General features: G+C 44.0%; 3 protein-coding genes and 1 long non-coding RNA gene across 4 annotated transcripts; 2 read left to right on the forward strand and 2 right to left on the reverse strand.

Moving 5' to 3' along the window:
* The first annotated feature begins 4,306 nt into the window (after positions 1–4,306).
* Positions 4,307–7,848, forward strand: LOC309691331 (uncharacterized protein). The gene is made up of 2 exons (XM_082508946.1): positions 4,307–4,607; positions 5,212–7,848. Exons 1-2 carry the CDS (start codon positions 4,538–4,540, stop codon positions 7,317–7,319), a joined length of 2,178 nt encoding a protein of 725 aa, XP_082365072.1. The 5' UTR covers positions 4,307–4,537; the 3' UTR covers positions 7,320–7,848.
* Positions 7,849–10,855: 3,007 nt separating this feature from the next.
* LOC309690227 (uncharacterized protein) lies at positions 10,856–15,394 on the reverse strand. Its single transcript, XM_082507145.1, has 5 exons — positions 15,100–15,394; positions 14,882–14,994; positions 11,331–11,422; positions 11,141–11,215; positions 10,856–10,972 (listed from the first exon to the last, which is right to left on the reverse strand). The coding sequence occupies exons 1-5, from the start codon at positions 15,146–15,148 to the stop codon at positions 10,927–10,929; spliced, it is 375 nt and encodes a 124-aa protein (XP_082363271.1). The 5' UTR covers positions 15,149–15,394; the 3' UTR covers positions 10,856–10,926.
* Positions 15,395–15,844: 450 nt separating this feature from the next.
* LOC309691569 (uncharacterized protein) lies at positions 15,845–28,129 on the reverse strand. The gene is made up of 6 exons (XM_082509308.1): positions 28,006–28,129; positions 27,812–27,913; positions 27,472–27,699; positions 20,447–20,589; positions 17,222–17,325; positions 15,845–16,897 (listed from the first exon to the last, which is right to left on the reverse strand). The coding sequence occupies exons 1-6, from the start codon at positions 28,082–28,084 to the stop codon at positions 16,723–16,725; spliced, it is 831 nt and encodes a 276-aa protein (XP_082365434.1). The 5' UTR covers positions 28,085–28,129; the 3' UTR covers positions 15,845–16,722.
* Positions 28,130–58,039: 29,910 nt separating this feature from the next.
* LOC309691320 lies at positions 58,040–59,269 on the forward strand. Its single transcript, XR_014271956.1, has 2 exons — positions 58,040–58,336; positions 58,808–59,269. It is a non-coding gene; the product is annotated as an uncharacterized lncRNA (long non-coding RNA).
* The last annotated feature ends 12,374 nt before the right edge of the window (positions 59,270–71,643 follow it).

Consider the following 71,643-nt stretch of genomic DNA (forward strand, 5'->3'; position numbering starts at 1 on the left):
TCACCACCTTTGGGTGAAGCTTCCAGTCCCCATACAGCGGGTTGCCCCTGGAGAGAAGATCTGCTCCAAAGTTCAAGATCCCCGGCACGTGAGTTGCTCTCAGTGACAGCAGGTGGACAGTGCTCCAGACTATCAGTCTGTGTGCCAGTGTGTGTAACTTGGGGGACCCCAGACCCCCCTGTCTGTTGATGTAGGCCACAACGGTGGAATTGTCCGACCTCACTAAAACATGATGACCTCTCAGCCAAGGGAGAAAGTGTTTTAGCGACAGGTGAACCGCCAGCAGTTCCAGACAGTTCATGTGGGCGGAGCGCATGTGAGGGCCCCATTCCCCATTCACTGTTCTGCCCTCGTGGGTGGCCCCCCAGCCCGAAAGAGAGGCATCTGTGGAAATCACCTTCCTGGCTGAAACTGCCCCCATGGCAATGCCCTGAGCCAAGAAACCTGGCCTCTTCCCCTCGCGGAGAGCGAGTGAACAGTCTGCAGAGACTCTCACGCGACGGTGGCCGTCTCGGTGAGGGTCCAGTCCCCGCGAGCCCACCCAGCGCTGAAAGCCTCTCATGTGCAGGCGTCCCAGTGTTATCGCCACTAGAGAAGAAGCCATCAGACCGAGCAGCCTCTGGCACTGTTTGAGGGTCACTGTGTTGCCTCTGCGAAACAGTGCAAGGGATGACTGAAAAGCCCTCACCCGAAGGGAGTCTAGGCTGAGCCCTATGAAAGTAATGCATTGAGTTGGCGTCAATGTGCTCTTTTCCACGTTTATCTGGAAACCCAAACTCTCCAGGTGGTGTATGAGAGCATTTGTGTGACAAGTCGCTCCCTGGCGGGTCGGGGCTGCCACCAGCCAATCGTCGATGTACGCGGCCACCCGAATGCCCTTTTTCCTGAGCGGGGTGGTGGAAATTTCCTCCAGGAGAAAACTGGCAGACTCGCCCAGAGCATGAGAGTAAACAATTTCCTTGAATTGTGGTGGAGCGACACTGAATTGCAGTCTGTAGCCCTTTTTCAATGTCCTCAGCACCCATGCTGACTGAGTGCAGGTGGCCCAGCTCTTCATGTGGAGAGACAGAGCGCTCACTGGCCACTCCACCGAATACGGCGTTTTGGCGCCCCCTTGTGGTCGCAGCGCGAAACATACGCCATTTCGGTGTCCCGTCACCTCTGTCACAGGCGAGCGAGGTGACAGGCTCATCTGCATCATCACAGCCGTGGAAACGCGAGTCTCCACGGGCTGCGTTATGGCAGACGGTGCTCTGTTTTTCAGCATGTTTGATTTTTTCATGTGTTTTGCAACACTCAACAGCGCCCTCGGCAAACTGCCTGGATGCGTGTGTCGGGGCTTTTTTAATACAGAATGCATGAGAGAAGTGCTTGTCAAACAACACTGCGAACTGTGGCTCTCTTTCCCTCTGGCGGGTCCGGTGACAGGAACGCCGGCCCGAGTTAAGCACTCTGTGTGGAACATGTCCCGTTGAACTTGCTCTGGAACGGAGCTGGGAGGTGGCAGGGTGGCCCATGAAGGGGGGAAACTGGGTTCGCTCCCGCCTAGAGGAGAGGCTGTCAGGCCGGCCGCTTCTTCCTCCTCACGATCGCGGCAGCGGGGGGAGGAGGAGGGGCCGCTTGAGGTCTGGCCTGGGGAGACTGCTTCCGAGTCCATGGATTCTTACGGGCCCCGGCAGCCTGGGGGGCTGCCTGCGTCTTAGGCACTTTGGGAATCCTGAAAGCGGGGACCGGGCGAGACGCTGCCTGCGCGAATGACTGGCGCGGTGCTGCTGGGGTGGCGTGCTGGGCCCTCCTCGGCAGGCAGAGTTTCAGAGCCTCATCATCTTTCTTTTTCTCCTCACATCTCCTCTGCATGGATGTAACAGCCGCACCGAAGAGACCGTGAGGGACGACAGGGGTGTCGAGGAGTTCCTTTTTTTCCTTAGTCGTCAGGTTGGTGAGCCCGAGCCAGCGTGCTCACTCCTGAAGAACCATGAGGCCCATGGCTCTCCCAGTAGCCTGTATGGCTACCTTGTGGAGGCGGAGGACGTGGTCAGTTATAACGCAGATTTCTTCCCACATTGTGGTATCTGGTTTAGCTGTCATGTCCTCCTCTAGCTCAGCTTGGTAAGCCATTAGCATAGAAGAGGCGTTGTGGGCTCTTACTGACAGAGCTGCTGCCTTGTAGCACTTATCTGTAAGGCTGGACTGGAAGCGGTCCGTTTTGGAGGGGAGAGATGGGGCAGATGAGGACAGAGACGTCTTCGGGTGAAGATGGCTCGCCACCAACGGCTCCACTTGTGGCATCTGGCGGAGGCCGATAGACTCCATCCCCTCACAATTCAGCAGGGAGCTCCCCACGATGGGGTGTTTCTCGCTGTAAGGATTTGCTTTCCACGTCACCGCTATCTCATCGAGTAGCTCAGGGAAAACAGACAACACATGCTTCCCCGTCTTCTTCGCCTTCGGCAATTTCTTACCGTCAAAACGAGACTTTACAACCTCTGTTTGTATGGCGGGCCACGGGATGTTGAGCCTAGCGGCTGCGCACTTGCACATGTCCTGCATGTCGAGCTCCAGGGGAGACGGCGGTGTCGGTTTTTCAACCTCGCCGGTAGCCGAGGGCTTCGCAGCCCAGCTGATGCTAGCCAAGGAGGTGGAATCATCCTCCTCGCCGTCGTCAGACAGCAGGAGCTCCGAGTCAGCCGACTCATCTCCGTCCTCGTTAGCATCTCCTCCCCAGGTGACTCCAGCATCGGGGAAAAACACACGATCTCCGTGTGCCTCCAGCGACGGGAAAGCGGTCGCGATGGGCTGAGGGTCTGCCTCTGCCCAGCTCGGCCCTGGCGTTGCGGCCAAATCATCGGGCATCTCAGTTTCTCCTTGTGCCGCAGCAGCCTCACACAGCAAAGGGTCACCGCCCGACAGGTTAGCCTGGCGAGCTAGCCTGCGGAGTAGTTTGCGTGGGAAAGCCGCGCAGTGGATATAGTCTTGTGCGGGTGTCAAGGCAGCCTGAGCGTGAGATAAACCCAGGCATGCCGCACACACGGGGTGTGTATCCCAGGCAGAAATCTTCTTGCCGCAAGGACAAAGTTTTGCAACTTCGTTGGCCGTCGTAGCCATGGTTAGCTAGAGGGTCGCGCACGTTAGCGAGACTGACACCGAGTGCAGAGAATATTGCTATTCCTCACTAACGTGGGGTGAAAAGTGTTGCTACTTTTCTACAGCTATTGCTACCTAATGTGTACAACTGCTAGCGTCGAAGGGTATTGCTACCTGATGGTGAAGCTAGGGGTACCTTTATTAGCAAAGTGTTGCTACTTCGCTTTCGGAAAGTATTGCTACTTCGCTGGGTGAAAGTATTGCTACTTGGCACCCGCACTAGCCACAGAACAGTATTGCTACTGCTTGTATGCTAGTGGACAACTGAAAAGCTGGGAACAAAGCGCCCGGCGACCGAGTTGTTCACTCGAATCTGTGGACAGTTTAGCTTTAGCACCCAATAGCACAGTTGTCTACAGGCTTCTGTGAGAAGCGAGAAGAGGTTTTTGAATGACATCTGACGCTATGTCAGCCTATTATATAGGGAGGCACTGGCCCCTCCTGCCTGTAAGGGCTGGCGTAATGGTATTTGAGCTTCTGATGAGGTCACGCAGGAGGCGTAGTGAGACACGAAACGAATGCTATGAGAGAGAACACGGTCAGACAAGGCGGGAAAAGGGCAGTGATCTGTCCGTCAGTATGAAGTTGGTGTGTGCTTTGGTGAACAAAAACTCGAGACCGGTAGCAGGAAGATGGGAGACTCGTGTTTCACTGGAATAGTGGTGAATTAAAACATCCTTTGTTGGGGAAATTTAGGTGTAAATGCATCCATACAAGCGAGACAGAGGCAGACCAGACAGTGAAGAAAACAAGGCAAACATTAGAAATATTAAAACGGCCCACTGTCGCCCCTGCTGTTCGCTATAAGTATTGAGCCTCTGGCGCAGTTGATTAGAGATGAACATGAAATTCAGGGCCTTTCAATTAACGGAGAACAGCATAAATTGTCCATCTATGCAGACGATGTACTTTTATACATTTCAAATCCTGCAGTCAGTGTACCTCATTTAAAAGAAATTATTAGCACATACGGTCACCTCTCTGGTTACAAAGTTAATATTGACAAAACATTGGCAATGGATATAGGAGGAAACATTTCACAAACATTTAAGGAGCGATGTGGCTTTAAATGGCCAAACGAAGGTATCAAGTATTTAGGAATTCAGATTCCTCACTCATTGTCAGACTTGTTTAAAGTAAATTATGAAGTTAGCTTCATAGCATAAGTGCCTAAGTCATTTTTTGGTCAAATTGAGATTTTTGCCTAACTTTACTCCCCTACCACTGCTGCATCATCCTGTCCGTCTGCCTATGTCATTGGCCAATCACAACACTCATAAGAGTCAAAAAACATACTTGCCTAAGTCATTCATTTGACTTAGGCAGTTTTACCATTGGACTTAGGCAGTTTTGCTACAATCAATTTGACTTAGGCAGTTTTGATGTATGCAAAATGGCTGATAAGAAGAAGAGGTTGACCGCAAGTGAAGCCCTTGCTCTTCTTTTTGATTCATTTACATCTGGTAAAAGTTCATATTTTTTTAGTTTTTTGGTCACTAAATGTATTTTCATTCAATCAAAGAGGTTATGACCATGTTAAAAGATTACTTTTTTGTTGCAAACAAAGTATGATGGCTAGCTAACATTAGCGTTAGTAGTGTAGCATTAGCATAGTAATGTAGTACAAGCTAGCAGCTAGCTAACAGCAGCATGCTACCAGAGTAAATCTTTGGCAATTTCAAAGGCAATTTGAGCATTTTCAGCAAGTTTGCAAATTATATTATGTTTCAAACATTTGCTTTTTATTAGGAGGAGAGTCTAAGGACGGGGGACGCCCTGGGTTCATTGTTAATTGTTAAATTGGACTTTATATTGACTGTGTTCAAATGACTGATACTGGTTGAACTCTATTGCCAGTAATATTCATGTAGCCCTTTGAGGCGACTGTTGTTGTGATTTTGGGCTATACAAAAATAAATTGATTTGATTTGATATTAATAGTACAAATTGATTTTTTTTTTTTTTTTACATAGCAGACATTTTGACTACACAAGTAGATTTAGATGTCATCTTGATTTACCATTTTAAGATACTCCAACAGCTTTTTATTTTCTGTTGTATCATCAGGAAAGGAAGTTGATGTGAACTTAGAGGAGTTGGTGGATATAGATGAGGGAGAAGGAGGAAATTATGTTGATATGGGGCAACAGACTGATAAGCAGCCAGAGGAAGGAGAGGAAGATGAAGGAGAGGAAAAGAAAGGGGAAGGAGAGGAAGATGAAGGAGAAGAAAAGGAAGGGGAAGGAGAGGAAAAGGAAGGAGAAGGAGAGGAAGATGAAGGAGAGGAAAAGAAAGGGGAAGGAGACGAAGATGAAGGAGAAGAAAAGGAAGGGGAAGGAGAGGAAAAGGAAGGAGAAGGAGAGGAAGATGAAGGAGAGGAAAAGAAAGGGGAAGGAGACGAAGATGAAGGGGAGGAAGAGGAAGGAGGGGAGGTGGAAGCAGAGGAAGAGGAAGCCAGTCCAACCCCCAGCACTTCTGCTGTTCGTCACAAGCGTCCACTGCCCCATACGTGGAAGAAAAATGTCATCAAAGAAAAGCGTCTGAAGGGAGAGAATTACAAGAATACAATGGGACAGGAGAGACCACCAAAGGCCATGGGCCCACCATGCACATCACAGCACTGCTTCAAGTCAACGAAAAGAAGTTGTGAGCTACTGACTGAAGTTGAGAGAAGAGGAATCTTCAACAATTTCTGGTCCATGCCTTCCTGGGAGACACGCAAGGTGTATATCCAGACTGTTGTTGAAAATGTGCCCATAAAACAGAAGAAAGGTGGTGTTGATTCAAGGAGAACAACATCTCTGCTATACCACCTGCAACTCTCAGATAGATGCAAAATACCTGTGTGCAAAAATCTTTTCTGTTCCACACTTGGTATTGCCCTGAGAACCATTGGATCATGGTTAACTGCAGGCATGAAACCCAACACTCATACCCAGCCCAACCCCAAGATCAACAAGACTGGTCCTCATATGCCAATATCAGATGGAGACCAGGCCTTCCTGAAAGAGTGGCTCTCTGGAATACCTACAGTCCCATCCCATTACTGCCGCCAGGTTCCCTCTTATCAGAACAAGAAGTTCCTGGAGCCAGGAACAGTTTTGAGAGAGCTTCACAAGGAATACCAGAATGCTGCCAATGAGAATGGAAAGCGTGCTGTGAGTGAGACATACTTTCGGAAGGTTTTTGGAGAGCAGGATTACTCTGTGTTCATTCCAAAAAAAGACCAATGTGACATCTGTGTAAGCGCCAAGGTAGGAAATACAGATGAGGATGCTCTTGCTACACACTTGAGATTGAAGAGTCAGGCTCAAGCTGAAAAGGCTGCAGACAAAAATGAATCCAGTGACACACTTTCAGTGTGGACAATGGACCTTCAACGCGTTCTTCTTTGCCCCCAGACAAAAGCAAGTACAATGTACTACAAAACTAAATTACAGATGCACAACTTTACCTGCTTCAACATGAACAACAGAGATGGGTACTGTTATGCTTGGGAAGAACATGAAGGCTCCCTCAGCAGTGAGGTTTTTGCACATCTGCAGTCCAACCACTTTGAGTCTGTCCTACAGGCCAACAGAAACATTGAGAAAGTCATTGTCTGGAGTGATGGCTGCGGGTATCAGAACCGGTGTGCTACCATCAGCAACGCCTACCTTTACCTGGCCATGAAGCATGGTGTCAGCATTGAGCAGAAATTTCTAGTTGCAGGCCACACACAGATGGAGTGTGACTCCATGCACAGTCTAATTGAACGGCGCATTGTGCAAGACGTTTACACTCCACGAGATTACGTTGTCATCTTTGAGGCTGCACGCATTAATCCATCCCCATACAGGGTGACTCAACTATACCACAATGACTTCATGAAGTTATCTGGCACCTATGTCACCAATATTCGACCCGGCAAAAAAGTTGGGGACCCCACAGTCCATGACCTCCGGGCTTTGCAGTACTTGACTGATGGACGGATCAGGTACAAGCTGGATTTTGAATCTGACTGGGAAGACCTGCCTCGGCGCATCAGCATACCCGACAACAAGCCATTCAAGTGGATCCCACTCTTTCCTGCTCAGTTGCCCATCACCCTGAGGAAATACAGTGACTTACAGTCAATGAAAAATGTACTACCAAGAGTGGCCCACAAGTACTATGATGATCTTCCTCATCAGTAGTATACATAGCCTACCAAATAGTACACACACACACACGCACGCACACACACACACACACACGCACACACACACACCCGCACACGAAGAGAAAGAGAGAGAAGAGAGAGACAAACACACACAGACAGATACAAACACACATAGACACACGCACACCTCTTTTATGAGCCTACAGGCCTCCTCTGCAAATTAATGGGTGGGTGAGGTGAAGTGAAGTGAGTAAGTCTCCTTACTCTAGCTGCCATTTTGTGATTAAAATTGAAAAGTTACAGTGTGTTATGGTTACATTATAGTATGTCATGTTCATTTTATAGTTTGAAGAAAAACTGCCTAAGTCATAGGCATAATCTGCCTAAGTCACTTTTATTAGACAAAAGAAATGATGTTGGGTTTTGTTCTTTTTCCATACTTTTCCTCACATATACTTAAATGTTCTGTGAAAATATCAATTAAAAATATGCATGTGATATTTAGAAAATTAGTTTTTTCTTGTTTTCCGAAAACACAAAAAAATGACTTAGGCAATTATGCTATCAAGCTAACGTAAAAATAAAAAAAGATTTAGAGAGATGGACAGTCCTGCCTCTGTCTTTCTTAGGTCGGATCGAGAGTATACGTATGAATGTATTGCCAAGACTTCTATACCTTTTCCAAATGCTGCCTATTAACATTCCCAACTCTACATTTGATAATTTTGATAAACTTTTTTCCAAATTTATATGGGCACCTGAGCTCATTTGAACAGTTGAGAGGTCAGTTTTCGGCTTCCTTCTTCTGACTTTTTTTAGGTTTCTGCAGCTAAGAAGCTTTTTGACAAAACATAAAGAATGGAGGCAAGTTTTGGAGCCCTCACCCATTGAGGAAATATTTCTAAAAATATTTCAAAGTAATTCTTCCCCAAAATTAATCAGTAATTTTTATAACACATTTATGAGTTTCCATACAAATGCAACTTTGGATATTAAGGCAAGGTGGGAAGCCGAGACTGGCACTCAAATTTCAGAGGACACCTGGGAAGAGGTGTTCGGCGAAGCCCATCTTGTGACTAACTCTGGGCTGTGGAGAGAATTTAAATGGAAGGTGGTCATGAGATATTTTAGAACCCCAGAGATAATGGCCAAAATGAAGCCTACAAATCCTGACACCTGCTGGTGAAATTGTGGTACTTATTTAGGAACCCATTCACATATATTCTGGTCATGCCCAAAACTCTGCTCATTTTGGAATGACATATTTAAAGTTCTTAATACAGTTTTCCAACAACCATTAACAAAAGACCAACAGCTAGCCATTTTAGGAGTATTACCAAATGGTTTTGCGGGAAACAAAAAGTATCTCTTAAGAATCTTGCTTACAGCAGCACTAAAGTGTATTACTATTAAATGGTTGAATCTTGACCCACCTTCATATAATATGTGGCTTGATAAAGTAAGAGAAATTTACCAGATGGAGGAAATAACATACGCTGTGCGGATTCAGAGAGAGTTCTTTACTGAGCGTTGGCGACCCATACATGCTTTACTGTTTCAATAATTTAGCATAGGTCTGTTTCGTTTTGTTCATTTATGGCTAGATTTGTCACATGTTATTTAATATTACATAAAGTTTTTGTTTTGTTTTTGTTTTTGTTGTCGTCTGTTTGTCTGTTTGCTTGGGTTTTGTTTTGCTTTCCAGTTTTGTTTTGTGCTTCCTAATTGCAGTTCTTATTTTGACCTACATTTCTGCATTGCGGTTTCTGTAACTGTCCTACTTGTGAACATTGACAAGTACAAGTTGCAATGTTGTAAATTATAATAAAAATTGAGTTTAAAAAAAAAAGAAATATTAAAACGGAAATATAGGATTAATATAACATACAATTAGGGAAAATGTAAGAAACACAATGTAAATGATATTGTAAAGTCATTAAAACAGCATACTCTGATTAAAAGAAACATGTAATCGGGTAGGATGATAGTAATAATAATATTAAAAAACATGTACAAGATGGGTATGTATACTTGTACCCAGAATTTAACAACTATAAAGTTGTAGCATGTCAGTACCTTACCCCATCCATTATATCCACACTTTCAGAAAAGGATATGGTCAATATCTTTACAAATACTATCTAAACTTAAACGGGATATTCCCTCTGCTTCTTCTGCTTCTCGTATAAACCCTCAGGGTTTGTGATCAGCCAGCGGCTGATATGATAATTAATCCTGTAAAATAATATTCTTTCGGTTTATGAATCTGTGCGCATGGATTTCTTAATCCGTTTCCACTGTTAGCAGAAGTTGTGCATGCAGTTTTGGCGTGCTGCTCTCCAAGACTACAAGCTGCGTTAAAGTTGGAAGTAACTGGCCGATGTTCCACTGTTGAAGATAATTTGTTGCACATTGTGGGAATGGAGAAGTTGAGGCCCATGCAGGCTACCGACAATTTCCCCAAACTGAGCGATTATACATCTTGCTTCCATATTTGTATCTTGTGTCACTAAAAATACATTTTATTTTAATTTTATACATTGATTAATGACCTGCAGAATCTCCTTATCATATTAAGTGATTCATAATTGTCACTTTATGCTTTCTCCATCTCTAAAGTGATTACATCCTTGCATTACATACTTTAGGTTCATTTTCTGCAGGCAGGTTTCTGACAGAGAACAGGCAGATTTACACTATAACATGCAGCATTCTATAAATGGACACACAAAGAAATGAAAAATTACATGTATGTGCTAACTTTCTAAACACTTTGTTACATTTATGATAAAGTAGATTAAACACATTTATGTCGGCCTTGGCTGATAGTTCTTGTCTTTAAATTAACTTTGTCTGTGTGTGTGTTTCAGGTCCTGCACTCTCAAAGACTGAATGAACCAGCATTGCAGCCATGGGTCACTGTGAGCATCAGAGAAGGTTGAAACCACCTACTGCACCTGTAAGGCCGGAGTCGCGGAGACCTGCACCCACGTCACTGCTCTTCTGTTTAATGTAGAAGCAACAGTGTTGATCTGTGGCACAAGGACTGTTACAGGTGAACCTGCATACTGGGTTTTGCCTGATAATATGACCAAGATACAGTCAGTGGTTGGCCATAAGATAAGACTTCTCCTCTTCAGCTGCCCAAAAAAAGGCTCTTGATCAAAACACAAACAGACCATCCGTATTGAAAGGTAAAAGGAGCCTCAAAAAAGAAAAATCCCACCTGCTACTGTGGAGGAGTTGTCACTGCTATAATGCCATAATGTTTTATCTAGGGGTCTAGATTTATGCCTGTAGTGCACTGCCGTGTAAATAATTTGCATTTACTGAATATGTAGTATCACTGTTCAAAAAAGAAACAAACTAATTTTTGCCTCTTTTTTTATTAAAACCACTTTATAGAACATCACATCAGTTACAATGTAGAATCCATATCACTGGAGCATTTTGATTCAATAAACTGTAAAAAGGTGAGCTGTGAAGACCAAGGACAAGTGCAGTTCACAGGTTTTCTAAGGAATCCCAGAAGATTGCATGGTGTCATTGCCCAGCAGTTGTTCCCAGGACATATGGACTCAACCTCAACAATCCCTCACACTGAGCAGCATGAAGTGACAGTGCAGAGGAAAAACTCCCCTTTAACAAGAAGAAACCTCCAGCAGAACCATCAGTACCAGCAGCCATCTGGGTTTGGAGGAGAGAGACAGAGACACAGAACTACCAAAAGTATATATATTTTTTATGTGATTGACTGTTGTTGTAATTCAAGCCCTGAGTGTAGAGCAGGTAAGATATCAAGTTGCAACCTAAATTCCATGCTCATGCAGAGTGTTTAGTTTATGACTTTTTCACCTGGTCATTTCTTGATGAATGGATGGTCTTTCAGGGTTGACCAAGCTGGTACCCTGGCCACCTTGACTCTGTTCTCTGCAAGATGTTGCAAAAAACAAAATCATATGGAGACAATATTGGACACAAAAAAATATATATATATAACAATTTAGTTAAATGTAGCAATAACTCATAAGTCTTGCTAAAGTACCTTGTATTCTGATTCATCACAGCAGCAGTTCGGTTGGATGTCGGCAACTGCAGCAAGTGTCTTGCTGACTGAATAATTTCATCTTGCATAATCTGAAACAAACACAAAGACAGAAACAATTTCTAAATTAACGTTCGATAAAATCTAAGAATTAATCATTTATTAGATACCAATATGAATATGTCTACCATAAAACTTCTGTGGAGCGAAGTTACATTCAATCAAGATGGTCTGGCATACTACAACTTTATAGTTGTTAAATTCTGGGTACAAGTATACATACTAGGGCTGGGCCATATTATACCGTTCACAGTAATACCGGTATAATGTTAGGAAACGATAGGAAAATGAAATATCGCGATAGAATATGAGTAAAACGTGCATGCGCAGTGCCTTTGTTTTCATACGCACATGGCCGATTGTTGAGTGAAACAGATGAACCAGAATTGGTTTGTAAAAACAGTGCAACTTCAGTGATGTGGAACTGGTTTGGTGTTTGTCCGTCAGATACATGACAAAGCACATTTTTTGCAGAACATGCAAGCGGCCGTTGTTATTGTCGTATTTGTCAGACTAAGATGCTCTTAAATCTGGGAGTAATCTGGGTCCTAAACTCCGTATACTTCAGGTCAAACAAACACTGCAGCATCACTGAGAGTTAAAAACTGTCTAAATTCTTTCATCTTTAATAAAACGATCAGCATTGCTGCTTTACCAGGTGTAACTATGAAGTTTAACTTCCAGGCATCCATGAAAACAAAAGTTATTACATTTAATGGCGTTAGAAGTTAGCAGGAAGCTAGCTGAAGTTAGCTCGCTAATTACCTAAGCATGATATAGCATGTCCTGACTGAGAGATTTCTGAAAAAATTCTAACGTACAGCTCTGCTATCACTTCCAACATAAATGAAGACAGGAAACTAAACAGCAGTGACGTTTGTAGGTAGAGCTGGGCGATATGAGATTTTTTCATATCACGATATGTTTTTTTCATTTCAGGCGATAACGATATATCACGATATAAGCCAAATAACTATATTTGTAAGATGTAAAATGTGAAATAATCAACAGCTTGTTTTGATTGAAATATTTTTTTCCCATAATAAGTTCAACAGGGTAGATGTACTTAAGGAACATGAGACTTTTTCAGATAAATAAAGGCAAATATTGCAAACTACACAGGCAGCCGCTAAAGCGTTTAAGTTTCAAAATAGAACAAACAAAACAGACTACTAAATTGTTAATTCCACTTAGAAATTATTAATTCTAAAAATAAATCTTAGTTTGTTTTACAGAAGAACAGACAAAATTGACTAACTTTTGTCAATATCAAATAAACTGAGAACTAAAAGGAAATTCTCAATCTCTCCTTGTTGTATAGCTTAGCTTTTCAAACTGTTTTAACAGTTACTTTAGTCTGACAAAAGCCGAATGACGAATTAGCGCTTCCAGTCAGATACGCTAATTCGTCATTCGGGTTAGGGTTAGGCTTTATCGTATTTCCAGACTTGCTTTCGGCACAATTTACAGCTATTTCAACTCTGTTTGACTTGAAATAGCCGAAATACCTTTACACTACGGAACTTCTATGGCTCTTCCGTTCGACAATCTCTCATTGGAACCATCATCTGTTTTATCTTCGGTAACCTTCGGTCACGCTCTCGGTTGATTTTTCTCTAGTCGGCACACTCATTTCCTCCATTACCCGGGCGGCACGGTGGCTGGCTGCTTTCCAAAACAAATACACATGTACGGCTTGGCACTTGTGCTGTACGTAACAAGTCACGTGACGTGACGCTGCAGCTGTGATTGGTTCGACTCTGCACTACTTAATTTGGATTGGCTGTTCTTTTTTTTTCTTTTTTTTTTAAGAGGACAAGAGCGGTGAGGCCTATCGCAATAGTTAAATTTTTCTATAAAAAAAGTTATTTCGCAATACATATCATTATCGTTCTATCGCCCAGCTCTATTTGTAGGGTTACTGAAGTTGGGCTAGCTGGTATATAATGATGTGCTACATGATTGCTAGCGACACAGCTATGTTAGCATAACATAAACAGTGAAGCTGGAGGACGAACACTAACACTTTTCCACTTATAAAAGTTAACGTTAAAGTTCCTGATAGTTAGAGACAAATGCAATCGCATGGCAGGATGCTGTAAACGGACCAAACTTCAGTCAGGAGAACAACTGAGATAATCCATCCACAATACGAGGTTAGTCATTAATATACTGCAACAACATGGGAATAGAGCAGCTGCCAGAGAATTCAACATTAATGAATCAATGGTACAGAAGTGGAGGAAGCAAGAAGAATGAGTTTAATAAAGTTTGATTTATCTGACTGCTTTGTTTCGCTTGATGTGCCTTATAATCCCGTGCACCTTATGGTCCGAAAAATACATACTGCACACTGCAGTTTAATGTTGCAAAGCACCTCTTTTTAACTTCAGTGGATATTATACATGGTTATGCTCAGGATATGTCAGCCCATTTCTACTGGAAATGCCTTTTGGTTAAAGTTTCAGCAAGGAATTTGCATTTGCACTGTTACATTTTTATGAAGCTTTAATGTACATAAAAACCAGCTTCTTCTTTAAGTGGAAATAAATGGAAGGTTGTCTTTTTGCGCTAGTAATGTTGTGGAGTTGTATTTTGTCTCGCATCAATTATATAGTCAGTTATATCGTTATCGCAAATTTTCAAATATATATCGTGATAAATATTTTTGGCCATATCGCCCTGCTCTAATACATCTTGTACATGTTTTTTAATATTATTATTATTATCATCCTACCCGATTACATGTTTCTTTTAATCAGAGTATGCTGTTTTAATGACTTTACAATATCATTTACATTGTGTTTCTTACTTTTTCCCTAATTGTATGTTATATTAATCCTATATTTCCATTTTAATATTTCTAATGTTTGCCTTGTTTTCTTCACTGTCTAGTCTGCCTCTGTCTTGCCTGTATGGATGCATTTACACCTAAATTTCCCCAACAAAGGATGTTTTAATTCACCACTATTCCAGTGAAACATGAGTCTCCCATCTTCCTGCTACCGGTCTCGAGTTTTTGTTCACCAAAGCACACACCAACTTCATACTGACGGACACATCACTGCCCTTTTCCCACCTTGTCTGACCGTGTTTTGTGGCTTTGGTTCACTTCACCTCACTCTTCCCCATTCTTGTCATTAAATCAGGCCGTTCTGCAGCCATGGCAGCCATTCACTCTATGGCTTTATTCATGGTGTATTTTACCCCTTCACCAAAGGCCGTTCTCGTTTCCAACATTATATTTGCAGTGTTCGTTTATCTATCAATATCTGCGGAGTATGGTTTTGTACCGAGTATCCTATTTTCTAAAACTCAGCATGTAAAGGGTAGCTCGCTTAGCAGGATGCTAGCATGTAGCGCTTAGTGAGACACGCCTCAGATGAGTTGAGCAAAGACCCCGTCTGTGTACTTTATATGTGAGCAACGGATTTAAATAAAATTAAGGTTTCAAAAGACAAACTTGAAGATAAAAAAAACAATATACTTACCGGAGAACCGCCAGGGTTTGCCGCTGCCATCTTGCTGCTCCTAAATTCAAAACTGCCTCTGCAGACAGGCAGGGGAGGCGTGGAAATTGTCTTTGAGTTAGTCAAACGTTTTCCTTAGTTCGAGTAGATGATAAAATGAAAGAAAAATGAATGGGATTTTAAGTAGGACTAGGCGTTCTGTAATGATCTTTATTTAGGAGAAAAACTTAATCACTCACCTTTAAACAGCTCTCTTTTAGGAGACACACTGCTGGCTAGCGGTGTCATGTGATCAAACAGCGTAATTTAATTGGCTGAGAGCCGCTCGACTCGATCTAGTGCTGATTGCTCTGGCTTGGGTCATTCAAGTTCATCACTTTTGCAGGTGAATTTTTGCAGGTGAATTTTTTGCAGGTGAATATTTGATGGGGAAATTTTTGCAGGTGAATTTTAGGAGTTGAATTTTTTGCAGGTGAATTTTTGCAGGTGAATATTTTTGCAGGGAAATTTGGAGGATAAAAATTCAGTGTTATAAATTCAATGTCTAAAAATAGTTGAATTCTGATGATACTATATTTCTTCCATATGATTTGAATTGAAAACTAAATTGAATTAAAAAGGATAAGTAACATGACTTTGCCTTCAACAGTGAAATATGTAAATTGTTTTTATTCTTTTGACAATGGAAGATATATCACGCATCTCACAAGTATGAAATGAAATAAATAATGGCAAACTATTCAGCAGCAAAAAGCCATGTCTCCATGTCTAATCATTCCTTTCCTATTTACAGGATGCATGTATAACTGCCCACTAGTGCTAGAACACAAGCACCTATCTGATCCTCTGCAGAATTTGTAAATTTGCTCACAGAAATAAACAGTCTCCAATTTTTTGTTTCACTTTAATGTAGAGAGACAAAATATTAACCAAAACTTCAGAAAAAGCACATTACATAGAAGTTATAAATTTATTTGCATGTCATTGAATGAAAGTATTTGTTCCCATACCACCCAGGCAAAATTCTGGATATTGCGCCACACAGATTACAATCAATCAATCCTGATCTCAAATCAACACTGAATGAATTTCAGTTTCCTCCGTTCCGACCTCTCTGGCCTTTATGCCAGACCAAAGTGCATCAAGATTGTAGACCTACACAAGGCTGGAATGGACTACAAGACCATCAGCAATAAGCTTAGTGAGAAGGTGACAACTGCTGGTGAGATTAATCAGAAATCGAAGAAATATAAAATGACCATCTATGACCATCTATGCCCATGAGGCAAGATCTTGCCTCATGGGGTGAGGATGATCATGAGAAAAGTGGTGGATCATCCCAAAAATTACAATGTTAATCATCTGAAGGCACTTGGGACCACACCATTAGTAACAACAATGGACTGAAATCTTACAGTTCCTGCTAGGTCGCTCTGCTCAAGAAGGCACATGAATAAGCCCATCTTAACTTTACCAGTAAACATCTTAATGGTTTTTAGAGATGTTGGCAGAAAGTGCTTTGGAAACCAAAATCAAACACTTTGGCATCATCTTGACCCAACATGTTCAGAGGAATAGAAATGCTGAGTATGACCCAAAGAACACCATCCCCACAGTCAAGCCCAGATGGTGGAAACATTATGCTTTGGGGCTGTTTTTCTCTAAAGGTACAGGGGGGCTTTACTGCATGGAGCGACCAAGTACCATAAAATTTGCTACCTTCTCTCACCCAGGACACTGAAGATGAATGATGGATGGGTCTTTCCAGCATAAGGATGAAACAAAACATGCTACCAAGGCAATAAAACAGTAGCTAAAAAAGAAGCACATTAAGGTTATGGATACATTTTTGGACTATTCAACTATACACCCTGAAAGTGTGAACAAACAAACTGAAATTGTATTTCGCAAATCCATTTACGAGGATTGGAACAGTCCAGATCATTCCAGGCCTTTTCTTGACCATTGTAGACATGAACACAGTCCTCTTCACCCCACTCTCCACCACCATTATCAGGTTGAGAAGTTGCCCAGAAGCTAGCAGGGTAACATCATATTATTATTAACAAAAGAATAAGACATTTTCTGTGGGTGTGGTAGCCTTTGCCTAAATTGTCCATCAGTAGCTTTGATTCATTTTGAGGAGCTTTTACAAGCACACAGACAGATAATTACACCAGTCTTGCAAAGATATCATGTCTGATATATTAACTTCTTCTGCCCTATGTGGCCAAAACAAGTCATTAGCATACATCTTTATGTGTTTGGCCTTCCAGTTTGGCTCACCCCCTGCTCGCCAGTGTGGGTATTTCTTATGCATCTGTAGGTTACCAATTTAACTGAACCAAAGTGAAGACTTACCTCAGAGTCAGTGGAGTTCCATCTACCCACTTCCATGTTCCCTCCTGTTCTTCATCATTCAAACCAATCCAAGCCTCTTCTGTGGTGATTTTAAGGATGGCAGCCTGTTTAAAACATTTTAGTTGTGAACCAGATTTTTATTTGGTGCAGTTTATTCCAGTTATATCTAGTCATCACTTTTAAAATCCCAAACCAGCACTAATTAAGCAACATACATTGCTGGATGTCTCTGAACTCAAATTAAACCACGACAAAACCGACATTATAATTTTCGGTAAGCAAGACTCTGTTAGTCTTAAAAGAAACGACTTGGGCCCACTATCAGCTAATGTACATCCCCATGTAAAAAATCTTGGTTTCATTTTTGTTAGATTTGTATTGTTTATTGTCATTTATGCTTAGAAATATCTACTCATATATGCTTAGAGTTGTATAATCAATGTCATGTTGGTAGAGGTTTGATCCTTAATAGTCTGCAAAGGCTTGGTGTGCATTCCAGAGTGTTCAGGCATTCACACCCACATCCTGGGAGCATGGGAGAGGGCATAACTTCTCTTATTGTTTTATGGTAGGATAAACGTAGCTATGTCAGTTTTAGTCTAAGTGCCTTTTGTTTAGATGAACTGCTGGACTTCCAGACCAGCAGGTTTAGGGAAGTCTTTATGGGGTCACACTCTGACCCCCCCCCCCCCCCCCCCCCCCACACACACACACACACACACACACACACACACACACACACACACACACACACAACGCACAGGCAAGGGTGTGTATGTATACGTCATATGTTAATGAACCTATGTATATTCATGTAACCTCAATAAAAGAGCAGTGTTATGGGAGAGCGGACGAGAGCAACTGGGGTCAAGCGAAGGGACGGCGCATGTCATGATTCTCTCCCTCATGCATGAGTAACACGAAGAACTTTGCCTACTTGGTGTTTAATGCTTTTTGCTGTGTAGTTGAATTGTCCTTAACGTTCCAGCGAATAGGTTTATGCTACAAACCTATCAATTTTTGATTCTACCCTTAAGTTGGACAAGCAAATAAATTCAGTTGTTCGTGGCAGTTTTTCCAACTCAGGAGCATTTCTAAACTCAAAAATATCCGGTCATCGTAAGATGTGGAAACTGTTATCCATGCTTTCATATCATCCCGTCTTGACTACTGTAACTCTCTCTATTTAGGCATCTGTCACTCAAGCCTGTCCCGCCTGCAACTTGTTCAAAATGCAGCCGCATGGCTCCTGTCGGGTGACAGAAAGAGAGAGAGCATTACTCCGATACTCAAATCTTTATACTGGCTGCCAGTTAAATATAGAATTGATTTTAAGGTTTTATTATTTGTTTTTAAAGCTCTCCATGGTTTGGCTCCAGGTTGCATTTCAGATCTCCTTGGCCTGCACACACACACACTCAAACTCTGTGCTCTTCCAGTCAGACTTTTATTTTGTTTTAGCTATTCTAGTCTTTTATCTCATTGGAGGATGTTTGCATGTGTATACGTATACATGTATTTTACGTTCACGTATGTGTGCTTGTGTGTGAATGCGTCAAATTTTGTATATGTTTGTGCATATTTGCATGTGCACATATTTTTACAAACATATAAGGATGTCTCACAATGTTTTCTATAATGTTTTCATCTTATCTATTTTAATTCTTTTTATTTGATTACATTATCCCTCTGTTCAGCACTTTGGACGACACTTGATGTCTTTTAAATGTGCTATATAAAAAGAGATGACTTGACTTGAATTAAAACTTTGTGTTTTCTCAATTACTTTGATGTATTCCTTGTGACATTTTTCACTGGAGACATGTCTGAACAGCTCATAAAGAAAGCCACTCTAGTGAACCTGCAACATGCTGTAACTCACCCAAAGATTTTCTTCATTTGTCAAAAATTGTAATATTTGTCACCAAAATCTCTTGATACCATCAAAACAAAAGTGGTCAAGATGTTTTCTGTCAGTGGACTACTGTTTTCATGAACGTCCTACACAATTGTACTGACACTAAATAACTGATGTATAACACTTACTTTTCTGAGGATATTGAAAAGCTAATGTATATATTGTTTGTATGCATGTCTGTAAGATTCAAACGCTGATTTGAACAGCAGAAGGAAAATGTGTTTCCTGCAGTGGAGAAACTTAGAAAAATACACAACATGAAAAGAATAAAAACGTGCAGATTAGCACTGTAAAAAATGTGAATATTACCTTCAATATTTCTGTGAAGTTTCTCAGTCATCCAGGTCATTGTAGTCTAAGTCTTCTTTAAGTTTCTTGAAGACATTTCACCTCTCATCTGAGAAGCTCCTTCAGTTCTAAGAGCAATTGGTGGAGAGTCCCTATTGGGAGTGTTCTTTATGAGGGTTGTAGACCCAGTATTGACTGTCTGCCTCGTCACATGAGGTAAGGGGTAAAACGGGTGTGGGTCACTACTAGCCAAGGTTTGAGGTGAATGCATTGTGAGACCTTGCTCCACCTTATCATATGACTTGCTGAGAACAAATGACCTCAGATGTGAGTGGGCATTAAGGTGAGTGGGAAGGGATCTCAAAACTGGATAATAGATGGCACTCCTCCTTTGACTCCTCTTTCAAACCATCTGTCTTCTATGCAACACACACACAAACACGTGTGTGTATATGTGTGTGTATATAGATATATGTGTGTGTGTGTGTGTGTGCGTGTGTATATATATATGTGTGTGTATATACATATATATGTGTGTGTGTGTGCGCGTGTGTGTGTGTGGGTGTGTGTATACATATATATATATGTGTGTGTGCGTGTGTGTGTGTGTGTGTGTGTGTGTATATATATATATATATATATATATATATATATATATATATATATATATATATATATATATATTGTTGTGATTTACATTTTTGTGCTTGAGAAACACCATCTACCGGAACCAAATTCCTTGTATGTGTTTGAACATATACTTGGCCAATAAACACGATTCTGATTCTGATTCGGGAGGATCAATAGGGGGTCCACGACCCTCTTTAGGGACACTCCGCAAAGGGCTTAAAAATCTGGGACTCTCCACCAATCGCTCTTAGAACTGGAGAAGCTTCTCGGATAAGAGGTGAAACGTCTTCAAGAAACTTAAAGAAGTCCAGACGCTTTTCTTTCCAAGCTCTTTAAACTTCAGTATTCATTTACAAACACAATAACTCACACATATATAAACAGTGTACCTGTTCTTCAGGGCTGTCAATAACCACCAGATCTGCTCCTCTGTCTCTGCAGTCCTTTCTGGATTCATTCCAGGGACGAGAGCTTTTAGAGACGAGATAGCAGCTATGGTTGAAATAATGCCATCCTACAGGACATATTTTATCTGGAAGAAAAAAAAACAAGTACTACTTTAGCAAAGTTAATGAAAATTATTTTATGAACTCTATAACAATGCTCTTTTGATCTGTTTAATTGATGAAGCAGCTTCAAAAGCTTTATCACACAGATTTATGTGTAATGTATTCACTTGCTGACTGTTATACTTGTTGGCCTGTGTATATTTAGTATGTTGACAGTTTTCATACCTAATCTATTTTAGGTCTACAGCTATTATTTTAATAATCGGACAAAATCTTAACAATAATGGTACAAAAGCATCTTTTCTTCACCCCACGTTACCAAGACCATGACCAGAGTGAAAGAAAGCATGTTTGTTGCATCCAAAACAGCAGCACTTGTGGCTAAAACCTTACTTGGAACCTGTCAGGAGTCCTTAGTGAAACCAGCTGTTCTACAAGCTCCACCCTGAAGAAAAGTTATTTGCAGCTCTTTTTTCTCATCTGACTTAGTTGATTTACACAGCGAAAATCTACAATAAAGCTACAGAAGTTAAAACATACTGATGAATTTAACCTTATAGAATGGTTAGGTAGTTTGATGACACCATCCCACTGTCTGTTGCAGTAATACAGGTACCTACAGCAAGCAGGGTTGAATCTAAGGGGGGAGGGGGGCATGGGGTGCACTAGAAAATATGAATTATCTTGCAAATTTACACTGATATAAAATATAAATACATTATATATTATTTTAATTGTATTAATATTTAAGAAATATTACAGTAAAGCTTTTTTATGTTTTCTTCTTTCTCTCTCTCTCTCTCTCTCTCTCTCTCTCTCTCTCTCTCTCTCTCTCTATATATATATATATATATATATATATATATATATATATATATATATATATATATATATATATATATATATATATAAAACACCCAGCACGCCCCTGCGGGCAGTTTATCCTTCAAGCTCGGGTCCTCTACCAGAGGCCTGGGAGCTTGAGGGTCCTGCGCAGTATCTTAGCTGTTCCCAGGACTGCGCTCTTCTGGACAGAGATCTCCGATGTTGTTCCCGGGATCTGCTGGAGCCACTCGCCTAGCTTGGGAGTCACCGCACCTAGTGCTCCGATTACCACGGGGACCACCGTTACCTTCACCCTCCACATCCTCTCAAGCTCTTCTCTGAGCCCTTGGTATTTCTCCAGCTTCTCGTGTTCCTTCTTCCTGATATTGCTGTCATTCGGAACCGCTACATCGATCACTACGGCCGTCTTCTTCTGTTTGTCTACCACCACTATGTCCGGTTGGTTAGCCACCACCATTTTGTCCGTCTGTATCTGGAAGTCCCACAGGATCTTAGCTCGGTCATTCTCCACCACCCTTGGGGGCATCTCCCATTTTGACCTCGGCACTTCCAGATTATACTTGGCACAGATGTTCCTGTACACTATGCCGGCCACTTGGTTATGGCGTTCCATGTATGCCTTGCCTGCTAGCATCTTGCACCCTGCTGTTATGTGCTGGATTGTCTCTGGGGCATCTTTACACAGCCTGCACCTGGGGTCTTGCCTGGTGTGATAGACCCTAGCCTCTATGGATCTTGTGCTCAGAGCACATATATATATATATATATATATATGTTTATTATCGCTATATTTTTTTGTGAACTGCTATTCACAAAAAAACACATTTAGAAAAGTTAAATGTTATACTATGTCAATATCAGTCATTCCAAATCCAAATTCTAACTTTGGTGCAACCATAAACTGTATATAAAGGATAGATAGCTTTGAAAAGTGAGGCCAATCCAAAAGTGCTTTAAATGCCATTCTGATAATTAGAAGGTGAAATATTGAATTTGATGTGTGTAGAAGAAAACTATTTTCCATATAAGACAAATATCTCATTCCTCATCCCATCTATTAGGACAACAAGTAGCAATATTCTCCACACTGTGGCTCTGCTATAAAAAAAAATACATACCATTAAACTTTTTAAGATTTGTTTTGTTGAATGGCTGTGAAGAAAGGCTGTTATTATCAGTCTCCTGCAGGTTAACATCCCACTATTTTTCCTGTCTTTAAAGTAACCACAGAACTGCAATCTACCTCATTTTGTGCAATATGTTTAAAAGTACCAGAAATAAAAGGAGATGCAGCTACAATAACTGCTCCTAACTTCTAATAACTGGGTGAAACTGATAGAAGGTTATGTTCAGAGACTCGGTGATGTCATGGTCCCTGTGCCTCACCAGCTTATCCTGTATTAGGCAACATGTGTTCTCTCTCTCTCTCGCTCTCTCTCTCTCTCTCACCTGCCGGGGCGGTGCTCATTATGGGCTCCCGCCCCTGGCCCACGCACCTGCTGCCTATCGGGATGATCGCAAGGCCAATTTAAGACGGCAGCACTGTGTCACTCGTGTCACATTGCTGCGGGACCGGGCTTTAAAGTGGGCTTAGGTCGTGCTTAGCTCGGACCCCGGGATTGCCTATGCTGATTTTCTGTCTAAATTCCAGACTGTTTTCAATAAGGGCTCTGGCGCTGAAGCTGCCGCACTTCGTCTACTGAACTTCAAACAAGGTAAGCGGAGCATGTCTGACTATTCTATTGTTTTTTGGATTTTGGCTGAAGAGACAGGCTGGGGACAGGAGGCCTTGAGGAGTGCACTGCTCAACAATGTTCGTGACGAGGTGAAAGATGAACTCATTATGCGAGATCTCCCTGACTCTCTTATCGAGTTAATGGCTTTATGCATTAAGGTGGATGACTGCCTGCGAGCTCGTCGTAGGGCTGGCTCCCCCTCGGAGCTCAGCTCTTCCCGGCAAGCAGAGAGCGCAGACGGAGGAGAGCAACCCATGCAGATAGGAGGCTCACATCTCTCCACCGCGGAACGCCAGCGCCGCATCTCTGCCGGTGAGTGCCTCTATTGCGGTCACAAGGGACATGTGGTTGCCTCCTGTCCATCTCAAGCTTAAGTCTGCCTCACCGCCTCACACGCCGGCCTCCCCCGCCGAGTCAACCGCGCCCTCCGATTTGTCCGGAGTACCCCCTGTTTACCATGATCTCGCCGAAGTGTTTCGCAAGGATCGGGCCCAGTCGTTGCCTCCGCACCGACCTTAAGATTGCGCTATTGACCTGCTCCCTGGCGCGCCATTGCCTACAAGCCGCCGCGCGTCCTCATCACCCGTAGCAGCTGGGTTTTTCTTCGTCGAGAAAAAAGATAAGTCTCTCTGCCCGTGCATAGACTACCGTGGATTGAACAATATAACCATCAAGAACAAATATCCACTCCCACTTCTTACCTCTGCTTTTGAGCTGCTCCAGGGGGCGACCGTTTTCAGCAAATTAGACTTGAGGAACGCATATCACCTGGTTCGGATCCGTGAGGGCGATGAGTGGAAGACCGCTTTCAATACTCACCTTGGGCACTTTGAATTCTTAGTTATGGCATTCGGCCTCTCTAATGCTCCTGCAGTTTTTCAAGCACTCGTCAATGATGTTTTGAGGGATTTCATCAACAGGTTCGTCTTCGTCTACCTCGACGACATCCTGATCTTCTCCAAATCTCTATCTGAGCATGAAACCCACGTCAGACAGGTCCTGCAACGCCTGCTGGAGAATCAGTTGTTCGTAAAAGGCGAAAAATGTGACTTCCACATGTCCATGGTTGCCTTCTTAGGCTACGTCATCGAGCGGGGAGACCTACGCCCTGACCCAGCTAAGGTAAAAGCTGTAATAGATTGGCCTGAACCCCCCAACCGACGCCAGCTGCAGCGGTTCCTCGGCTTCGCTAACTTCTATTGGAGATTCATCCGGGACTATAGCAAGGTAGCCCTGCCTTTAACACAATTAACCTCTCCCAAGGTTCCTTTCCAGTGGAACGATGCTGCCCAATCAGCCTTCCTGGAGCTGAAAAAGCGATTCACCTCGGCACCCATTCTGGTCCAGCCCGATCTGACCCTGCAGTTTGTGGTGGAGGTGGACGCATCCGACACGGGAGTAGGAGCGGTCCTCTCACAACAGAGGGATGGTAAGCTTCACCCATGTGCCTTTTTCTCCCGTCGTCTCACCCCCGCAGAACTCAACTACGACGTCGGTGATCGGGAACTTCTTGCCATCAAGCTCGCCTTGGAGGAGTGGAAGCACTGGCTGGAGGGCACTGCTCAACCATTCATCGTCTGGACAGACCACTGGAATCTAGCATATCTGCAATCCGCAAAGAGGCTTAACGCCAGACAAGCAAGGTGGGCTCTGTTTTTTACGCGATTCCACTTTTCAATCACTTACAGGCCAGGATCTCGCAACGTCAAGCCGGACGCCCTGTCTCAACAGTTCTCCACCTCGGAAGACCCAGCGGGCCCTGCTCCCATCCTCCCAGCCACCTGTGTGGTGGGGGCCGTCTCCTGGGAAATCGAGTCGGCCATTCGCAAGGCTCAGAGAACTGAACCGGATCCAGGGGGGGCCCTGCGGGGCGCCTGTTCGTTCCCCAAACTGTCAGGTCTCAGGTTTTACAGTGGGCACACACAGCCTGTTTCTCCTCTCACCCAGGAATACACCGCACCATTACTTTCCTGCAGCGCTACTTTTGGTGGCCCAATCTGAGCCGGGATGCCAGAGAATTCGTCTCCGCTTGTACAGTCTGCGCTCGAAGCAAGACCCCAAACCAGCCACCCTCGGGTCCGCTTCATCCCTTACCCACGCCCACCAGACCGTGGTCTCATGTTTCTCTGGATTTTGTGACCGGCCTCCCACCATCTGCAGGTAATATGGTCATACTCATGATCGCCAATCGCTTCTCTAAGGCGCCTCACTTTGTTGTTCTGCCCAAGCTACCTACAGCATTGGAGACTGCTCGCCTACTCACCAACCACATCTTTCGCCTGCACGGCATTCCGGATGACATTGTGTCTGACCGGGGTCCTCAATTCACATCCCGAGTGTGGAAAGAGTTCTGCGCCTCATTGGGATCTGAGGTCAGTCTGTCCTCTGGTTATCATCTGCAGAGCAATGACCAGTCTGAACGGGCGAACCAGGAGTTGCGCTGCGTCGCCTCTTCCAACCAGGCCATCTGGAGTGAGGAACTGCCCTGGATCGAATACGCCCACAACAGCATGACCTCCTCCGCCACGGGCCGATCGCCTTTCGAAGCTTCTCTGGGATTCCAGCCACCTCTTTTTCCCTCCATCGAAGGCGAACACTCTGTACCATCAGTCCAGGCGCATCTGCGTAGGTGTCGTCGGGTGTGGAAGGCCACCCGGGCTGCATTGTTACGCACCAAGGACCGCAATAAACACATTGCTGACCGCCGTCGGTCCTCCACTCCCGCCTATGCTGTTGGACAAAAGGTATGGCTTTCCACACGCTTCGTTCCCGTCCGGGCGGAATCCAAGAAGCTCACTCCCACCTTTATCGGCCCGTTCGAGATCTCTGCTTTAGTTAACCCTGTGTCAGTAAGGCTCAAACTACCTCGCAACATGAAGATACACGACGTCTTCCATGTGTCTCAGATTAAACCTCTCCAGTCCAGTCCTCTGTGCTCGCCTTCCAGGCCCCCTCCCCCCCAGCTCGTGGACGGTCTGCCGGCCTACTCTATCACCCGTATCATGGATTCTCGGCGCCGGGGGCGTGGCTTCCAGTACCTGGTGGGTTGGGAGGGCTACGGCATGGAGGAACGGTCCTGGATCCCTCGGGCGGCCGTCCTGGACAGGCGCATGCTGCGGGAGTTCCATCGTCTGCATCCGGGTAAGCCTGGTGGGTTGCCGGGGGGCTCCCGTTGAGGGGGGGGGTACTGCCATGGTCCCTGTGCCTCACCAGCTTATCCTGTATTTCGGCAACATGTGTTCTCTCTCTCTCTCTCTCTCTCTCTCTCTCTCTCTCTCTCTCTCTCTCTCTCTCTCTCTCACCTGCCGGGGCAGTGCTCATTATGGGCTCCCGCCCCTGGCCCACGCACCTGCTGCCTATCGGGATGATCGCAAGGCCAATTTAAGACGGCAGCACTGTGTCACTCGTCGCTGGATCGTTGAGCTATCAGCGTCAGTCTCTCAACCATTAGTGAGTGAAACTCTGTAAAGTTGTTTCCTTCTGTTCGTCGTAACCCCAGTCTCTGTGTGCAGATCTACCCCGGACCTTTCCCTGCCTGCCTGTTTCCGTGTGGACGAGTGAGTGGATTTGTGTGTCCCCATTGTGGGGAGTGAAGAGAGAGCCTTTGGAGTGCGTCTGATTCCCGTCTTTCCCCTCACAAACCCCGGAACCCTGGACCCCCCTCCCCTCCCTCCAGCACGTTGTAAATAGTATCACCTGGTGTCGTTGTGTGAATAAACTGATTGTTAACTCCGCAAAGATTCCCGGTCTGCGCCTGAGTCCATTAACTAAAACGTGACAGGTGATTTGTGAATCTCTAAACAAACCTGTAGATCAGAAAGTGATTCAGCATCACTATTGAATCAAACATGACCACTCGATGAAACAAGTAAAATAACAGTTAAAAAAAGATTTAAAGGATATTGAGATAAAAAAAAGAATATGTAGTGTCAGTGTAAGGGCTATCAGCTTCCTTTTCAACGTCCTTAATGAAAATACATTAAGGGTAGTTGTTGTGGATTCAATCATTTTATAAGTCACTAAACACCATTTAATAAGTTTCACACATGTGTCGATGAAATATAGCCCTTAAATTATTTTAGTACCAGTCAGATTTGTAAATGTAAATTTGTGATAAGCATAAGGTACACTGCTGCACTGCAGCTTTATAGTGACAAGCAGCGATACTGACCATGGTTCATATGATATTTTCCTAATAAATGAAATTTGATTTTAAAAATGTGTTAAGTCAGATGAAAATAATTGCATCATTTGTTTGGAAAATGAATCACTAAATTTCTGAGAGAAAATTTTAGAGACAAAACAGCTCACACAAGGACTCACTCTGGTTGTAAAAGCACAGCAGCTTTTTAAGCTCTTCAGTCTTTTTACTCAGCAGATCTCGCTCCTCAGTCATGGAAGAAAGTTGGTTACTGAGTGCAGAGAAGTTTTTATTCACAAAATCTCGCTCCTCGGTCATGGATGAAAGTTGGTTACTGAGTTCAAAGATGTTTTTATTCAGAAGGTCTCTCTTCTCAGCTTCTGCCGACACATGTCCAGCTAAATTATGGTCTGAAATAAAAAAAATTGAATTGATTAAATTAAGTTTAAAAAAAAGGCTCTTAATCATTAATATAGTGCCTGATGAACAGTAGAACAAGTATCTATGAAAAGCCCAACTCACAGAAGAAACTAAATGTGATAATTCCAATCAGCAGGAAAACAGTAAGCACGCCCAGGGAGAGAATAACACCCAAATAGAAATTTTTCTTAGAGCTCCTCTGACCTGAAAAGAAGATAAAAAACAAGTTACCCAAACAAATGTTCAGTAGTAATAAGAAATGTTATAACCTACTTGTTCTATCACTTCCTTTTTACCTGTGTAATTTGTTGAAGGTGTTGGGTTGTCAAGTTTAACACATTCTATATTGTTATATATTGCCTCCATTGCATACATGGGTTTGGATTATTTCGGAGAGCTCAGCTCTGCAGCACAGGATGAGTGAAGTGTGAAAGTCTTACTGGTTTCAGTTTACTCGCCTTTTAAATTCAGAGGAAGTCGCATATTTCAGAGGTTTGTGCAGCTATGCAACCACTGAAACCTGATATGTTCTTATTTAAACTGTGTATATATGTGATAGTCATACGCAAGAATACAGAAGTATTCTCAGTTCCTTGTATTTTTGTATTTCGTTCCTTATTTAGGTCATGTTTCCTGAGTTGTCCTGTTATGTTGTTCCTTATTTGACTTCCCCTTGTGACTCTTATCCCCTGTGTGCCCCTCTATGTATCTGTGAGCCCTCATCTCCCCTCGTGTTTCATTTCCATGTTTCCCCAGCCCACTATGCCCGTGCTCTCTCTCTCCTCCTGTTTGCACCTCTGTGTACTTCCTGTTTTACTTTGACAGTCTCCCGTCAGTGTTGTTTACTCCTGCCATGTCTTGTTATGTTTATCTGTGTCAGCTGTGTTCCCATGTGTGGCCACTTCCCCTGATCATCCCTCTTGTGTATTTAGTCTCTGTGTTTCATGTAGTCTGTGTCGCGTCGTCTGTGTTTCCACCCTCTATGTTTCCATGCCCGGTCTATTGCATTCTTAGTCATAGCTTTACCTTAGTTATTCCCAGTTTAGGTTTCTGTTTAGCCACGCTATCCCTGCTGTATTTGTATACCTTGTCATCAGCCACAATAAAAGGCTCGCTTTTGTTTAAAGTTCACTCCCGTCTGCTCACCTGTGTTCGCACCTGGGTCCACCATACACACCACCGCACGGTCTGTCACAGCGGACCGTGACAGTACGACGCGACCATGCCGGACCCAGCGACACAAAGACTGGAGATTGTCCGGACAGTGGAGTCGCTATGCGACAAGTGGCTGCACTGTTCCAGTGAGGAGGAACGGGAGGAGTTCGCCCGCCAGGTAGGGGTGTGCGTGTCTGTGTTCCCCTGGTTATGGGAGACGCTGCACCCCCTCGTCAGCGACCTTCTCGTCTCCGCTCTCCGACTCCGTCCACAGCAGCAGCGGCCCGGTGGGCGTGCACCTTCACCAGAGCCGTGCCATCGCGCCGTTGCCCCGCCGCCTCATGAGCCAGTGGCGGTCAGAGTCGGAACGGTGAGGCTCACCACGGACACACCATTGGCTCACACTTCATCAGCTTCCGCATCTTCGCCACCGCCTGCCTGCACGGAGATGCCCGAGGCTGTTGACTTCGGTGAGGAGGAGCGGCAGCAGGTGTTGCGAGCGTATCGGGAGGATGAGCTACGCTGGAAGCCCTGGCTTATCTCCGAGGAGGAGCTTCCGCCAGCCGCCCCGCCTCGGACCGGCCGCCCGTCCTCGCTGCCTCGATCGGACTACTCTTCTCCCGCTTCCTTTCTGGCGCGGATGTGGTCGGAAGACGAGGAGCCAGTCGCCACAGAAAACCAAGTTCCATCCGCGTCCACTTCAAGACGGAAGCGGCGTTCACGTCGCCGTCGCTCATCGCTACGGCATGTCTCGCCCTCCACTGAACGACACGAGGAGGCTGTGGAGGTAATGGATTTCGACCTCGAGGAGCGGCAGAGCGCCGCATGCGCGCAACTGGAGGAGGAGCAACGGGGGAAGCCAGGGCTCGCTCCTCACTACGGTGAGATTTTCCGCGGGACACGCCTGGCCTTTGGGGGCCCCCGGAGTTGCCAGGAGCTCCCGCCTGACGCTCCGCCAACACTCGCCTCCTCAGCCTCTGCGTCACCGCAGGAGGCTCCACTTTCCACGTTAACGGGGCCCACGACCAAGAAAAAACGGCGTTCGCGTCGTCACCGCATCACCCGATGCTCGGAGGTGAGTGAACCTGTTCTGTCAAGCCAAGTTTCCTCTGAGCGGGCGGCATGTGAAGTAACTACAGACTTAGCCGGTGATATGGCTAGCAATGAGCTATTCACCAAGCCACAGGCTAGGGACAGTCCTTCTCAGCCGATCATGACTGCTTCACTCAATCCTGCAGGGACCACAAAATCTACACATAGACTGAAAGAGACTTCCACTGATTCTCAGGGTAATAGTGTGAGTAGTGGGGTGAAGGTGTTTCCTTTTGTGTCTTTTACCATGTCTGAGGTTCCATCCAAGTCTGAGCTATCTGTTTCTGAGCCTGACCTCAAGAACTGTGTTTTCTCAACTCCGGGGCCCTCTGAAGCCACAGTAAGCAAGGATATTGCAGAGTTGGCAAATCATGGATTAAAGTGTAACATGACTAGTGATCCTGTTTTCCCTGCTACTCTTGTGTTTAATGAACTGAAAACGGTGAACGCCGATCATGAACTCACTCTAACCTGTCAAGATGAAAACATAAATGCTGATCATGGTAACCTGGACTGTGTAACGTCACAATATGAATTCTGTCTTCCTGAAGGTCATACACAGGGTGATTCTGAACTGTTTTGCTCCAGCACCAGTACCTCCACTCAGGAGATGGAGGCTGAGATCAGGGTTAATGTGACACCGTTTTCTCCTTTCTCTGTGAACTCATCACTGGATAAGATTTTAGCCTCGAACAATGTTGTAACCACTCACTCTCAGCCTGAAGTGTCACCTGCTTCAGTTAATGGTTTACGTACCGTTTTGCCTGTATCTGTCTCTCCACTCAATATAGTCATCACTCTGACGCCACAGATCACTGCGGGTGCAGGTTCCAACAAACACATCCATCCAACACACCACAGTCATGCTACCACGGTGACATTGGTTAGGTCCATACCTGTGTGTTTACTGTTTTTTCAGGAGTTAGCTCCTGATGATCTAAGCCTTGTTTTTGTGGATCGAGTGGCAATTCTTGTTTTCCGTACGGTTGAACCAGCTCCTCTGAGCCGCACACTACCATCGGTTAAGTCCAACCAGCTTATGTTGGCCTCTCCTAGGATTACTGAGACTGGGCCAGTAACCTGCGAGCCACCTTGGACTGATGCAGACTCTGGGAACCTAATGATTGCTGGCTCTGAACTGGTGGTCCCTACCACTGTTCACTTCACGGTTTTTCATGCCAAGATGTTAAGCCCTATAGACTGTTTTCTACCTGTTTTCTCTCTCTCTGGGTTTGTGCCTCAGCAGCCTGTGTTTCCTCAGCTCCTAGTCCAGCCAGGGACCTACATAACTGTTTGTCCTGCATCTGCTGTTGGACTCCCAGGTGTGCCTATCCGGCACCCTGCGGCGACACCATCGCTTCACGTCACGTTAGCTGGAGGGTCCGAGGGGCCCGTTCAGCCTCCTGTCTCCGCTGGAGGGTCCGAGGGGCCCGTTCAGCCTCCTGTCTCCGCTGGAGGGTCCGAGGGGCCCGTTCAGCCTCCTGTCTCTGCTGGAGGGTCCGAGGGGCCCGTTCAGCCTCATGCCTCGTCAGCTGGAGGGCCCGAGGAGCCTGTCCAGCCGCCACCTGCGGCCGCCTCGTCGTCGCCTGGTCCTGCTTCAGCCTGTGCTTCGTCTGGTCCAGCTTCATCCGAGTCTTCGTCCTCGCCTGGTCCAGCCTCCGCCTGTGCTTCTGCTACGCCTGGTCCAGCCTCCGCCTGTGCTTCTGCTACGCCTGGTCCAGCCTCAGCCTGTGCTTCTGCTACGCCTGGTCCAGCCTGTGCTTCTGCTACGCCTGGTCCAGCCGGTGCTTCTGCTACGCCTGGTCCGGCCTGTGCTTCAGCGTCGCCTGGGCCAGCCTCTGCTTCAGCGTCGCCTGGTCCTGTGCCCTCCAAGCCTCGGCCGGTACGCCTGACACTTGGGAGCCGCCGCTGCCTTCCGCGCGGCCGGCCCCCTGAACTGCTCCGTCTCCTTCGTCGCCGCCGCTGCCTTCCGCGCGGTCGGCCCCCTGAACTGCTCCGTCGTCTCCTTCGCCGCCGCCGCTGCCTTCCGCACGGCCGGCCTCCGGACCGGCTCTGTCACCTGTGCCACCCGCCTGGTCGGCCCCCCGACCGTGTGACCCGTGAACTCTTGTGCCTGTGGGCTCTGGGTCGGCCCCCTGAACTGTATTTGGACTGTGGTCATGTGCTCCTGTGTTTTCTGTTGTTTGTTTTGTTTCCCGTTCTGGTCCCTCCGTCCTGGTCCCCCGCCTCCCGCCCTGGGTGGGTTGTTTTCTGTTTTTGTTTTGTTTCTCGCGTTTGGGCTGTCGGGAGCCAGCCCTTTAGGGGGGGGTGATGTCATGGTCCTGGGCCATGTGGGCCCAGTATTCTCAGTTCCTTGTATTTTTGTATTTCGTTCCTTATTTAGGTCATGTTTCCTGAGTTGTCCTGTTATGTTGTTCCTTATTTGACTTCCCCTTGTGACTCTTATCCCCTGTGTGCCCCTCTATGTATCTGTGAGCCCTCATCTCCCCTCGTGTTTCATTTCCATGTTTCCCCAGCCCACTATGCCCGTGCTCTCTCTCTCCTCCTGTTTGCACCTCTGTGTACTTCCTGTTTTACTTTGACAGTCTCCCGTCAGTGTTGTTTACTCCTGCCATGTCTTGTTATGTTTATCTGTGTCAGCTGTGTTCCCATGTGTGGCCACTTCCCCTGATCATCCCTCTTGTGTATTTAGTCTCTGTGTTTCATGTAGTCTGTGTCGCGTCGTCTGTGTTTCCACCCTCTATGTTTCCATGCCCGGTCTATTGCATTCTTAGTCATAGCTTTACCTTAGTTATTCCCAGTTTAGGTTTCTGTTTAGCCACGCTATCCCTGCTGTATTTGTATACCTTGTCATCAGCCACAATAAAAGGCTCGCTTTTGTTTAAAGTTCACTCCCGTCTGCTCACCTGTGTTCGCACCTGGGTCCACCATACACACCACCGCACGGTCTGTCACAGCGGACCGTGACAAAAGGCTTTCTTACCCAGCTCTGTGCGGACAAGGGGAACAGACAACAGCAGCTGATCATTTGAGCGCAAGGAGTAAGAACCACTATTTGTCCTTGTGACCAAAGTACAAATATAAGGAGGCAGCAATCCAAGCATAGCTTTGTAAATAAAAGTGTACCAATGCCCCTGTCTTCTAATGGCCAAAGAAGGCCATTTTACTCTTAAGTACAAATCACAGTGATGGGTCAGGTATTTACAATTGGTAATAAACCTCAAGGAAGCATGATACATCGTGTCCAACATTAGAAGACATGAAGAAGAAGCGTTCATATACAGAATGTCACCATAATCTAACACAGATAAAAAGGTTGCAGTGACAAGACGTTTTTTTACTGCAAAAGAAAACCACTGTTTATTACGGAAGAAAAAACGAAGTTTAAGTCTCAGTTTCTTTACTAGTCTCTCTATATGTGGTTTAAAGGTGAAGGAGTCATCAATCCAGACACCAAGGTATTTATATTCATGAACTATCTCTATGACATTTCCTTCAAGGGTGGACACCACTGGAATAGGCTCCGGGACCTTCTTTGACTTGGAAAACAACATTAGCTTAGTCTTGTCAGCATTGAGAACTAATTTTAGCTGAATAAGTGAATGCTGGAAAGCAACAAAGGCTTTCTGTAAAGTTTCAATGGCCTGAGCAAGAGATGATCCATAACAGTAAATAACTGTGTCGTCAGCATAAAAATGCAAATTTGTGTCTGAGACATTTTGACCCAAGTCATTGATATATAAAAGGAACAGAAGGGGACCCAAAACTGAGCCCTGTGGCACCCCCTTGTGGACAGCAACAAATTTAGAACAAAGACCTTCAAGTTTAATGCACTGGGTTCTATTTTTCAGATAATTTGAGAACCACGCTAATGCATGTTCTGACAATCCAAGGCTGAGCAGTCTGTTTTTTAGGACTGCATGATCAACAGTGTCAAAAGCTTTTGAGAGGTCAATAAAGAGTGACGCACAGTACAATTTCTTATCAAGTGCCACAATAATATCATTTATCACTTTCATAGTGGCAGTGTTAGTACTGTGTTTTTTCCTGAAGCCTGACTGAAATTTGGAGACAATATCATTAGAGTACAAAAACTCTTTCAACTGGTCACAAACTAGAGATTCCAGGATTTTGGATAAAACACACAAATTTGATATTGGCCTATAATTAGTCAACACCGATGGATCACCTCCTTTCAATAAAGGCAAAACGAAAGCTGATTTCCAAACCGCTGGAATTTCTTTGGTTTTAATTGAAAAATTAAATAGAATTGAGAGTGGTTCTGCAATAAAATCAGCTGCCAACTTCAAAAAATAAGGTTCCATCAAGTCTGGACCAGGAGGTTTTCTGTGATCCAAAGCCTTTAAAGCTTTATGCACTTCATAAACACTAAAAGGTACAAAGTTAAAACGGTCTCCAGAAAACATAGAGAGTTCTGGGCAAGTATTTGTTAAAAAAGTTTCTGCAGAAGCAAACAAGGAACCCACTGATAGAAAGTGTTCATTAAAACAATTCAAATTTTCAGTTTTATCATTAATTGAGACTGAATCTTTTACAACAGATTTAGGAAAGGTTTGAGTCATTTTATTGGCGGAAAAAGACTTGATTACTTTCCAAAATTTCTGTGGATCATTGAGGTTCTCAGTGGTGACAGACAAAAAGTATTCAGATTTGGCCTTTTTAATAATAGAAGTACATTTATTTCTAAGCTGTTTGAAAACAGACCAATCAGTGGAAGTATCTGTTTGTCTCGCCTTGTCCCATGCTCTATTACGCTTGTGTATGCTATCTGCGAGTGTCTGCGAAAACCAAGGATTTTCTCGACCTTTAATTCTAACTTTCCGTAAGGGGGCATGTTTATTAACAATTCCCATAAAACTTTCCTTAAAATATGTCCAAGCTAGCTCTACATCTGGTAATAGTCCGATTTTTTCCCAATTAACTAATGACAAATCATGATGAAAAGCCTGTTCATTAAATTGTTTAAGATTCCTTTTGCACACTATGCGTGGCTTACATTTTGGAATTTTAGCATTTCTGCAAACAGCAACAACACAGTGATCACTTAGGTCATTACAGAAAACACCAAGTGAAGAGAATTTATGAGGTACATTTGTTAAAACCAAATCAATTAATGTAGACTTTTCAGGGCATTTAAGATTTGGCCTGGTAGGAAGATAGACTAGCTGGGTAAGATTAATTGAATCGCAGAATTCTTTAAATTCACCAGAAGTTGCATTTAGCCAGTCCCAGTTCAAGTCTCCAGCCATTAGTAGTTCGGTATAATTTAGTTTAGCCAAAAGGTGCTTTAATGAAGATAATGCCTCTTTTGAAGCAGATGGGGGCCTGTAACACCCAGCAATGGTTATCGAAAAAGTATTAGCAATATCTACATTCAAGGCCAAAAACTCCATTTGTTTGCATATCGATTGGGACAGAACAATCGAAGCATTAAATCTTGATTTGACATAAATAGCTACACCGCCTCCTTTTTTTGGCCTATCAGTGCGATATACATTGTACCCATATATGTTAATGTCTTCATTAGTAATAGATTTAGTTAACCAAGTTTCAGAAATTATAACAACATCTGCATCTGTAGATTTAACCCAAATTTTGACCATGTCCATCTTCGGTAGTAGGCTGCGCACATTAAGATGAATATATTTGACACCAGACATTATTTTAAAATCAGGAGTCTGGGAATATTGCAGTTCAGGGCCAGGATTTGGTTGCACATGTCTTCATTAGATTTAGTTTCAGAAATTATAACAACATCTGTAGATTTTGACCATGTCCATCTTCGGAGGCCACATTAAGATGAATATATTTGACACCAGACATTATTTTAAAATCAGGAGTCTGGAAATATTGCAGTTCAGGGCCAGGATTTGGTTGCACATTTCCTGACAAAAGTAGAAGCAAGACAATCAACAACCTCTGTTTCGCCTTTGATTTGGGTTCAATGCTTTGATATGTTGAACCCGAGCTGAAACCTCCATTAAATGGGCAAATGAAATAAGTATGCAAGGCCAGAATAGACTGAAGTTTAGGTAAGTCTCTGGGCAAAACATGCATGAAACTAATGTCATGATCCAACTGAGTTGATAACTGCTCTGATTTTTGCAACATTATAGAGCGTGTTCCTTTTTCAAAATTCTCTTGTAGATAAAAATCATTTTCAGAGGTTCCCCTGCTATGTGTCCATAAGCAATTGCTTATCCGAGGGTCCAAAAAGGCCAAGAGGCAAATTAGAATAGTAAATACTGCCATCATCCACAATTTTAGTACTTAACAGAAGTGAACAGTACAGACCTCTGGGTGAAGCAAACCAGTTAGCTCCAGGAAAATGGCACCGGACCAGACCTAAGCCAGTTAACTCCAAAAGGATAGCGCTGGGCCAGGCCTAAGCCGGTTTACTCCTGGAGGACAGTGCAGGGGCAGATCTTAGCCAATTTGTTCCTGTGGGAAGATGCTGGATCGGGCCTAAGCCAATTAGCTCCTGAAGGACGGTGCAGGGCCAGGCCTAAGCCAGTTAGCTCATGGGAGATGGTACAAGGCCGGACCTAGGCCAGTTAGCTCCACAAGGATGGCACAGGGCCAGGCCTAAGCCAGTTAGCTCATGGGAGATGGTACAAGGCTGGTCCTTAGCCTGTTAGCTCCACAAGGATGGCACAGGGCCAGGCCTAAGCCTAAGCCAATTGACTCCTGGAGGACGGTGCAGGGCAAGACCCTAGCCAGTTAGCTCCTGGAAGATGGGATAGAGCCGGGTCTAGGCCAAATAACTCCAGGAGGACGGTACAGGGCCAGGCTAGGCTTGTTAGCGCCAGGAAGATGCATCCATCAACTTCCAAAGCATCTACCAACCACACGTTTTTCCAAACAATCCATGCAATATTAACTGTCTGGTTAAAAAATACGTTAAAAAAATTAGTTAAGAAATACGTTAAGAGATAGATTAAAAAATCTTTTAAAAACAACTAATTAGATGGACACGTAACAAACAAAGAGCATGCTGCCATCTTGGATTCAATCATATTTTGATTCAAACAAACACACACACACACACACACACACACACACACACACACAGTTAGTCATTTCCACATTTCTATAGGGCTTATAGAACCCAAGTTGAACATAAAAACTGGTTACATAAAATAATAAATGATTTTGGCCTGCAATGTATTTAGTATTTTGTACCCTGCCTCTTGACTTATGACAACTGGGATAAGCTAAAGCTCCTGAATTGAGTTAGAAGAATACTGAATGGATTTATTACTGATTACATGAGTTTTGACAAATGGCAGCCAAAAACTAGTTTCTTTCTCCACTGTCAATTGACTTTCTTACACAATAAAGCCAGCATATGCTACCCTGTGCAAAAAGCTCTGCAATGTAATAGTTCTGCAATGTAATACTACAAATTTAGAAGAATAAGGAAGTATCACTGCTGTGGTCTTACCATTCTAAAATGGTACACAAGACTTGTGCAACAATGACTGTGTGAAAAATAACAGAAGTCAAAAATTTTTTTTTTGTTAAGTTTTGAAGGAGACAGTCAGTTCTTTATTTACACAAAGATACAGAGCCCTGCAAGGGACATTGGAGAAAAAAAACGGAACAAAAAACAGGAGCACAAAAGAGTCCAAAAACAAAACTTGCACCAAAAAACACTGGCGTATAGTTCACCTAATTACTCAGAGGGCCGACCGTGCGGACGGCAACGGCGGCGATGGGTCCACAGTTCAGGGGGCCGACCGTGTGGATGGCAACGGCGTAGAAACAGTTCAGGCGGCCGACCGTGCGCACGGCAGCGGCGCGGCAAAGCAAGTCCGGAGGCCGGCCACGCGGAAGGCAGTGGCGGCGTTCAGGAGGTCGTCCACAGTGGCGAAGATGCCCAACAAGCGGCCTAGCAGATGACCGACGATGTTGAGGCAGCAGTTGGGGACCTGAAGGCTGCGTGGCCCCCGCAGCACCAGGCGAGGCGGAGGCTGGACCAGACGAGATTGAAGCTGAAGCGGAGGCTGGACCAGGTGAGGCTGAAGCTGAAGCGGAGGCTGGACCAGGCGAGGCTGAAGCTGAAGCTGAAACTGGACCAGGCGACGGCGAAGCTGAAGCTGGACCAGGTGACGGCGAAGCTGAAGCTGGACCAGGTGACGGCGAAGCTGAAGCTGGACCAGGCGACGGCGAAGCTGAAGCTGGACCAGGCGACGGCGTGAGTGAAGCTTCTGCTACAGGCGTGGATGAAGCGGCTGCTGCTGCGGGCAGCGTGAACGAAGCAGCTGCTGCTGCAGGCGCCATGGATGAAGCTGCCGGTGGAGCAGCTGGTGGCTGGATGGGCTCCTCAGGCCCCCAGCCGACGAGGCAGGAGGCTGGACGGGCTCCTCGTACTTTTATTTTCTCCTCGGGCCCCCCAGCGAAAACAGTCTCAGAACTAGTGGGCACTGGGGCCCCTGGAACACACCGGGCTGAACCAGCAGGCACAAAGGCCTCTGGCAAACACAAAACAGAACCAGCAGGCATGGTGGCCTCTGGCAAACACATAGCAGACTGCAGCTGCGCGGAGCATTGACTCTGCTCAGGCAGTGACATCCGGGTGCAGTCCTCAGCTGGGTTCTTAGCCTCCAGGGGTCCAGAGTGGGCTGAGGGCTGAAACTCAGCCTCTGGGGAGGCCCTGGATTGCGTCGCAGTCTCTGAACTGGCCAGCTTTTGAGGAATGATTATATTATTATTGGGTTTGTCTCTGTGCCTACAATGGATGGATGAAAAACAATGCTGCTGTGATGTGGAAACGCTGGGTGAGTCGGGCGGCACAATAATGATCCCTAGCATCTTGTAGAATGCTTGTGCAGGTGTAAGCTGGTTGCTCGCGGTCTCGTAGTAATCCTCCCGGGACCGGCTGGAGCGTCTTCTATGAGACCGGGGCGCCCGGGGGGAAGAAGCAGGTGAGTGGGCCGAAGGGTAGGCTGCGAGCGAGGAACGGCACCCCGGAGGCCCTCCAAGCGCTAGCCGGATCCCGTCAAAAGGCGAACTGCGCTTCCTCAACGAGCCTGCTGGGTCCATACTGGCTGGTTTGTACTGTCAAGGCTGCCGGGGCGAGCCGTGTGGTGAAGGAGGAAAAGGACCCAAAATGCAGGCAGTTGACTGAAAGCATAAGAGAGATGCAGACGGGGGAACTGAACACCGTGGAACACAGACGAACTGGCAACAGGCAAGAGAACACACAGGGCTTAAATACACACAGCAGTGATCAGGGGATGAGAGACAGGAGGGCAACAAACCTGGGAGAAATCAGGGCTGACGGGACGGGGGAAACGTAAACTGAACACACTCACATGAGACAGAGACCTTCAGAATAAAACAGGAAACTCAGACACAGAACTGGACAAGACATTGAACTAAACAGACAGATTCACAAACAGACAGTGTGACACCATAGACAGACAGAACACAGAAGTGGAACCAGGGCAAGCACAGAAAAGAAACCTAACAAATGGCAATTCATAACAGAATACATACTCAAAATGAACAAAAGCATAAAGAAACATAAAACACTGAGTCGGCAGACTCAGGACCATGACAGCACTTTTGTGAGATCCCGCAAAAGTTTTAAGTCCATGCACCTCCAGGTCAGTATTGAAACCTTAGAAACAACCACAGCAATGGAGGCCACACGCCCATGTGAGAGATTCATAGATTTTTATTTTGAGCTTGGACCAAATTATAAAAACATTAAAATGGTGCTTGGCAGTTGACACAGTTTTAATATAAGTGAGAGCCATCTGAAGAGAGTTCTTAGTGCAAGGGGACACACTTGTCACAAAGCGCACTCTGACCTGGCAGTCTTGGTTGAATTAATTAGCAACCAATTGCAGTACTCTGCGCAGCTTCACGGGTACCAATGAATGTACGCTAGATGCAGGGAACATGGACTACATGTGACGAAAAAGGATGTGGGCTTGGTGTTGAAGGAGCTGGATTCCTGAGGGGTGGCACTGAGACAAGCAAGACGTCTCAGGTGAAGGAACTATTTTTCAAAAGGGCCGAAGTTTATCTGGCACATGGACTCGTGATAAACTGAAGCCATATGGCATCTCTATCAATGGGGGTATCGATGGTTTCTCAAGAAAAATAATCTGGTTTAATGCCTACACAACAAATAGTAATCCGAAAGTGATCGGGGGGTATTACATAGAAGCAGTGCAGCATTTAAAGGGCTGCCCTAGAGTTATGGGGGGCGATCTTGAAACTGAAAATGGTCACATTAGAGGCTTTCAGCGTTTCCTTGTGCCCGTGGCTCCAAACGACACGCTTGAGAGTTACGTGGAGGGAGTAAGTACCGCCGAATTGAATACTGGTGGCATTTTCTTTGCAGCCATTGTCTGGAGTTCTAGTTGTCCTTATTTGCAGACTGTCACGGCTGAGGCCGTCTCAAAAAGGAAAGGCCTCAAATGGTGGGCGCTCAACAGTACGTAAGTAGTTTCAGTGACAACGTTTATTTTCTCAGTAAGTGTTCACAATCAGGAAACTGGAATGTGAGTTTAACAAGTGCTAAATGCCACAATAACCCAAAGGGGTTTTGAGCAGCCGGGGCTAAGTAAGCAATCTGGTCGTTGGTCAGTGGAAACAGCTGTTCCGGGGATTGGGCTGGAGGGAGAGTCAAACTGGGTCCGGGGCAAGGGTCAGTCACTGTAAATAGAGTACAGACATTCAGGTATGGTTCGGGAGAGATACGGGCAAGCTATTCGTTCTGAATCTTCCTTAGTACTGCGTACTTGCCGTGGGTGGTCTGTAGTGGCATGAAGGGGTGAGTGGTCCGAAATTCCTGGCGTTGAGGCAGGGAGGCAGGCAGGTGAGTCGGGTGAACAGCCTGTGGGACTGTCAGGAGGTCCAGCGTCCGGATTGGAGCTCTTCGGCGGAGATTTGTGTCTGGCAACTGGGTGCGTGACTATGAAAGAAAACACATGGTAAATGGTAAATGGCCTGCATTTGTATAGCGCTTTTCTAGTCCCTAAGGACCCCAAAGCGCTTCACACTACATTCAGTCATTCACCCATTCACACACTGGCGATGGCAAGCTTCATTGTAGCCACAGTTGCCCTGTGGCGCATTGACAGATACGAGGCTGCCGGACACTGGCCACCACCAGTAGGCAAACATGGGATTAGTATCTTGCCCAAGGATATTTGGCATGCAGCCAGGAGGCAGCCTGGGATCGAACCACCGACCTTCTGATTAGTGGCTGACCTGCTCTACCACCTGAGCTACAGCTACATGATGAGACAAGGTCGTTTTCAAGGAGTGTGCGAAATCACAGTGGTGGCCTGCACTAACTAGGGTTAGCTGAGAATCTGGCGAAGAGAGGTTGAGTGCGCTGGCCTTATGAGCAATGTTACCTCTAAGCTGCGCACGTGCGCAATTGTGCACAGCTGGCACGGTTTCTGCGCACAGAAAATCTGCGTTGCGCACAAAAAAAATCTAACCTGAATTCAAATTAAAATTAATACTTCAACAATCCTGTTTTGCAGTATTAGTCAGTGAGTGACTGGCTGCTCCCATTTGGGATTAGAACGATGCCAACTTATCCCATAGCATATATACGCAGCCAATCAACGTCATTGACAGGCTATGACAGCGTCCTTATGTGCTGACACCGGTGTTTTAGCTGGCAAAGCGGCGTGGCTGATGTGGAGTGAAGCCACGTTAATGACAACGTGTGCAACCATTGGAGATGTGAGCAGGACAGACGGAACAATTGACGAAAAAAGTGTTGACTTTATACCAGTTTTTAAATTGTGTTGATAGGCCACGTAAAACCAGAGTTATGATAAAAATATATGCAATGTTTGGTTTTCTTCCTGAATACTATCGTTGTTTATATTTACTGCGGGAAGAAACAGTAAAAACTGCGTTTTATGAGAAAAAAGACTCAAAAGCGCTCTCCGCCTGTGAGCAAAAACAAAACCCACCCCCCTCTTCCTTTCCTATTTGTCCAAAAAAGTACCATGTCGACCAATCAAAAAATGATATGGCACGTGGCATCTAGTTGTTAAGAAACGGGGTGAATTTTTAGGAGTGACGGCGGTGTTTTGAGATGTGAGAGATTTGAGACGTTTGGTGCAAATCTTGTGTAGTTAGTGTGTAGGGTAGTCAATAGTTTTGTTGTGTGTCAGAACAATGAGGCGACTACTGAATGTTACAGGTGTTACAGGAGTGATACATCTCCTGTTGTCAGGCCTGCAGGTATCAGGCTGTTGTTCTCCTTTATAGTGGACAGAAATTATTTTTTGGAGTGGCACAAATGATTTGTGTGGCATCAAATTTGATGCAGAACAGCTGATTGTTCTGTAAATAGTTTGAAATGTTTATTTAAAAATGCCTTGGCTGCATTTAAAAAAAATAGCTGCAAAAAATTTTGTTGTTTGCCAAACTGAGTTACTTTTTTGAAGAAGTAACTATATGTAATTAATTGCCCAACATCGGTCATTATATACTGTATTTTGCAGACAGAGAGTTACAGGACTCTCTCCCAGACCACAGATTCATACTCATAATACAAGTCAGAGCTTTATAAAAAAAAAAGAAGAAAAGAAAAGAAAGAAAGTTGTGTTTTCAAAATTGGAGTTCAAGTTATTTTTACTTACAATATTGTTAACACACTACACAGGTCAATGACTAGATTTTTTAAAATTTTCATTGTAAGTGGGCTAAAGCAGTTAATTAAAAGTAGTCTAGCATAAATGTAAACACTGTAATTTGATTATTTTAATAAACCATGTAAACCATGATTAGATGCCGGCGTGACCACAGTGCATACGTCTGATGTTGCTCACAGTGGTCCAAGGGACCGCTCAGGGAGTTTGTGTGTTCGCTCAGACATGTGAAAAATTAGAGGAAACATTGCTTATGAGTCCCCGCCTTCATTTCCCACAGGTGCGAGCAATCAGCAGAACACAGAGGCCCCTCCCAGGGGTGGAAATGCCGGGCTCGGAGGGAGACACACTAGCACACACCCGGACCATGACACAGTCATCAGAGACAACGGGTACTTTGATGTTGGGTTTCTGGACAAAAACCTTCAGTTTTGTTGCATGGGATCCAGGTGAGTTAATAAATTTTCTTGTGTGTATGGATGCATGCATGTGTGAGTGAGAGATAAAGGGAACGTAGGAAGTAATAGAGCGGGAGTAGATGAAGTATAGTGAGAGATGAGAGCAGGGCCAGGTTGAGGGAATGGAGAGGCTTGCAGGAAGAAAGACAAGAGAGGTGGAGAGGAGCAGGGGGTAAATGACAAAAGGAGAACACCCTCTAAGAGCAACCAGAGCCACTAACCAGGTTATGACCACAACCCCTGGGTTAAGCCCTCCAGGGATAACGTCCCTAGGGATTCTCCAGACGCCCTAAGCCCGTCCCAACCTCCACATCAACCACAATGGTGAAGGCGGGACCAAACCACGACCCCCCACCCCCGCTAGGTGATGGAGCCAATCAAAGGAGCCCAGAGGGATTGATCTAATGTGGTGGCAGAGGCTGTCTTGAGACTAATGTGATTTATTAGATGGTTTCTATATTGGCTAGAATTAAGATTATTTTAATTTTTCCAGTTCGTGAGGACCATTTTCTTGGCAATGCATAGGGCAGTGAAAATCATATGGACTGTATTAGTTTCTGTAGTGACATCATCCAATTTGCCCAACGAGCACACTAAAGAGGTGTCATGGTCCGGAGTCTGTGACCCCGTGTTTATGTTTAGTTTATTATTATTCTGTGGTTTTGGTTACCTTTGGTGTTTGTACTCTTCTGTTTCATGGTTCATGTTCCTATGTTCTGTGTCCCCCAGTCTGTGTTAAGTTGGTGTGTTATGTCATTACGTCTATGTGTTTCCTGTTTTACTTTGAAGGTCCGTGTCTGTTCTCAGTGTGTTCAGTTTACTTTTCCCCTGTCTCGTCAGGTCGGATTACTCCCAGCTGTGCCCTCCTTTTGTGTCTCATCCCCTTGTTATCCTTCTGTGTATTTTAACCTCGTGTCTGCCTCTGTTAGTTGCTGGTTCGTCTGCGTTATTCCCCTCTGTCATTCTGTGTTTTTTCCTCTGGCTTCCTGGTCATTCTCCCTGCAAGGTACCCTCGTTCGTGTTCTGGCTTTGTGTTTAGTTTTAGTTTTCCCAGTTTAGAGTTTTTACCGTTCTGTTTCTCGCCACCCTTTTTTGTTGTACTTCACCTGTTGTTAATAAAGCTCACCCTCCACTTAAGCAGTCTGCATCTTGGGTCCGTTATTAATCCACACGGCCTGCCTCGGCCCCCCGTGACAGTACGAACCAGCCACAACATGGATCCAGCAGACTTACCCGGGGAGAGCGATCTGATGCGAGTCCAACGCCTGGTCGAGTGGATAACCCACACCTCGAATATGAGAGCAAGGATCGTAGGGATAAATGCTATTGAGGTGATCCTCAAAGGAAATCCCTATCTCCGCCAGGTCAGAGGATGTTTGGACTTATTGGCCAACTTGTATGAAACCTGGGAGGCGGCGCGAGCTCGGGAAATATCGGACTTGGTCCAGCAGCAACAGACTACAGCCACCCCGGAGCAGACGCGTCTGCCTCACCTACCGGCTGTAGTTTTGCCCGGCCCGTCGGAGCCGTCTGCGGGGAAGAAACGTCGATCGCGCCGCCGGCGCGCCACCCCACAGCCGGACGTTCGGACTTCTAAATCGCCGGCTGTGGTGAGTGAGGACTCTTTTCCGTTTTCGGACTGTGTGACTGTTCATTCAGGGGCGGTGTTCTCTGCGGCAGATGATATTGTGAACAGCGTATCACCTGCTCAGCAGCCACTCTCAGCTCAGTTAGCTGCCCCGCAGCCACTCTCAGTTCTGTCTCCAGTGTCACCCTCAGTTCAGTTTCCAGAGCCTCCAGTGTCACCTGCAGTTCAGGCCCCTGCGCCTCCAGTGTCACCTGCAGTTCAGGCCCCTGTGCCTCCAGTGTCACCTGCAGTTCAGGCCCCTGCGCCTCCAGAGTCACTTGTAGCTCCAGTGCCCCCGCTACCCGCAGCTCCAGTGCCCCCGCTACCCGCAGCTCCAGTGTCCCCGCTACCCGCAGCTCTGGCTCCAGTGTCACCAGTCTCACACACTCACTCTATGCAGGGAGAAAGTCTAAGTTCCAGTCAGGGAGTTTCTCGCGCTTTAGCTGCTTCAGGCACCGTTCTGCACTCCAGGGCCTCCCCAGAAGCTAGGTTTCAGTTCCCAGCTGTTTCTGGACCCCTGAAGATTAAGCAGCCCTCAGAGAACAACTCCGTGTCAGTGCTGTCTGAGCAGGGCCAGTGCTCAGCACAGCACCCATTGCCTTTGTGTCTGCCAGAGGACTCCATGCCTGCTGGCTTTGTGATGGCTTCTGCTGGAGGGTCCAAGGGGCCCGTCCAGCCTTCATCTCGTGTCTCCGCGGGAGGGTCCGAGGGACCGCTCCGGCCTTCGTCTCCTGTCTCCGCTGGAGGGTCCGAAGGACCGCTCCGGCCTTCGTCTCGTGTCTCCGCTGGAGGGTCCGAGGGACCGCTCCGGCCTTCGTCTCCTGTCTCCGCTGGAGGGTCCGAGGGACCGCTCCGGCCTTCGTCTCCTGTCTCCGCTGGAGGGTCCGAGGGGCCGGTCCGGCCTTCGTCTCCTGTCATCGCTGGAGGGTCCAAGGGATCCGTCCAGTCTGCAGCGCCTCCGGCTCTCCGGCTTCCACGCCGCTGCCTGAAGCGCCCCCGTCTCCGGCTTCCACGCCGCCGCCTGCAGCCTCGTCTGGTCCAGCTTCAGAGCCGTCAGCCTCGTCTGGTCCAGCTTCAGAGCCGTCAGCCTAGTCTGGTCCAGCTTCAGAGCCGTCAGCTTCGTCTGGTCCAGCTTCAGAGCCGTCAGCCTCGCCAGCTGCAGCTTCAGTGCCATCAGCCTTGCCGGCTGCAGCTTCATCATCCACGCCAGGTGCAGCCTCATCATCCACGCCAGCTGCAGCCTCATCATCCACGCCAGCTGCAGCCTCATCATCCACACCAGCTGCAGCCTCTGCTTCAGCGTCGCCTGGCCCAGCCTCCGTGTCTTCATCCTCGCCTGGCCTGGCCTCCATGTCTTCAGCCTCGCCTGGTCCTGCCTCATTTGGGTCTGCAGGTAACCGGCCGCTTTCTAGGCCTCTGGCCAGGCGCCGTCGTGGGCGGCCCCCAGACCCTCTTTGCCTGAGTGGCCGCCGTTGTCTTCCGCACGGCCGGCCCCCGGACCGCCATCGCCTGAGTGGCCGCCGTTGCCTTCCGCACGGCCGGCCCCCGGACCAGTGCTGTCGTCGTCGCCGTTGCCTTCCGCACGGCCGGCCCCCTGAACTGTTTGGACTCCTGTGCTGGCCGGCCCCCTGACCTCTTCTGTTTTGGACTCTGTTTTCCTGTGCTCTGGTGTGCTTCTTTTCTTTTGGTTTTGGACTCGTGTTTTGTTTTTAGTTTTGTCATTTGCCCTTCTAGTGCTCCTGTTTTGTTTTGCCTCTGTATTGGTCAACTTAAATGGACACACGCACACAAACGTTTTGTCATTTTTATGTGTATGTGGTGTGAAGTACTCAGACTCGAACGTCAAGGAAGGTGGTAGGGAAGCAGACTATGCAGACATTTCAGGTTTCCAAGGTGAGCAATTTATTTACAGTGAACTTAATTTAATGTAACTTAATAAAACTTCCCCCCCAAATAAACTCTATTAACAAAACTCAACATAACATGGCTCTGGTAACACAGCTCACCTCTCCTCTCTCCTGCATCTCGTAGAGACTGGCTTTAAATAGGACCATCAATTTCCCTACAATTGCCCAGTCAGTACCACTCACTCAAACCGGGATCTAAAACTCTACACAGATTATCTAAAAACACAAAACCTCTACACACTTCTAACATGCACATTTACACAACTAAATGGCAGTATTAACGAAAGGAAAAACATTCAACAAATCCCTCTACACCTTAATATAAACCAAAGGAAGGAATCTCTATGGAAAAAGAAACCCCTCCACTTGGTTTGACCTGCTGATGTCATGTGTGACATCATCAGGACTTTAAAATGAGGAAATGCCAGGCGGGCGTTTCCCCACACCTGACCCTCATGAAGACTGAAAAGACAAACAAAGTAAGTATGAACAAATGACTTAATCTGTAACATAATAAAGTATTAAGAAACATAACTTAGTATTTGTCTTAATTTGCAGAATGTTTGATTTGCCGGCAACAGAACGTTTACACAAACAAACCCGGGATAGTGAGTGAAGCAATGTTACTTGACAAATAGCAAATCATAGCAAATACATAGAAACAGAATAATGTGTACAATGTGCAAAAAAAAGGTAAACACAAATGGGACAAATGGAGAGCATTGCAACTGCTCCTCCACTTTGTCACATGTGGCTTTAAGTTAGTCATTTCCACATTTCTATAGGGCTTATAGAACCCAAGTTGAACATAAAAACTGGTTCAGATTGGTTCAGATCTCTAGACTCGTATATTTCTAAATTCCTTTGGAAAGATAAACCCCCACATATCAGCTTAAAAACACTACAAAGGACCAAGGATAAAGGAGGATTAGATCTGCCTAACTTTAATCACTATTTTTTAGTGGGAGTTTCTAAAAATGACAGAGTCTTCATTAATCCCATGCAAACGTACACCTATCTGGAACAATCCAGACATAATACAAAACAATAATATGATAAACTTTCCAGATTGGAGTTGCAAAGGAATTAAATACTTGGAACATATGTGGGAAGGGACAGACTTTATTTCGTTTGACAGACTAGTTACACAATATGGGATCAACAAGAAACGATTTTTGGAATATCAACAAATTAAATCCATAGTAAAAAAGAAATTTAATCCCAGTGAAGCTGAATTACAAACACCACCAAGTGTGGTACAATTTTTTAGTCTAAAAACCCCCAAATTATTGTCTAAAATATACACAACACTTTCTAAAATAGATGAATCAATATCCCTCCCTATTGCAAAATGGGAAGCAGATTTATCAATCAACTGAGACCCAATCCTTTGGTCTCAGATATGCTTAAAAACCTTTCAATGGATCAGAAATCCCAGTTTGCAATTAATACAATACAAAATATTACACAGAGTGCACTATACTGGTCATAGGATGTTCAAGATGGGCTATACGCCTTCCAACAACTGCTCACACTGCACAGCAAATACACCGGACAATTACATCCACGCTCTTTGGTTCTGTCCACCAGTTCAGAAATTTTGGCGTGAGATATGTGAAGACTTATCAAAGTGTCTGAAATGTAACATCCCAGCCTCCCCTTTAGTATGCTTGCTGGGCAACTTGGATGAGGTCACTGCAGAAATAAACACAGCCCACGTTGTTTTTACGGCCCTATGCATTGCCAAGAAAATGGTCCTCATTAACTGGAAAAATAAAAATAATCTTAATTCTAACCAATATAGAAACCATCTAATAGATCACATTAGTCTTGATACAACATCTGCCATCACATTTGATCAATCCCTTTGGGCTCCTTTGATCGGCTTCACCCCCTCACCTAGTGGGGGTGGGGGGTCATGGTTTGGTCCTGCCTTCGCTATTGTGGTTGATATGGGGGTAGCGATGGCCTTAGGGTGTCTGGGGAGTCCCTAGGGACGTTTCCCTAGAGGGACTAACCTGGGGGATGTGGCCATGACCTGGTTAGGAGCTCTGGGGCTCTTGGATGGTGTTTTCCTTGTGGCTGCGTACAGCGGAGATGGGGGAGGGTCTGTGCTGGCGGACGTTGGTTACTGGCCTGGTAGCCTGGCTGCCCCTGGGAGGGTCCGGGACGGGCGTGGAGGCTTGGGGGTGCTCCGCCCCCCGGTCTGGGGTGCTGGCCGGGCCTTGGGGGCTTGGGTCCTGGCTGCTGTGTCGCCGGAGCAGTGGGCGGGTGGGTGCAGGGGGGCTCAACCCCAGTGCAGGGGACCTCTGGTGCATCGGCCCAACTAGGGGGCTCTCTAACTGGTGGGGAGGTTGTTATATCTTTGCAGGTGGTCTCCTCACTACAGGAGCTCACTCTGCAGGTGGGGGGAGAGATATAGGAGAGGTGGAGAATGAACTCAACCTGGGTGTCTATTGTCTTGTGTAGTTTGGGAGATGATTGGATGATGGGGTGGGTGCAGTTTTCTCTGGGGTGGAGTCGGGTGGGCTGCCCCGGACTCTGTGGGGCTGGGCGGTGCTGCTGCTGCGGGTGGGAATGCACGTTGGTGCCCGCGTGTGCCTGTTCGTCTGTGTCTATATGTCAGGTTGGGTCTTAGACTCAACCTCTCTGGGTACATCTCAGGCCCTCTAAAGTACGGAGGCCTATCTCCCCTCACCACACTCCCTGCCGGTGGCTGATGTCCTCAGACGTTGGTGTGTTGGTGGTCCTTGTCGTCTGGGGCTGGGCGCTCATGTATGTACCGGCTCACTCCTGGTGGCCGATTGGCGGGGCCGGGCGCCTGTGGCCCGGCTGGGCTCCTTCCGGGGGGTGGGATGCCCTCAGGCCTCTGGGCCTGAAGCTCGGTCCTCTCTGGCACAGCTGGCTGCTGGCAGAGCCCGCGGGCTGCAACCCCTCTCTGGCCTCTGCTCCGTAGCTGCGGGGTGACCTCTCCTTTGGGGCTCTACTCAGCTCTTCCCAGGAGGGTGGCACGGTTCCCCCCCCCCTTTGGTGGTCCTCCTCGGGTCCTTTACCCTGGGGCCTCTGGATATCTGGGGCCTGGATCTCCTCCATACCTGCTTCATACCCTGGTGGACGGGGCTATGGCTCCCCACACTCCCTAGCAGATCGTTACATGGAGAAACCTTTGGAATACAAGCATGCTGATCCACACAGGTATGCACACAGGTGTACACACGGGTGTTCACAGACGCGGACTACACCTTTCTTGGCTGCTGCCTCAAAGCACATTGTGCGCTGTCTATCTTGCGTGCTGCACAATATCGTTTATTATTTAGTATCTACTGTTATCTACTGCTAGCTAGTTTTTTGTGATGGTGCTGTTTTTTTTATTATGTTGCTCTTTGTTGTTTGCTTTCTCTTCTGTTTTTTTTCTCCATACAGGTGATCCAGGTGTTTTGTTTGTTTTTCTTTTCTTTTTTTTCTCTTTTTTTCTTTCTTCCCCCCCTTCTCACCGTCTCTTCTCCCCTTTGGTTTTCTTTCTCTCCCTCTCTTTCTTTCATTCTTTCTCCCTGTCCTATCCCCCAGTCATGTCTGTCCCGTTTGTAGCAACTGAAAATAAAATAAATTCATAATTATAATAAAGGTCAATCAAATGGACCAATAGGGCAAGGCCATGATGATCCACTTGGTAAAATAAATCCGCTTGGCATCTTTCTTGGCCATAAGACAACAATTCTGATGGCTAAAGATCCAAACGGGACACAAACCCCCCCCCCAAAAAAAACAAAAAATAAAAATAAAAACTGGTTACATAAAATAATAAATGATTTTGGCCTGCAATGTATTTAGTATTTTGTACCCTGCCTCTTGCCTAATGACAACTGGGATAAGCTAAAGCTCCTGAATTGAGTTAGAAGAATACGGAATGGATTTATTACTGATTACATGAGTTTTGACAAATGGCAGCCAAAAACTGCAGTTTCTTTCTCCACTGTCAATTGACTTTCTTACACAATAAAGCCAGCATATGCTACCCTGTGCAAAAAGTTCTGCAATGTAATAGTTCTGCAATGTAATACTACAAATTTAGAAGAATAAGGAAGTATCACTGCTGTGGTCTTACCATTCTAAAATGGTACACAAGACTTGTGTGCAACAATGACTGTGTGAAGAATAACAGAAGTGAAACTTTTTTTTTTGTTAAGTTTTGAAGGAGACAGTTGTTGGGTCTGTCTAGCACAGGCCCACCGCTGGAACGAGACAATTTAACTGCACAGCAAAAGCATTGAACACCAAGTAGGCAAAGTTCTTCGTGTTACTCATGCATGAGGGAGACCTGCCTGGAGCCTAGTGATGGGTCGGTCACGAACGAAATGGCTCTTAGAGCCAGATCATTGACGTGAACGACGCGAGCCGTGGTTTTTTTTTTCTCTCACCCTCTCTCTCGCACTTTTTTTCTGCTTCACTCAGCATGCGAGCCTTGTGCTTTAAGATGGGAAGAGGGGGGAGGGGCAGTAGTTACACTCAGTAGCACAGGAACAGAGACAGAGGGAGAGAGAGAAAGAGAGCCAGGGACAACAAAGTCACATTAGAAAGGTATAGTAATCATCCACAACTATTTTCAGTTGCAGATGATAAAGGATTCAGAAAGTTTATTCATGCAGGTCCATATGACAGAGAATATGCATCTTCTTTTTGTTTTCATATTATAATTTATATTTAATTGTGTTGTGGTTTGCAGTGTTTTGTGTTGTTTCACTTTAAATTTGTAATGGGAAAAAGCTGAAAATTTAATTCGTTAAAAGTTGAAATGTGAATAGTTGATTTTTGTATTATATGATTTATTTATTACATTTTATGTGGAGTGAATAAGTAAAAGTATATTTACGGTGGCCCCTAGAGACAAAGCACATACAAACTTAAAATCACGTACGAACTCTGAAGCACGTACAGACTCCAAAACACGTAAAAACTCCAAAACACGTAAAAACACCTACAAACTCCAAAACACGTAAAAACACCTACAAACACCGAAACACGTAAAAACTCAGAAGCACATAAAAACTCAAAACACGTACAAAAGACAACAGAAGTGCTCCAGGATGCTAGGGGCAGTGTTGAGCTTTTGTTTATTGTTTTTTTTGTTTGCCTGTCCCGTTTGGCTCTTTTGCCATCAGAATTGTTGTCTAAAGGCAAAGAAAGATGCCCAACGGATTTACTTTACCAAATTGACCATCCCAGCCTTGCCGTAATGGTCCATTTGATTCACCTTTTATTGTTTATTTTATTTTCACTTACTGAATACGGGACAGAAAAAGAAAAAAAAATGCATATATCAATCACCTGGATCACCTGCTGAGAAAGAAAAAAGAAAACAAGCAGAAGAGAACAAGAGTAATAGAAAAAACAACATCACAATGATATATGGGAATATGACAGTAAATACTAAATATTAAACATTATTGTGCAGCACATAAGATCAACAGAACCCAGTGTGCTTTGAGGTAGGAGCCAAAAAGGGTGTAGTTTGTGGGTGTGATCACCCGTGAGTACACCTGTGAGCATGGACGCGCTTGTTTTTTTTTTTTAAAAGGTTCCTTCATGTAATGATCTGCTAGAGGGTGTGGGGGGGCCACAGCCCCGTCCTCCAGGGCATGAAGCAGGTATGGAGGAGATCAAAACTCCAGACATCCAGAGGCCCCCAGAACACAAGAGACCAAGGAAGACCAACAGAGGGGCAGCCACGCCACTGTCCCAGAAAGAGCTGAGGAGAGTCCCAGATGAGGGCTCACTCAGCAGCCGCGGAGCAGAAGCCAGGGGGAGTTGCAGTGACGCGCCCGTGAGCTCCGCCGGCAGCCAGCCGTGCCTGAGTGACCGAGCCCCAGGCCGAGAGGCCGGGGGCACCCCACCTCCGAAGTACAAAAGACAACAGAAGTGCTCCAGGATGCTAGGGGCAGTGTTGAGCTTTTGTTAAATAGTGGCTACACAAGCCAGCAAGTACCAACGACCGGATTTGGTGTGTGGTAATAACAGGTAAATGAAAATTTTTTTTAATTATTTGACTATATATGAATGCTTGTGTATAAATACACAAACAATACACATATGCTTTCATGCTTTCAATTGTGTAATTTAAGTGATCTAGGTAGCTCTGTTTTGGAAGTTCAGTTCATGCTAGAAATGTGTTTTGGAGTTTGTACGTGCTTTTTGGAGTTTGTACGTGCTTTTTGGAGTTTGTACGTGTTTTGTCTCTAGGGGCCACCGCATATATTTATATATAAACATATATAAATAAAACCAATTTTTTTTTTCTTACATTAGTAATTCCTTTTGTGCATAATTTTTTGTTATTGTTAATAATAAATTAATTAAAGCAACAAAACAACCTGAAGAGCCGGTTCGGAGCTGAAAGAGCCGGCTCTTTTTAGTGAGCCGAAACGAAAGAGCTGGTTCTCTAAAAAGAGCCGGAAATCCCATCACTACTGGAGCCAAGTGTCGTTCCACCCACTTGACCTCCGTCAGACTCTCAGCCAGGTTCCCCATAGCACTCCTTTTATTGAGCTCACATGAATATACATAGGTTCATTAACATATGACGTCTACATACACACAAAGAGTACCTTGCCTGTGCGTTGTGTAAGTATGTGTGTGTGCGTGTGTGTGTGTGTGTGTGGGGGGGGGGGGGGGTCAAGATGTGACCCTGTGAAGACTCCCCAAAGCTGGTGCCAGGAGTCTAGCGGTCCATCTAAACAAAAGGCACTTAGCCTAAAACTGACATAGCTACGTTTATCTTACCATAAAACAATAAGACAAGATACGACCTCATCCATGCACCTCCAGGTCAGTATTGAAACCTTAGAAACAACCAATAGTAATCCGAAAGTGATCGGGGGGTATTACATAGAAGCAGTGCAGCATTTAAAGGGCTGCCCTAGAGTTATGGGGGGCGATCTTGAAACTGAAAATGGCCACGTTAGAGGCTTTCAGCGTTTCCTGGTGCCCGTGGCTCCAAACGACACCCTTGAGAGTTACGTGGAGGGAGTAAGTACCGCCAATCAGGGAATTGAATACTGGTGGCATTTTCTTTGCAGCCATCGTCTGGAGTTCTGGTTGTCCTTATTTGCAGACATCAGAGACAACGGGTACTTTGATGGTGGGTTTCTGTACAAAAACCTCCTTCAGTTTTGTTGCATGGGATCCAGGTGAGTTAATAAATTATGTTTTCTTGTGTGTATGGATGCCTGCATGTGTGAGTGAAAGATAAAGGGAACGTAGGAAGTAATAGAGTGGAAGTAGATGAAGTATAGTGAGAGATGAGAGCAGGGCCAGATTGAGGGAATGGAGAGGCTTGCAGGAAGAAAGACGAGAGAGGGAGAAGAGGTGGAGAGGAGCAGGGAGTAAATGAAATGAAAATTGTGTAAATACTATAATTTAGGCTACTATTCTTTTAGGCAGGCATGTATGCACATTTGTTAAATTTATGTATTCTTTTTAACAGGATCAGCTGGATGACACTGCACAGGTTTGGAATACACACTCCATCATGCCATCGAAAAATATCAATATCCCCAGTGGTCGGCCTAATCTAATGCATTACCTCTCTCTTGTCTCTATGGACAAGAGACTTCCTTTGCTCCACTGAAGAACATGTTGAACGGTGTAAAAATGAGTGGGTTTTTTTTGACTGACCAAACTACAGTGGGGCAAAAAAGTATTTAGTCAGCCACCGATTGTGCAAGTTCCCCCACTTAAAATGATGACAGAGGTCAGTAATTTGCACCAGAGGTACACTTCAACTGTGAGAGACAGAATGTGAAAAAAAATCCATGAATTCACATGGTAGGATTTGTAAAGAATTTATTCGTAAATCAGGGTGGAAAATAAGTATTTGGTCACCTCAAACAAGGACAATCTCTGGCTCTCACAGACCTGTAACGTCTTCTGTAAGAAGCTTTTCTGTCCCCCACTCGTTACCTGTATGAATGGCACCTGTTTGAACTCATCATCTGTATAAAAGACACCTGTCCACAGCCTCAAACAGTCAGACTCCAAACTCCGCCATGGCCAAGACCAAAGAGCTTTCGAAGGACACCAGGAAAAGTATTGTAGACCTGCACCAGACTGGGAAGAGTGAATCTACAATAGGCAAGCAGCTTGGTGTGAAAAAATCAACTGTGGGAGCAATCATCAGAAAATGGAAGACATACAAGACCACTGATAATCTCCCTCGATCTGGGGCTCCATGCAAGATCTCATCCCGTGGGGTCAAAATGATCATGAGAACGGTGAGCAAAGATCCCAGAACCACACGGGGGGACCTGGTGAATGACCTGCAGAGAGCTGGGACCAAAGTAACAAAGGTCACCATCAGTAACACACTACAACGGCAGGGAATCAAATCCCGCAGTGCCAGACGTGTTCCGCTGCTGAAGCCAGTGCATGTCCAGGCCCGTCTGAAGTTTGCCAGAGAGCACATGGATGATACAGCAGAGGATTGGGAGAATGTCATGTGGTCAGATGAAACCAAAGTAGAACTTTTTGGTATAAACTAGAGATGGACCGATCCGATATTACGTATCGGTATCGGTCCGATACTGACCTAAATTACTGGATCGGATATCGGAGAAAAATAAAAAATGTAATCCGATCCATTAAATATCACGAAAGCACCTCACAAAACTTGCAACACGCCGTAACTCACCTCAGAACGTTAGCACGTCGGAGCAGTGTGCATCACGTGATAGAGCGGCTGTGGCATGCGGGACCTGTCGGTGGTCTGGATAGCATGTGGAGCTTCGCTAGCAACCCGGCATTTCATCTCCGACAAAGTTATCCCCGAGAGAAGTAAAGCAAGTGTGTAAGTCCATCTCTGAATGTAAAGCATTCCTGCGTTAAGCTTAACAAGCGACTGCCTCTCCTGCTGCTACTTCAATCATGAAACTGCTTAATGATCAGCTGATCGGCTTTTCTGTCGCGAGTCTCTCTGGTTTGTTTTTGGCCCACTTTGCACCAGAAAGAGGAAACCAGCGGCTGAACAACAGCAGCACGTTTAAGCTTGATAAGCTGTTGTTAGAATGTATTTAATATTACTTTCTACTCGAGGATCTTTTTCTATGTAGCTGACGGCTGGTAACTGAGCAGGGGCGGATCTAGCAAAGTTTAGCCAGGGGGGCCGATAGGGCATTAACAAGGAAAAGGGGGCACAAAGACATACTTTTCTTTCTTATTCTCATTTAAAATGTCTAATAAATAAAAGCTTTTAATAAATAATTATCTGACACCCAAAGTTTTAATTTGATGTAAAATGAATAGAAGTCAATTACTGTATATAGTGACTATTAAGTCTAATATATATACCCTAGTAAGCTATAGTACTTTTTCCTTTGGGAAGGTACCATCTGTGCAGTCTGCAATTTTGTTGAAGAAAGATGTTGAATCTATTTAATATTTCTTGAAAAATAATTGATTTCTGTGCATTTTTTTTTCACACTGCATCAAATTAAGGTTGATTACGTCGATTAAGCATCATGAGGTGGAGCGTGAGGGGTGGTTCCCTATTTTTTATTTATTTATTTTTGTTGCTGGGAGTTGGAACCCTATTAGTTAGGTTGATTAATATTTACGCTAAGTACTCTTTAAAATACCAGAATAGGGAGGATGGTGTAGGTTTAAGTTTATTAGATTGATCAGTATTGCTGAACTATGAAACATTTTTTTTGCATACAGGTATAACAGAATAGCTTTAGTGTAGTTGTTGTTTTAAACTTGAGTATGAACTTATACAAAATGCAGCAAGATATTTAAAAAAAACAGTTTTGTTGATTAAAAAACACTATATCGGATTCACATCGGTATCGGCAGATATCCAAATTTATGATATCGGTATCGGACATAAAAAAGTGGTATCGTGCCATCTCTAGTATAAACTCAACTCGTCGTGTTTGGAGGAAGAAGAATACGGAGTTGCATCCCAAGAACACCATACCTACTGTGAAGCATGGGGGTGGAAACATCATGCTATGGGGCTGTTTTTCTGCCAAGGGGACAGGACGACTGATCCGTGTTAAGCACAGAATGAATGGGGCCATGTATCGTGAGATTTTGAGCCAAAACCTCCTTCCATCAGTGAGAACTTTGAAGATGAAACGAGGCTGGGTCTTCCAACATGACAATGATCCAAAACACACTGCCCGGGCAACAAAGGAGTGGCTCCGTAAGAAGCATTTGAAAGTCCTGGAGTGGCCTAGCCAGTCTCCAGACCTCAACCCCATAGGAAATCTGTGGCGGGAGTTGAAAGTCCGTGTTGCTCGGCGACAGCCCCAAAACATCACTGCTCTCGAGAAGATCTGCATGGAGGAATGGGCCAAAATACCAGCTACTGTGTGTGCAAACCTGGTAAAGACCTAGAGTAAACGTTTGACCTCTGTTATTGCCAACAAAGGTTATGTTACAAAGTATTGAGTTGTATTTTTGTTATTGACCAAATACTTATTTTCCACCCTAATTTACGAATAAATTCTTTACAAATCCTACCATGTGAATTCATGGATTTTTTTTTCACATTCTGTCTCTCACAGTTGAAGTGTACCTCTGGTGCAAATTACTGACCTCTGTCATCATTTTAAGTGGGGGAACTTGCACAATCGGTGGCTGACTAAATACTTTTTTGCCCCACTCTAAGCAGAGAAGTGTATGTTATACATTTAACAACTGACGCTAAAGATCTGTTTTGGTAAATGGTATTTGCTATTGTATTTTGGAAATGCAGTTGAAACCCCAACACCAGAACTAAAGGATTTATCTATACCAGGGATGGGGAACTCCAGGCCTCAAGGGCCGGTGTCCTGCAGGTTTTAGATATCACCCTGGGTCAAGTCACCTGAATCAAATGATTAGTTCATTACCAGGTCTCTGGAGAACTTCGAGACATGTTGAGGAGGTCATTTAGCCATTGGAATCAACTGTGTTGGATCAAGGACACATCTAAAACCTGCAGGACACTGGCCCTTGAGACGTGGAGTTACCCCAACCCTGATCTATACAATTATCTGAAATCATGAATGAGGCGGCCCAGGGGCTCTTTACGATGGACTTCTGCAACTCATTCATTCCAATCAGTCACTGCAAGGTTGTCCACCAGTAATTCCTCTGTATGGTTCCTCCTGAGCCACCAGACATTCCAGGCCCTGTTAAATGTTTGGTATGAGCTCCTATTTGAGCATCAACAAATGCTGGTTAACAGTGTAATGCCTGTAACCTTGCAGGGATAAGCCTGCCACTCATCGCTGATGATTATGGATCCTCTTTTGGCGTGATGAGCTATTAGTGGAATCAGTTCTCTTTTTGTCCCGTTTTCAAGAAATCAGAGAACAGGTCTTCCTGATGTCACTCCTCGGTAGAAAGCCCCCAGAATATCGAGTTTAACCAAAATACCAGACATTTGCTGTTGTAACCCACCTAAAATCTGCCTCATGAAAATGAACTGCTGTTCCCCAAGAATGTCAGTAGGTGGCACTATGAGATTGTTTAGTGCTTGTGAACTTGAGTTGAGAACTATAGAGAAGGAGAATAGCGCTAAGGCTACGTATGCTGGTCGGAGCTACTCACAGAGTTTTTCCTTAACCTTTTTCTTGAACAAGGATTGTGTGTGAAGACACAAATTGGATTTTACTTTTCCGCTTGTTGGGAAACGCGGACACTTTTTGTTGATGCTGATGTACCTCTGTTTTTGTGTTTTTTGTTCATTTCCGGTGAGTTGACTAACTGCGCTAGCATAGCAAGCTAATCGTTAGCTCAGTATAATGTAAATTTCATGTGTTCCTTTTAAGTGCTGTATTATCTTTTTATTTCTTCACTTGTGAATGTTTTAAGCCAATCGGAAATATTTCTTTGGAAGCTAGTAGGTAAGTTTTATTTATTGTAATGAGATGATAAATATGAGCAGTCTTTGGCTAAATAGTACTGCGACCACGTTTTGCACTTTCCTCGTGCATCAGTAATGTACATTCTCTCAATTCATTGGATTGATGTGACTGCTGTTCACAAAATATGAGATTTGAGTTAAATTTGTATGATGTGGAAATTGTTTTAAGGTTCTTTGATTAATTTTATTATTGATTGCATTAAGTCGTTATATACAAAGAGTGAGAGACATTTGGTCACTAGTGTTGATTAAGTTGTTATATGATATTCATGTAAAATATGTTCACTGCCCTGTGCAGGTTGGTTTTTTTTGTTGGAGTCTAAAGTTGCGAGCCAGGATTCCGGATCCCCAGCTGCGATGCAGGAAAGATTTCCAGCCTACTTAGAAGTGACAACTGCGTTACTTCTTGACAGATAAGCTTATGAGATCTCAGAACAATACACTACCCGGGTAGTACTACTAACATTAACACTATACACACACACTCACACACCTGAACTGAAAAGACTGAAAAGAACTCTGAACACTGAACTCTGAACTCTAAAACTGAATACACAGACTGACAAATATGGACAATTGGAACTGTTGTGAACTGTTGAATGACTGTTTTTGGTTTTGTTTTGAATAAATGTTGACTGTTCTTTTAGCTGTGTGTCATTCGCTCCTTAGTCGATTCCTAGAGGCCATAAGCCTAAGATCCTAACTTTCTCTACATTCAGTAGTGGTAAAGTATCGTGTGTTACACTGTGTTATCAGATGCAGTAATCAGCATGTATTTAAGCAAAAATGGCACAAAGTATGGCATCCACATGTGAACACACCTCTCCTAACCCTGCCTTACAAGCCAGATCGCTCCGATCTCTGCTTCTCCACAGCAACCACTGCTGTCAGTGGTGGCTTTTTTAAACTATAGAAATTATTTACCTGACATCAGAAAAATACGCAATCAGCTTTACTGTTACGACATAACATTAATGTGACAAATTAATGTCTGTTGATGCAGAAGTGGTGGTGGATGGCCCAGCTGTGCATGTGGTGGTGGATGGCTCAGTTGTAGAGTTGGTGGCGGATGGCCCAGCAGTGGAGGTGGTGGTGTTGGATGGTTAAGAGTCAGTCATCATGTTAGTAATGTATGGTCCAGAGGAAGAATCAGAAGGCAATCCAGTAGTGGAACACTTGAGTGGAACTCTGTTGTTGTGGCTGTTCCTCTGTAAACACTATCAAGTGATCTATGTAAACTTTGGGTGTTGTCACAACTTGGCTGTTAACAACATCCATGGTTTTTCCTGAGATAACAGCAATGTTGTTGGGGCCAAAGTAGTTATCAACTAACTTGCCTCCTTTCCTCTGCTGGCTCCTCATGTTCAGCATCCACTCTCAATCAAAACAATAAAAAAAACCCCAAAAGAAAACCTTATCTTCATGCCCACATGAAAATTGAGAATAGGTTTGACTTTGTTTTTTTTTAGATTCTTCTGATTGAGCTGTTTTGCTATTTGAAATAGCAGTCTGAAGCATGCTGTCGAGCTTCAGAATTTCATCTCCTACTCAGCAGACAAAATGTCCTCCACACTGCTGTCCACCTATAAAATGATGATTATGTGATATTATACAATCAATCAATCAATCAGTCTTTATTTATAAAGCACTTTTCATACAAAAAATGTAGCACAAAGTGCTTTACATAGTTAAAAGCAGCCCACCCCACCCTCCAACTCACTCCCCACACTCTCATTAACATAAATGATGTGAATACACACATATCCCCCCCCCCCCACACACACACACACACACACACACACTAGTGGTGTGCGGATCGATACTGAAATATCGCTTCTTCCGATACCAGCAATTTATGTTCTAGAATCGATTCTCATATTATAATATCGATATTTTAGTACTCTGGGGTAAATTTGTAGTTTTTCCATTAAAATGAACACAGTGGAAAGAAACTATACCCTTCGGATCGTCTAATTTGGAAGGAACTACTTCCTCTTATGCCTTTCATAGTCATATGCGGAATACGGCTGTAAAAACATGTACGTTCTCTGCGGCCCTGAGCTCCTCCGGCAGGCTGTTCCACAGACGAGGACCATACCACTGAAAAGCTGCCTCTCCGTGAGTATGTGTCCTGACTTTAGGGACAATCAAAAGGCCAGTACCAGAGGACCTCAGGGTCCGTGAGGGTTCATATGGTAAAAGCAGATCTGAGAGATAAGAAGGCCCAAGACCATTAAGACATTTAAAAACCAATAAAAGAACTTTAAAATCGATCCTGAAACACACGGGGAGCCAATGCAGCGATTCTAAAACTGGTGTAATGTGGGCCCGGCCTCTGGTCTTCGTCAGCACATGAGCTCCAGAGTTTTGCAAAAGTTGTAAAGTTGAAATATTCTTCTTAGGAAGACCAGAGAGCGGGGCATTACAGTAATCAATGCGACTGGTAATAAAAGCATGCATCAACATCTCCGTGTTTGCCTGAGAGAGAATAGGGCGGACTCTGGCTATATTTTTTAGATGATAAAATCCAATTTTGGTTACATGTTTAATATGTGGGATAAAACCAAGCTCAGAGTCAAAAATAACACCCAGGTTTTTCACTTGTAGCGAAGGACATAGTGAAAATGCCTCTAATTTAGACAAGAGTTTCTCTCTCTGAGCCTCGGGACCGATGATTAAAACCTCAGTTTTGTCCTGGTTAAACTGTAAAAAGTTTCCTGCCATCCAAGATCTTATATCTAAAATACAGTTAAAAAGGGCATCCATTGGTCTGGTGTCATCAGAAGACACAGAGATGTACAGCTGCGTGTCATCAGCGTAACTGTGAAAGTTCACTCCATGCCTCCTGATGACACCACCAAGAGGGAGCATATACAAATTAAAAAGTACAGGGCCTAGAACCGACCCTTGAGGCACACCACATGTCATTTTATGGATATTAGAGGAGCATGTATCCATACTCACCATAAAAGTTCTGTCAGAGAGATAGGAAGTGAACCAGTTGTGTACAGCACCAGAGAGGCCCACCATATGTTTAAGTCTGTTTAAAAGAATAGTGTGGTCTACTGTATCAAAGGCTGCGCTTAGATCCAGTAGCACCAGGACTGAGAGCTTTTGGGAGTCCCAGTTACATCTAAGATCATTTAAAACCTTTAGGAGAGCAGTCTCTGTGCTGTGGTTCACCCTAAATCCAGACTGGAATATCTCCAGGACCTGTCTATCATTCAAAAAGTCATTAATCTGAGTAAAAACAAGTTTTTCTAGGATTTTACTTAAAAATGGTAAGTTGGATACAGGTCTGTAGTTATTAAAATCATTACAATCCAAATTGCTCTTCTTCAGAAGGGGTCTCACCACCGCCGTTTTAAAGGCAGCAGGGAAGACACCCAACTGAAGAGAGCAATTCATCATGTATAAAAGCTCAGCTTCAAAAAATCTATAAAGTGTTTTAAAGAGTGAAGAGGGGATTGGATCTAAAAGACATGTGGTGGGTCTCACTGTGGAGAAAACTTTCTGAAGGTTCTCAGCATTAACCAGGACAAAGCTGTCCAGTGTCTCCTCAGGTACAATCGAGCCCTCAGATGTGTTTACAAACATATCGCGATTAGATAAAATATCAGATCTGATGGCGCTGATTTTTCCCCTGAAGTGGTTTGCAAACTGCTCACAGAGCGAGTCTGTGGGGGTTCTTTGGGAGCTGTTAAAATCAGGGTTAAATAAATGATCTATGGTGGAAAAGAGGACCTTGGGATTATTTTTGTTATTACTGATTATTTTGGTGAAGTATGAATTTCTTGAGTTCCTTAATGTATTATTGTACATTTTAAGTTGATCGCAAAATATTTGATGGTTGATAGTATTTTTATTTTTCCTCCATCTCCTTTCTGCTGCCCTGCAATTTCTTTTGAGTTTTTTGACTTCTTCGTTTCTCCAGGGTGATGCATGTTTTACTTTAATCTTTTTGGTGGTGAGTGGAGCAACGGAGTCAATGCTTTTCTTCAGTTTGCTGTTGAAATGATTAAAAATCAAATCGCAGGGTGCAGGTAAAATCACAGGGGGGCATTCGTCTAAAACCCTGGTAAAATTTGCAGCCACTTCAGAGGTTAGATAGCGCCTCCTCACAGTTCGCACCGAGGTCAGACATTAAAGACATTAAAATAATTTCTGCAAGGTTACAAAAATTTAAAAGTTATTTATTATTAACAAACAAAGGTTTTAAAAAGAACTTTAACCTTAAACCAAGTATTCAGCAGGAATTTGAGTGTGATATCTCGCCTCTCTACCAAACATTAAAAACAAGGCAAATACTCGTCTGTGAAGGTTCTCAGTCATCCAGGTCATTGTAGTCCCAATATTGGGACCAACACCCAGTTTCACACCTTGACTCAGGCGATTAGAGGATTATCAGGGGGTCCTTTTGTCCCTCTGTGGGGGGTTACTCCCACTAGGTTTATATCTAGGACTCCCCACCATTTGACCTTAGAACTGAAGAAGCTTCACGGATGAGAGGTGAAACGTCTTCAAACAACTTAAAGAAGTCCAGACGCTTTTCTTTGCAAGCTCCTTTGAAGGCAAATACTCTGTAGTCAGATGGTGCTTTGTTCTCAGGCCAAAATGCCGGCAATGAAATGACAGCATCCAACTGTCCCATTCATGTGGTCTGTCGTTAATCAACTTAGACAGTGGTCTGCAAAATAAAATAGCAAAGAATTCATTGCGGTATGAAAGAAAATCTAGTTACAAATATAAATATGTGTAAATTACACGATAACTCTGTATGGGACCATTCTTCCTCTCACACAACCCATTTGTCTGCAGGTAGTATGAGTCACAAAGACCTCTTTCAATATTAAGAATTTTCTAACTTTCTTTTTGATCTGTATTAAGAAAATGTAATGATACAGGTAAAATAAGATTAAACTGCACTGGTCAATGAGTTCAATTATAGCAGAATAATCTATACTTTAAATTAAGGGTTTTATGTTTTGCATGTTGTAGCTGCTACTTCATTCACAAACACCTTCCTTTGTACAATAAGAATCTGCTTGGGTGCTTTAAACTGATAGAATAACTTAAGAATGCACTGGGTTACTTCATCAGTGCTCTTTGAGTTTAAATGATATGCTTGGGGCCATTTAGTTAAACAGTCATTCAGTACACATATGTCCTGGATTCCATTCAAAGTGATTTTGAGCATTTTTGAGTTTATTTTCTATTTTTTGATTTCTTATGATATGGGTATATGGGTAATATTGTTAAGTTCTTGTGTCACACTTGTGTGTATTAGTCTGGCTTTAGTTGGGTTAATGGTCTTTTATTCTTGCCACATGTTCTTTGAGTCTCGCCCCTGAAGGTCTCAGGTTTTCCTCATGCTCCTGTCCAGGTCATGTTCATGTCATAGTTTTCATGTCTAGTTTTAGTTTCTCCCAGTTTAGTTCAACTTTCCCCCAGTTCGCCTTGCCTTGTTTTTTTGTTTTTGCTATCAGCCTTAATAATGGCTCACTTTTTGTTATACTTAGTTTTCTCTCCTGTGTCTGCCTTTGGATCCACACCACAACACTCCTACTGCTCAGCTGTGACAGGAAGGAAAGCAAAAAAACAAACAAACCAAAAAATCTAAAACTAAAAGACAAGTTTGCTTAATTATTTTTGTCATGTAAAGCTCATGCAAATTTCTTTAAAAAAAACCTGAAATGTTTAAGACATCAACACAACACCTTTCATCTTTGCCCCATATTGGCGCCAAACAGTACTCTTGTTATCATAAAATTTTACACAACAAGTAACTTTTTGTGAGATTCACAATATGAATGGAAAGTTCGGGTGTAAATGGACCCATAAATTCATGTCCTCAGTCATTCCTGGCCAGAGTCAACCTCTCAAAGACTTGAGAGGTTGACTCTTGGGTTTTCTTCTGACCACAATGTGATCTTGTACTGCTGGCATGAAAATCGATGAACACTTTCTTTTCCTCTTTGGGCTCACACAGCACTTTGCACCGTATAGAGTACAAATGGCCATCTGTAATAAGTCAAAGGAATATGTACTTAATTTAAACCGTAATAATGTAGTCGTAAACATGATATAAATGTCTGTTGTACTGCAACATATTCAGTAGTCAGTAACATACATGCATGTTAAACTGTAAACTTATTTAGTAGTAATTGATTCTATAGTAAAACATTTTAGGAAATTTTGACATACACTGTATAGTTATAAGCCATTGCTCACAGATCAATGATTTTGGACCTACAGTTAAACAAAACAAATAAAACAGCCTTTTACTATTTACTTGCCGGGTAAATGCCGTGTAGCAAAAATCGTCTTCCGAAAACAGCTGAAAAAGTGGAACTATCTGCTGAAAAGCGGTGAAAAAGCTGAACGGTCATGAGTAGGAGTTGAACCAGCGCCACCTGCTGTCAGGGTGCCTGCTCATCTTGCATGAGCTAAACCGGCGCTCATCCCAGCTAGTTAAACCAACGTGCAGAAGAAGCTGAACTGTCCGCTTAGGACAGGTGAAGAAGATAATACCTATGGCATTCACCCAATTACAACTCCGTCATCTCCAGTAATGGTGGTGACAATGGTCACTTGGGAATGATAAAAGACACTCTTACATGTTTTAGGACTTGTGTGATACACAAGAGACATAATTATGGTATACTTCTTTTGCTCCTGAAGTGGGTAACATTTAATTAAAGTCCAGTTAAAACTTTGTGTCAAATAAAGACTAGTGCAAGCAGTGGCGTCGTTAGGCCTATTTTAGGGGTGCTTAAGCCTCCCTAAAATATTCTTAAGCCCCCCTAAATAATTTGGTGTTTTTTGTTGTTTTTTTTATTCGATTTTTTTTACAGAACTTGCAGACAAATTCAATATAAAGATGCAGGAATATGAGTTTAAAGAAATAACAATATAAACCTGTCGCTATTCACATAAATATGATCATAACTCGGTTGGTTCCTTTCACTTTACACTGTTAAGGTAGCGTCAGTGCTTCGTTATCCAATCCGTTCCAGTTGTTCACGGGGGACATCCACATTACTGAAAATCCAGTCCTCGTTTTCACTGCTACTTTACACTCCGCTCGTATACACCTGCGGACACACTAGCGTACATGCGGCAAACAGCAAGAAATCATGGATATACGCAAGTTTTTCAAGAAAGTAAGTCTTCATCACTGGCTGATAGTAACAATTAGTTAGCTCCATCTAACAACAGAGAGTCCCATGTAATTAATGAACCAGGTGCTCCCCATTTTGATAAATAAAAACCTGGCTAGCGCACTAAGTTAAATTGTTAGCATAATGTTAATTTCTGTCACTCGTTTTAGCTCTGAAAAATCGAGCTGAGCTCATTCAGGTATGGTTATCATCAGTGAAAACAATAATAATCACTCCTCCATCGACATTAACCTGTAGGAGTCTGGACAGAGGATCACAGAGAGGGAGAGGGGAGAGACCTCTGCTGGAGAGGTGAGTCAAAGATTTCACAGGATGGAGTCATTTGTGATGCAGATAGTCTGATTAGAATGTTATGGAACTCAATATGGATATGAAATATGAAACATTTCAGTCACGGTACAACATATAAGACCTGTTTAACTTGAGCTTTTATTTAGGAGAGTCAAGGTTAGAAAGTAGAGAGCAAAGATATATATATATATATATATATACACATATATATTATATATATATATATATATATATATATATATATATCAGGTGTGAATGTGCGAATGAATGTGAGTGCGAATGCTTGTCTGTCCCTGTGTGTTGGCCCTGCGACAGACTGGCGACCTGTCCAGGGTGTACCCTGCCTCTCGCCCTATGACAGCTGGGATAGGCTCCAGCGCCCCCCGCGACCCTGAAAAGGATAAGTGGAGGCGAATGGATGGATGGATATATATATATATATATGTATGTATGTATGTATGTATGTATATGTATATATATATATATACATTTGTAATTTATTTTATCAACTTTCCTTCTGACGATGCTGTCTGTGTTGAGCGCTCAGTGAATCTGTGTTCGACTACTCCGCCTAGGCTGCACTGTCGAGCGCAGATCCACTGAGTGCTCAACACAGACAGCATAGTCAGAAGGAAGAGCGCAGGGCAAGCTAGCAAGACAGAAGTTAAGCTCTCCTTGCAACATGGACCTCCCCCACCCTCATTCAGATCTGGCGTTTGGAATTATTTTGGTTTTCATGTGACGTATGACCCTGAAGGTAAGCGAGTCATGGACTAAAGTAAAACAGTATGTTGGATGTGCCATGCAATGCTCAATTACATGGGTGATAACTAGTGTGTTAGCGCAGTTAGCTCGTTAACGTGTTGGCCGTCTAGCCCCACGCACGGGGCGATCGGCGGTAGCTTGTTAACGGAGATTTGCCGTGTTGTGGCGTTAAGGTCATTTCAACGAGATTAACCTGAAAGCACTAGTGGGAACACAACGAATATGACTGCACATTTACGCCGACATCATCCTAGTGCAAAGACCAAAACAACAAGCATGCTACTAACTTTAGCCGAGTCATTTAGACAGCTGTTAGCACATGATTCTCCTTATGCTGCTGAGAATATAGCCCAGAAGAAGCGGATAGTATAGCTTTTATTTTGGAAAGAGACATTTCTCTGTAATAAACTCTCTTTTCCAAAGATGAGTGATTCCTCAATCAGATACAGGGCTTGCAATATCGCTAGCCCGACGTCCTGGAGCTAGCGATTTTTTTCAGTCGGCTACCAAAATCTATCTCTTCCCTGCCCGTCGGGCTATTGTAGGAAAAATATATGTCAATGCTTTTGCATTCTTTCAGAAATGTAGCTGGGTAATTATGTCATTGGCATCGGTGAGCCACTGTCAATATGTGACATATTGAAATCGCGTTTGAATTTGCGCTTGTTTTTTGCTTTCACTTTGCAATCGTGCGAACTATGTATAGCAGGGGTGCTCAATACGTCGATCGCGATCGACCAGTCGATCGCAAAGGTAGTATTGGTAGATCGCATGGCATTAAAAAAATAGATGCCAGCCTATCATCCATCCCGTCACTTGATTGATACAGGGAAGCCAGTCAGATGACAGCAGATTTTTTCTGACGCTTAGGTCGCTGCGCATGCGCAAACAGTGGCGCGAAGTGTAGTAAAGCTGACAAGCTAGTCAGCGAGTTAACTCCAATTTTTAGCTCTCGGTTTTTTCTCTTAAACCTGGCCGTCAGCAGCTACTGTCCGGACTATGCATCCCTGGCTGATTCAATTCAGTGCAAGTCATCAGAGTAAACTCAGGTAATGACAAAAAATTTACATAGTTAATTGTGTTGTGAAATATTGGATATTGCGGTTATGCATGTATATACATTGTAGATATAAAGAATCCTCAATATATTTATAAATAAGTATATGTTTTGGATTTTTGTAGTGGGTAGATCATTTTGACTTGGTCATTTTATAAGTAGCTCACATGCGGAAAATGTGTGAGCACCCCTGGTGTATAGAGAGCGACAGCACTGATCTGTGAGTGATGATAATTTGTGCACCAATTCCTCTGACATCGTCTTATTAATCGTTAGCTTACTATGCAAACATGACAAGTGAAATCTCCCGCAGCAAGCTTAAACATGTGAGAGGTTGATCGCGCAGAGAATCGCTGAGCGTTATGTGTGTGAGTGCGTGTGTAAAAGCAGCAGGATTTATATTTGACTACGATGACCTGGATGACTGAGAACCTTCACAGACAGATATATATTTTAGTTCTGCTGAGCCAAATAAGACAGGTCAGGGTGAAGAAGTGACAGCCAAAGAAAAGCTTACCACAAAACGGAGAAGTTATGACAAATCAGACTATAAGGCAAAAAGAAAGTGCAGCTTTATGGTTTCATGGACAAAATAATTTCTGTGGCTGCAATATGACGAGCTAAATAACCAGAGCTGCACATAAGTGGTCCGCAGGTGCGCATTCGCTGTCAAAATAAAAAACACGCACAAGGGTTAGGGTTAAATTTAAAAACTGTACTTTTGAGTTAAAATATATATTTATAATTTTAATAAATGCCAAATTAAAAAGGCATGAACATTTTTTTGTATCGAAAAAATATCGAACCGTGACACCAAAGTATCGAACCGAACCGAACCGTGAATTTTGTGTATCGTTGCACCCCTAATATATATATATATATATATATATATATATATATATATATATATATATATATAGTCAAAAAATATATATAAGTCAAATTAGCCTGACTCACATATTTTTGAGGGTTCTATTTTAATATTACTTCAATTCAAGTAATTTAGTAATATTTTTCAGGGCTTTAAATTGCAACCATTTTAGTCACATGCGTGCACAAAATGTAATGTTTGTAACTTCAAAATATTTGGGAGCAACAAATTACTGTGGCGTGTGAGCAGAAGTCATGATATTAGCAATTTACATTACAATTCAGTATGTTTTAATGTATCTTGAAGGGTGAGGCAGAAGGAAAGGCTGAGGCAAGGCAAGTTTATTTGTATAGCACAATTCAACAACAAGGTGATTCAAAGTGCTTTACAGAGACATTAGAAACAAAAACAAATAAAAAGCATGATTTAAAATTGATTAAAACAAGCAAACAAACTAACTAACTAATTAACAAACAAACAAAACAGTATATAAAATCAAAACAGATAAAATCAGAAGAGTAGATAAAATCAGTAGTTAAATGTAAGTTTTGAAATTTAAGCTTAAAAGTGTGGATTTGGTGCTTTATTCAAATGCAGCTGAGAACAGGTGAGTCTTCAACCTGGATTTAAATAAACAGTGTTTCAGCTGATCTGAGGCTTTCTGGGAGTTTGTTCCAGATATATGGACCATAAAAGCTGAATGCAGCTTCTCCGTGTCTGGTTCTGACTCTGGGAACTGATAAAAGACCGGATCCAGATGACCTGAGGGATCTGGAAGGTTCATACTGGGTCAGGAGGTCACTGATGTATTTTGGTCCTAAACCATTCAGAGGGAGAAAAAGGTCAACAGGCAAGTTCAAGTCAGAGAGAGCAAGGAGAGACAGAGGAGCTGCAGCAAATGGATCGAGAGGCAGAGGAAGATCAAGTTATTACAGAGAGAGGAGAGCAAACTGGCCAAGAGAGGGAAAATGATGAAGCAGCTGCAGCAACTCATTCTACTACAGGGTTTGATTTAGGTGACAAAGACACAGGGCCCAGACAGGTGAAGATGAAGAGCTATCCACATGATACTTTTGGTACACAGAAGCGAGCATTTAACCACAGCTGGTTTGAAAAGCACAACTGGTTAGAATATTCAGTCAACCAGAATGCAGCTTTCTGCTTCCCATGTAGAGTGTTTGGCAAAAACATCAAACATGATAGTTTGGTCAGTAGTGGTTGCAAGAACTGGAAGAAAGCTTTAGTCATCTTTGGCAAGCATGGGATGGCACAGAGGCAACTGTGGGTTCACGCACTGAATTGAACAACTCAGACACATTGAAAAGAGAGTTATTTTTCCCTTGTGTGGTTCGGATGGTTGGCGAGCTTGAGCAAAGATTTTGCAGTGTAGATGCAGGGTTGCTAAAAGTCATCCAGGCATGCAGTCCTAAATCTGAGAACTTCTTGAGTGAACCACACTTGAATGAACTTGCAAAGCACTACAGACTTGACCTGAAAAAAGAGGAGGTTCTGGTGGCCAGAAACTTTCTTACCCGGAAAACAGAGGCTGGATGTCCACCCAAAAATATGTTGTCTGTGTACAACCTCCTTGATTCAGACATGTTTCCCTCTCTGAAGGCAACCATCCAAGTTGCCCTAACAGTGCCTGTCAGCAGCTGCTCGTGCGAAAGGTCCTTTAGTGCACTGCGGCGGCTGCACTCCTGGCTGCGTCAAACAATGGGTCAGAAAATACTTCACAGTCTTGCAGTCATGTCTATTGAAAAAGACATGCTTCAACATCTGAGTCACAAGAGTGATTGACCGATTTGCCACTCTTAAAAACAGACGTCATTCTTTGATGCTTCCACCCACCAAGTAACTGGTGATTGCAGCCAGAAAAATGATGTATTTTTTTATTTTCAGTTTTTTTCTTGTTATTGATGCAGCAAACACATTTCTTCTGTTTTCTTGTTGTACTGTATTATAAAACAGACTCAAATAAAACAATAGATCTATTGGTGGCCTAGGATGTTTAATCTGTCCAAAAAAGTAGGAAAACAATTTCTCAGTCTTGTTTTCTGTTTGTGAAATTTTGTGCTCATTCACTACGTTCGTTCATATCGTGTGCATCTCTTGGGGGCTAAGCCCCCCCTGTCCTTAAAACCTAGTGACGCCCCTGAGTGCAAGCATAACAGTTACAGGGTAAATAGTAGTCACTGTTAAAAACTCATCAAAATTCAGAGCTCCTGGCCTTTCAACAAAAAATGTATTTTTTTGAAAAATTTGTAGGAAAGGTTCAGTTGGTTTTGTATGACAAAATATGCACATACAGAGTGGGATCCATTACTGTTTAATTCTTAATTTACACAGCTAAAGTGAAAAAAGATGATGCTACAGAAAATGACATCAGCAAAAAAAAAAAAAAAACCCAAACCACAAAACAGTTGCCAAGCTATTGGCAACTGAACCTTCTTCCTGTTGATGATATTATTTAAATTTCCAAATGTATAAATGTATATTTTTCTTAGCGCAGCAATGAACAAAAATATTTTTAATCTCTTTACATTATGTAGAAACAACATTTTAGTGACAAGTTATGAGCAGATGTGATGATGTATTTGAGTTGTTATGAGGAATGTTTCTAGCATAATCTGCCATGAACAACCCTCTTGAATGATATCAAGTAAATCTGAAGAAGAAACAGCATTTTTGTGAAAACTTGTAAACAGCAGTCACTTTTTGGCAGCTGAAAAATGTAGAATAGTATAGCAGACACACATATGTGCATCCGTCAACCAGCATGCAGTCTGTCTCAGTTGCTCCTGCTTTTTCTCTTCACTTTAATTTTTTTCTTACTTATTTCTTTGTCCTTTATCTGATATCTATATCTATCTGAGTGATATCTATATCACTAAAGCACTTCTGGATGGATGCAAACTGCATTTCGTTGCCCTGCACCTGTGCATGTGCAATGACAATAAAGTTGAATT

Source organism: Aulonocara stuartgranti, assembly GCF_965226115.1.
Source record: "Aulonocara stuartgranti genome assembly, chromosome: 16".
Lineage (NCBI taxonomy): Eukaryota > Metazoa > Chordata > Actinopteri > Cichliformes > Cichlidae > Aulonocara > Aulonocara stuartgranti.

Bases quoted from the DNA above. Each gene is read 5' to 3' on its own strand.
- LOC309691331 (XM_082508946.1), top strand. From the start codon at position 4,538: ATGGCTGATAAGAAGAAGAGGTTGACCGCAAGTGAAGCCCTTGCTCTT. The intron at 4,608-5,211 runs GTAAAAGTTCAT...TTGTATCATCAG, and splicing joins TTTTGATTCATTTACATCTG to GAAAGGAAGTTGATGTGAAC.
- LOC309690227 (XM_082507145.1), bottom strand. From the start codon at position 15,148: ATGACACCGCTAGCCAGCAGTGTGTCTCCTAAAAGAGAGCTGTTTAAA. The intron at 11,423-14,881 runs GTAAGTATATTG...TGTTTGTTTCAG, and splicing joins CAAACCCTGGCGGTTCTCCG to ATTATGCAAGATGAAATTAT. The intron at 11,216-11,330 runs GTACTTTAGCAA...AACATCTTGCAG, and splicing joins GTGATGAATCAGAATACAAG to AGAACAGAGTCAAGGTGGCC.
- LOC309691569 (XM_082509308.1), bottom strand. From the start codon at position 28,084: ATGTATGCAATGGAGGCAATATATAACAATATAGAATGTGTTAAACTT. The intron at 27,914-28,005 runs GTAAAAAGGAAG...TCTTCTTTTCAG, and splicing joins ACCTTCAACAAATTACACAG to GTCAGAGGAGCTCTAAGAAA. The intron at 16,898-17,221 runs GTAAGTCTTCAC...TTACCCTGCTAG, and splicing joins GGAACTCCACTGACTCTGAG to CTTCTGGGCAACTTCTCAAC.